Here is a 51,867-nt window from a genome sequence, read left to right on the forward strand (position 1 = left end):
GGTTGGAAGAGACCTTAAAGATTATCTAGTTCCAACCCCCTGCCATGGGCAGGGACACCTCCCTCTAGACCAGGCTGCTCAAAGCCCCATCCAGCCTGGCCTTGAACACTTCCAGGAATGGGGCAGTCACAGCTTCCCTGGGCAACCTGTTCCAGTGCCTCACCACCCACACAGTAAGGAATTTCTTCCTAATATCTAATCTAAATCTTCCCTCTTTCAGTTCGAAACCATTCCCCCTCATCCTATTGCTCCACTCCCTGATAAAGAGTCCCTCCCCATCCTTCTTGTAGGCCCCCTTTAGGTACTGGAAGGGGCTATAAAGTCTCCCTGGAGCCTTCTCTTCTCCAGGCTGAACAACCCCAACTCTCTCAGCCTGTCCTCATAGCAGAGGTGCTTCTGATCATCTTTGTGGCCCTTGCAAGAACAAATATATTCACATGATTAAGGGAGCCACAAGAAGCCACCTAATTTGGGTAGTAGAAACTTGAACCCAGGAACTAGTCTGCTGTGACTCTGAGCATCAGGTACCAGATCTTGCTTTAGTGAAGCTACACATAGCGAGGCACACAGCTCTCTCAACAGCAGCCAGAATCACATCAGTACAACATGGTATCTCCCGAGTGCAGTGCAGATTATGACTAATTTATGTTGCTGGTTTTGGCCCTAGCCAGACAGCTTAATATGGTTCAAATTCATTACTGAAGACCAGAGCAGAGAGCTGTGTGCATGGAGTAATATGCACAATCACTGCGATGGGCAGCTTAAAAGTTGTGCTCCTAAATGTAGGGCTCCTGACCCTTTATGACCTAGTTGGCTCCGTTGCATTAAAGCTACTGTGTAAATGTGAATACTTCAGGCTTTCAGTTTCTGCTTTGTATTGAATACCTTATACTTGGAGAATGGCAGCAGAAAACCATATTCCAATTTTGGGAAGCGGTGCCCTGTGTCAGATCAGTATGTTCTGTGCCACTTCTCCTGTATCTTCCTGATTGCTTGGCATCTTCTGTCCTCACTTTTGACCCATAATAAGTGCAGCAACCAAAAAAGCTTGATTAGTGGAGGGTGAAGGATGTCCAGAGGGATATACTGACTTCAGGAAAACCCAAATTTAGGAGAAACTAGAAATGGACTTTTAGACCCTTCCTTAGCATGGAGCTGGCCGTAACCACCAGGATTATTTGAGAGCGGTCCAGTTGTATTGCTGGAGTGAATGGCAGGGGGATTAGAGGGAAGAGCTGGGCAGATCTGGGGCTGTGAGAGGAGATAATCTCTGTGAGCTGCCCCTTGGAGGGACAAAACCCCATGACTAATCCCCATCTGTATGATCCGATGGAGTACCTGTGCAGCTGGGGTCATCCTGTGTACTACTCACCTCAGTAACAGGGTACAACAGCCTTCTAGGCAGAAGGCTCAGCAGGTGTTAGCACACAGGAGAAGTGTGTTAGATGCGTGTAAGTGAGAAGGGATTGTAAATATAGACAATTCAGGGACTTTTTTTTTTTTTTCCTGGAAATGGGTGAGTGGTTCAAGGAAAGGTAAAGGCAGTTATGGTTATGTACAGATTAAAGACAAAGTGTATGCATACCTCAGCAGGGATGATGAAGCATCATTTGAAAGGGGCAGGATTAAGGACAGGCAGCTCCTCAGTTTTAGAAAACAGGACTGGAAAATTCTGGAATAGCACATGGCTAACCCTCTGGAAATCACTTCCTTTTCACACTCAGTTTCTTTAATGTTTTTACTTTTTAGGAATATTGAGATATAATTCCCTTTGCCATTTTATCTGACATCCCATAGTGTCCGGTCCCAGTTGCCCAGGGCACAGAGCTCCCTGGAGCCTGTGAGAGAGGGGGAGAAGGAGATGGGCTCAGCCCCCCTTTCACCCCTGCTTCCCTGTACCCACCAGTGCCACAGGGGCCATGGGACATTAGAATAGAAGCTGGAGGCCACTCATTTCAAGTGTGCTAATAGTGACTTCATCCGCTGCTTGCATAGTCCTGAGATAGATGTTTATTTGTGATCAAAACACTAAACAGTCATCATGAGTGACTGGCTGCGCTGAGCGCAGTCCAGAGAAGCTCAGACATCCCTAAACCCCAAATCCTCTTCCTCTTATCTCCTCCTCTTTGCCCAGAGGTCATCATCTCACGCTGTTTCTTTTCTGCTGGAAAACAAAGGTGGACCACAGCTGTTAAGTCCTCCCTGTCTCTGCTGACCATATGTGGCAGAGTGCTGCTGGGGTTCAAAGGCCTCGCAAGGTGCTCCTTGGCCAGAAATCTCTTGATGACACTGCCTTGCTCGACATGTGCCCATCCCAACAGACAAACTCATCACACCCCGCCTTAGTCCCCCCCCCCCCCCCCCCCCGTGAAGGGCAAGGTGCACCGTGCAGTGGCCGTGGCAGTTGTCTCCTTCGAGGCTCAGGGACACACGGAGGCACTGGGATGGGAGGGGGGTTAGGAGCAGAGGCACCGGGATCCGGCTCCGGGGAGCCGAGCTGTCCGGGCGCTTTGAAAAGCCGCTCGGGCGGCAGTAGGGGATCTCTAGGCCCCCCCCCCCCCAAAAAAAAAAAACCAAACAAACAAACAACCCACAAAAAACAAACAACAAACAAAAAAAAGTAAAATTAACTATAAAGAAACACGCCCGGGGGCTGCCCGCCTCTCTGAACAACACTGAAGAAGGGGAGAGGGAGGGTAAAACACGCCGGGACCCCCCCGCCCACCTGCGGGGGGTGCGGAGGGGCGGTGAGCGGCCGCCCCGCCCCGTCGCTTTCTGTCCCCTCTCCCGCGCCGTACGGCCGGGCGCGCGCCGGCTCCATCCGCTGGCAACTTTGTGGCGCGGGCGGCGGTGCCGCCGCGGCTCTGCCCTCAGCTGAGGCGGCAGCGGGGGGCGACGGTTGACCCCCCGCCCGGGCCCACCCCGCCATGGCCGGCATCGGCATCGACCATTCCAAGCTGCCCGGAGTCAAAGAAGGTAGCCGTCACCCCCACGGGGAGGGCGGCGTGGGGCGGGGGGGCGCGAAGCCCGGCCCCGGGCGTGGAGAGCTGGACGGGACGGGGCGATTCGGGGTTGTGGTGGTGGTGGTGGTGGGAATTGGGGGAAGGAAGGGGAGAAACTCTTCTTTTAAACGAAAAATTGCAGCGCCGGGATGTGCCGGAGCCCTCCCCGCTTCCCCCTGCGTTGTCCCCGGCTGTGCGGGTTGGAAGGAGGGCAGGGGAGGGGAGGACAGGCCGAAGAGGGAGCAGCAGCCTTAGCTTGGCCGCCAGCCGCGGCCGCCCCTCCGAGCTCGGCCGAGGGCTCGGCTCCTCGGAGGCGGGGGGCGGCGGGGAAGCGCCGGTTTTCCCCGGGAGAAGGCGAGGAGAGGCGCTGGGGGAGGGGGACAGCCCTTTGTCTGCGCCGGGGCCGCTCCTGGCGCTTCTGCTCGGCTCCCCCCCACCCGCCCCTACTCCTCTCCCGGCTGGGGGGGCCGGGGAGGGCTCCCACGGCAGATGAGCCCTGCTGTGAAATAGCCCGGGGAGCCTTCGGGCTACTGACACGGAGGTGCGGCTCGGCTGGGTTCAGAGGCTCCGCTCGGGGCACTGGGACAATGGGAGCGGAACTGTGAATATCCACAAATGTGGTGATTTGAGGGGACTGGCCCGGTTAAAAAATACTTCAGCCTACGGGTTGTTTGTTTGTTTGTTTGGGTTTTTTTTGTGTGAGGGCTTTGCCCTGCGCTGAGCTTTGGAGCACCAAGCAGCCTTCTCCGCTCTGCAGAATCCTTGGGCACCCCAAGAACTCAGGGGAAGGGTGCCCTGCTCGCTTTCTGCAAAATCTCTGTGCGCCCCAAAAGTGCAGGGGAAACGTCCCTGCTCACTTTCTGGGTGTCCAACTGCAGCAGCTGCCGCTGGCCACGGGTTTAGCCTGTGCTCAGTACACGGAGTCACCTTCAGTTGGGCCAGGTTGGCCTCGGCTTCCCTCCTAGCAGAGAGGATCTGCTTAACGTCTGTGCCTTTAAGCTTAATTAAAGGTGCCCTAGAGCTGCTTTGAGCTTGAAAAGCTTTGTACGAGGTAGAGTCTCTTCTTTCTGACACTGATATACATCTGTAGAAGCTCTGTCAAAATCAAATTGTTTCAGATTTATGCCGTAGTAATGAGAATACTGCATGCCTGTCTAAATGCAACCAAAATTCCTGAAACTTGTTTTCCTTGCTACTGGCCATTTATTTTTCTTTTTTTAAATTTCAATTCTTGCAAAACAGCAAGCGTGAATTTGATGATTCAGCTAGGCAAGAGTAGAAGAGTCCACACAGGGAGCTGGAGGTTCCTTTGAACGTCTTGTCATCCTTTTGTGTTTCACTTCTTACTGCTACTGGAAGAAAAGTAATACCCGTGGGCTGAAGTTTTAGGGGTTAATGTTGGTCCCATTAAGTCATTAGCAAAATTGTTATTGGTCATTTTAGTGTGGCCAAGATCTCATCCTTAGAGTCTGTCCAGACATGGTTACTTAAGAAAATTAATCCAATTAACCTTTCCAGTGGGTTGATTAAAGTGAATTAAATCCCTGTGTAGATGCTCTTACTCAGAATTTAAGTAGCCTTGATTTGATTTAGTTTGATTTGTTTTTGAAGTGAACTAACTGGACTAAGGTCACTTACATCGTGAATGAAAGTATGTTTATGGGGTTCTAATGAAGCTCAACCAGTCCTTGGTAAATTTGCACCTACAGTTACTGTGGATTAAGTTTCAAGAGTGTCCTGGTACGATGCTCTGTTGTTACCTGATAGCGATTGGATTAAAGCAACGTCCCAGGGCAGCTCCAACGTGCAAAGTACGTGAGGCCTGAGCCATGTTCTGCAAAGCCTCTGGCATGTTTCACGCTTTTAGTTTAGTGACATCATTTGTTTTTATTGTGCTAAGTGTTGAAACTGAGCTATGCTTTGGATTAGATCTTTTCATGCTTGGCGTTAATGCCAACCAAGGAAAGAAATGCGTTGCCTTCCATACCTAGGGAAATATTTATTGTTCTGATACAGAAATCACTGTTGATCCTTCTGGAAAAACAATCCCTTTCTTCATTTCGGGGTAAAGGTCAGTTTAGTCATTCATTAACAATGAAAAACATTGTTTTGGTTTGGCTACTTTGTTCTTTACCAGCTGTCCACTGGGAGAAGAGGTGCTGAGTCCAGGTTCTCCCTTGCAGTGTCATCCTCCTCTTCTGGTGGGGTCTCGGAAACTCTTCTACAAGCGAGGTCACTTCTGTGCAATGGTGGCAGAAAAAAAATCTGGTAACTGTAGCTTGGTGCTGCAGGAAGTCTTGCTTCTTGTGTTTACTTTCTTTTTTTATCTTTAAAAACATTTATATTAGCTGGAGGCCTGATACAGGTGGCATTTTGCTGGTGAAAACTGCTTCAGCTGGTACAGTTTATTTTGTAGGCAGGGGTTTACTGGTGTAAAATACACCCTCAAAACACTCTCTTTCTAGTATAAACTAGACCTTGGTGCTGCAGCCTGGTGTTACAGAGCCATTTTTCCATGGGCAGTAAAGTGGATGTTCTGACCACTGTGGTCAGTAAAGCTCTTGTAAGTTATTTACTGAAGGTTTTGGTGTTAGTTGCAATCTCTGGGCTGAGTTTCTCTCCCTGTGTTTCTATTCTCCTCTCAAGTGTCTGTGACATTTTCTCTTTTCACAAAGCAGCTTTTGCTGTGTGCTCTTTTGACCTGCCCCAGGGGATTGCTCGGCTCTGTGTGTGTAGATCTCTCTTACTTGAGGTCTCATTTGTGAGCCTTTTGGGAACAAAAGCATCCTGGAAATATTATTTTAATTATTACTTAAAAGCAAATAAAAGGGCTCTGCTTGATTTCTAACCATTTGTTTCTCATCTCTTGTGATCTGATGCTTTTTTTTTTTTTATCAGCTAAAATTGGGAAGGGCTACACCCTCTCCCTGGCTGCCAGTTTTAAATGAGCTCTTCGGTGCAGCTCCCCCTGCCATGTCCAAGCTCTGGGTATTGCCTCTTGGACCTGGGAGCATCCCTGCCTGGGAGCTGCACGGGGCACGTTCCTGGGGAGGTATTTTAGAGCTGCGCAGACCTTGCCCCTCTCTGGAGGACGTACTTGTGGTCCCTCTGCTGTTGCTGCCTTTGCCAAAGGGGTGAGGTCTGTGGCAATGGCTTTGTGAAGGGGATGCCTCTCTTCTAAGACTGAGGCTCAGTCCCTCATCCAGTGTAGACCCTGAGAGCCGTCAGTTGTTAGTGGTGGCAGGTAGAACCCAGGTATGGGCTTCCTCACCAGGGAATCCTGATCTTTGTGTCTGTTTGAATCCTCTGTGAGGAGAAAAAAGGGAGGTGTTGGGAGGAAGAGGGACCCTGTGCTCTGCTGCAGCAGTGTACTGCTCTTTGGAACTGTGGAAAATTGCAGTGGCTTAAGTGTTTTTGTTTAATCTTATTTTTAGTAGTACTATAAAGATGCATAAGGGCAGTATGTCTGTGCCAATCATTGGAGCCAACCCTGCCACGCTGCTGTCTCTTGAGCTCTAGTCTTGACAAAGGCTGATTGTGCCACTTGTACTTGGAGAGGCACAGCAACAATGCTCGCACTATGGTTTCCACTCTTCATTAAGCATCTGATTTGACTTTCTGAAGCTCCTGATCTGTACATTCAAATGCTGCTAGTTGTAGTCTGCTGCCAGAGAGGCTACTTTCCCAATTGTGGCAGTAAAAGATAACCTCTGACTGTGGCCTTGGGGAAACAGGAAGGGCTTGAATCTTCATTTTCTGTCTTGGCAAGGCGTTCTCTGGGGCAGGCAGCCTGGCTGACTCTCTTTTGCCATAAATTGAATAAAAGTTTGCTGTAAGCACCGGTCTTCCTCCCAACCACAGCACCTTCCCTCTGACCTCTGCAGCTTAATGTGACCTTTGCTGAGACTCCTGCAATAAAAACCTCCTGGCTGCTGACTCCCCAGGGGACAGGGGAAGGGGGTCAGCTCTGAGCTGCAGTGTCTCAGGGTCTCCTAGAACAGACTGATTGATGTTACCTGCTTATTTCAGGGCTTTTGGTGCCTGTGTGTGCTCAGCAACACGATGGTGGAGGAGAGGAACTTGCTGTCTGTCAAAGGTGGAAGGGGGTTCAGAAAGTGTTGATGGCTGGCATGATGTCTGTTGAGGAGGTTTGCTTTGGAATTTTTCAGGGACTGGTGTTGAGGGATGAGATGTCAGCTGTACTCATGTGAAGGAAGGGTTGGCCTTTAACTGGATTAATATAATCAGGGCAACAATGTTGAGAGCAGCTGGGGGTCAGCCAGGTCACTGTGAAGCCACCTGCACCATGCCCTTTGGCTCCAACTGAGATTTTTTCCTTGCAGCGTGATGTGCATTGTCACGGTTTTCTGCTTTGTGACTTCCTCGGAGAAGGGCTCTGAAAAATTCAGGCAAGCTGGATGGCTTGGGGGCAGTGAGGAGCTGGAGGGTGGTGGGACATAGATGCAGGCTTTTCTTTCTAGGTCACTGGTTCATGTCCAGCTCTTCTGAGTAATAGGAGGTCTGTTTTTCCAGCATGCATGAATTCAGTAGCTGAGGCTGTCGTACTCATTTCACTTCTGGTTAAAGCTGGGTGAAAGTTTTATTATGCATTCAGTTGTTCCGGGTCTGCAGTGCTTGGCAGAGGAGATGGGCAGGATTAGCATATTTCATGCTCTTGGCTCCAAAACGCAACTGAGCAAGCAGGTCTGCCTCCTCCCAACCCTTAAATCCTTAGCACTGTCCTCTGCGAGCTGCCGTGGAGGTTGTACTGAGGCAAAAAGATTTCTCAAAAAGCAGTCTTTGGCAGAGAGGAGCTTCCAGACTCATGTTGATGCCTTCTACAGAGATGTTTCCTTAGTTACTGACAAATTTTTGGGCTGGGATAAGAGGGGGGACAGTCTGTTTTGCCTTGATTCCGGGGGGGTGGGGGTGGGGGGGGAGTTGGTGGCTTCCTCCGTTTGTCATACTAGGACTCTGGCTGGCTATCACCCATTGCTCCTCTCCAAGTAATGATCCCAGCCAAAGGCTGTGTTGCAGACAGCATTGTGTTTGCTGTGACCATGGGCCCCTGTTTACTCTTCAATTTCCTGTGGCCATGAGCACTGTCAGAGGGTGTGTGTGTGCCAGGCAGGAGTTGGAGATGGCTGCTGCAAGGAGCAGGAGAGGCCAGTTGTGCTCTCTCTGGGCACAGGAAAAACCCCACTTGGAGAAGCAATGGGACATCCCTGGGGGCTGTGTGAAGCTTCTCTGTTTTGCTGGAAAAAGCTTTCTTTTTCTTGCTCAGAGACATCCAGTTCACATGAGTGTGGTGATTTATAGATGAAGTGACATGTTCCCTCCCTGCTTCCTTGTCCACTTCCCAGAGTGTCCCCAGCTGGCTGGCTTCCCCCTCACTTGCTGCTGCTCCTCTGCATAGTGCTGGTTTGAAGGCTGAAGGACTGAGGAAGGGGGCCGATCTGTGGGTAAAACTGCCTTAAAACTCGAGAAGCTTAGGTCCAGTTTCTAGTGTGGCACTCACTGCTGGTTTGTCTTGTTTGTCTTTCTCCAAAAAGATGATAAAGATATTTGCCACTTTGCTGCTGGTGGCTTGCACTGCAGGAAGCAAAGGGTGTTTGCTGAGCATTTCCACTGGGAAAGCAGGGCTGCCATCTCCCCAGAGGCTGCTGTGTGTTGGGAATACTCCATGTTCACCTTACAGTGCTGGCTTCTCCATAGGACACAGGATGGGACCTTGTGGAAGTCCATTGACACTTCATTTGTATTTCCTTTTTAAAAATAGAAATTAGAGCTTTCCCACTGTGTTCTTTCTCAGTACCTGAAGATACCACACAGCTCGTTGAATGAGTGCTATATGGCCTTGGCACTGTATGGCAGCTGGGAGAGACTTTATCAGGACTGGAAAGAGAGGTCCCACACAGATCCATAATCAAGGACAACTGAAATGACACATGAAGGAAACCATGATTAAACTAGGCTTTCATCTGCTCTGTTTCTTCATGTACCCTTACGGTATGATTCTGGCTCTGATAAATGATTGAGAAGTTGAAAAAGGAGAGTGCACCATCACACTATATGTATAACAGTTGCAAGGCAGGGCTGTCCTGAACTTTGCACTGAACAGAGGAGACCAGTTATGCCTGGGTGCTCATAAAATCTACGCTGTAACCCTGGGTGCCTTGTAAATTAGGCTTGCCAGGAGTGTTACTTTCCCTGGGAAGAAAGGTGTGGATGAAAGCCTGCTCAGAAGCTCGGCACAGCCTTTCTGCCCCTGCCCAAGGATTTTGTGTCAGGCTCCGGAAGCTCAACTGATGATTATTTTAATTGCACGCCAGCCCACGGTGCTACCGCTATGATGCTCGGTCAGCCAAATAAAAATAGTGAGATCTTTTTGACTGGGGCTGGTAGCGGCTTGGTCCGTGCGCTCTTCACAGCTCTGCCTGTGGTGAGTGCTGTTCAGGACAGAAAGTTGAAGTGGGTTTGCAGTTGAGTCACTCTTCTTCACTTCTCTTTTCAAAGGAGGTGTAAAAAGCTGCGTGCAGTAAAACTTTGAGTTCCTGTGTGCATGTGGGTATGATTTGCTCTCTTCCCAGCCCTGCTGAACCAGGACTGTGTGGCTGGAGGAATTGGCTTTAGAGGAAATGCTATGTGGGCTCAATACGTGGTGTTCATTAAGTGATGACAAAGGGGAAGAGGACATAAATGAGCAAATATTTGAAGGCACTGAGAGACAGGCATACCTTAAGGACACCGACAGGGCTGACCAAGAAGTAATGGGACAAAAGGGGGGAAGGAAGTTTATGAAAACAGGAATATTTCCTGGCAGTGAGAGGTGTATTTTTTCTTTCTGCAGAAACCTCTCCAAATGATACAGTGCATATAGTTTTGTCCCTTTACAACCAGACAGACCAAAAGACTGGAGCATGCCCTGGCAGGGGATGTTCCTCACAGAGGAACTGTCACCACTGACCGGGCAGGTGGGCTGGGAAGGCGTTGGCCTGGCTCAGGGCAGCCTTCCCTGGTGTGGATGGAAAACTTCTGCCCTGTCCACTCATCAGAACAGCTCTGCACTGCAAAAGCATCTGAGCTTATTGTATATGTCTGTTATGGATATGGCAAACCTTACTTGTGAGGAGAAATTTTTTTTTTTCCTCCCTCTATTCTGAAGTTAGTTTTATTATTGGGTTGCTGGCTGGTGGGACAGGGAGGATTTATGTCTTAAATTCACCAACACCTCCTGGCTCGTTTGGTAGTACAGCTGGGGTGAGGCGATGGAGGGCAGCAGGGAAGGGCCTGGGAATTCTCCAAGCTGCCAGGGTGTTGGCTGTTTTGGTGGCACGCAGAGAGCACTGCTGTTCACAGGGCTGTGCTCTCCTGCAGGCGCGTCAGTCGGCGCCAGGTTTCTAAAGGAAGTTGGTGTTGGGAAGAGGCTGGGCTCTCCTGAGCTTGTTTGCAGTGCTGGAGAGACTGGTTCCTTGGCTAGGGCTGCATAGCCCTGCCTGCGTTCCTCACATCCCTGATGCTACAAGGCGGAAAAGGCAGGTTTGCCTCCAGCTCCGATTGCCGTGCTTAGTTACGTGGTACTCCAGGCTGTTGGCATTGCCCAGAGCATGAGCATCACCGAACAGGTGAACTTGTTAGGTCCTGATTTCTGTTGTCTCTTCTTTTACTTTGTTTAAAGCTATAAGTATACAATAACACCTAAGGGTGATTTAGCCCCCAAAGCAAAAATTTTACTTCTGACTGACTTGCAGCTCATTTTGTGCTTTCAGTGAGGAGGCATTTAAAAGGCTGCCAGCCTGCTTCTTCCTCGTGCTTGCCAACGCATGTGAGCTGTGGGCACAGCTGCCACAAAGCGGTTTGCTCCAGGTTGATGCTGGGAGTTCTGCCTCCCTGCCCGTCTGGTCCCAGAGACCATAGACTTATTCGTACTCTCTTATGCCACTGTTTTAAATCTGTAGTTGTTCTAAGGGCAGTATGCCAACACAAGGCTGTGACAGGAAGGGCGACGTGTATAGCTGTAAGTCTACTGACTGGTGACTGTTATTAGATGGATGTGAAGGTTTGACTGATCTGGGGCCAGCTTTGGTACTTTGTGTTCTCCAGAGCTGCCTAATAAACCTGGAGAACTTAAATGTGGGAAGCAAGGAGGGGAGAGGAGAGAGTACCCCCAAGGAGCTGGCGGAGCAAAGAAAAGGGGATTTGAAACAAAGCAGAGCATCCTTGGTTGGTTTGGTAGAGGAAGGTTTTTCTCACGGAGCAGATTTACAGTGCTGGCAGCAGCTGAACGGGTGGCAGACAGGAGTCCTCGCAGCCTAGCAGCCGCCTTTCTAGGAAAAAGGAAGCTGATAGGAATCTGTGCAAGAATCAGAGCTGACTGCAGGATCAGTTCAGACACCTACAGCTTTGAACGCAGCAGCTGGCCAGGTTTCCAGCAAGCCTGGGAGGCTGCCCTGAGGCCCACCCTGCTGGAGCTTTGCTTCTCGTGGTGTCTGATCTGGATGAATAGAACCTGGCTTGTTCTCCTGTGCACTGATGCTGTGGTCCCTCCTCCCAGCCGCAGCTCTGGTTTAGCTACAAGCCCCAGAGCAGTTTCAGGCTTGGCTCTAGTTACCTGAAGGGTGAGAAGAAAGTGGCATCTCTGAGGAAGTCTTTCTGCTACTTGTTCTCTCCAGAGATCCTTTTTCCTCCATATGACTGTGGGTCCTTGTGGTGTAAAACCACACTGTGGGGTTTTGAGAGGAACTAGAACCTTTTTTTGGCACTTGGCACCTTCTGCGTAGGCGTCCTCAGTCAGCCTTGCGTAAACGGTCACCAAACAGTCACTGCATGAACTTGCACCAGAGAGGCACTGAGAGCTCCCTTTCTGAATCCTGTCTCGCTTGTATTTTGCTACATTATCTTTTAGGATTAAGCTGGAGGAGAAGCCTGGGAAAGCTGACACTTTGAATTATCTCCGCTCCCGGCTGCCTGCCTGCCTGCCTCTCTGGAGCTGCTGTGTGAGCTTATTCACCACAGCCTGAAACTGAGGGCATAGAAATGCTAGTGAAGCATCTGAGATTCAGGATGCCATGGCTCCTGAAAGGCACCCTGAACCACAAAGTGGACCTGCCAACTCTCCGCTGAGAAACTACTGAACTGAGCAAGGGATTTAGGCTTGCATTTAGCAGAGAACAGAAGTTTTGCCTATCTGGGAAATGCAGCGTGTCCGTCCAAGAGTTTTGTATAGTATAAAATTGCCTAAAATGCTGAAATAAAAGCTGAAATAAACAGATCAAAGCAAAAGATGGTGATCGCTGTTTAGATGGGTGTGGGGGAAGGGAGCATATATAGTGCAAATCTCTTGAGATGCAAACTCCATGCCTGAGCGGTTTTCTGAGTGGGTGTCTGTTTTGAGTTGTGCATGAAGGGAGACTGTTTTTCTTTTCCCCCTCCCTTACACTAGTTTAAATGAGTGGTGTGGGGCATAAAACTAAAACTGCCATGACATCCTGTCTGCAAAAGAAACAAAAAAAAGAAACCCTCCAGAAAAGGGCAGTGTCATATGATCCATGGGGCACTCCTGAAGGCATGTTTTGCAACTACAGTAGTGCTTGTGGGGAACCTCTGTGTGAGCCAGGGATTTTGGCCTCTCCTGGTAAAGGTGACTCCTGTCCCACTCTCCACTGACCTGTGTGGTGGTTTGCCCTTGGGCAAAGTGAGGGTAAAACACAGCTGTTGGAGGCGGTGTTGTTTGTTTTGCTGTGATCCATGATTTGGAGGCAGTGGTGAAAGTTGACTGCCAGTAAGACTTCTCCCTGTCTTTATTGTTGGTTGTTCATTTTGCACATGTGGTGTTAGCTGAGTCAACTGAAGCTGGAGAGGATGACTACAGGAGCAACTTTTGTTCTCATTGATGATTAGGATTAACTTCCTTCATGCACAGACCCAGTTATGTCTCAAATATTGTGAGTGAAGTGTGTGTTTGGCTGCCTGGGATCTACTACTTGGCTGTGGTGTCAAACTAGCCAAACCATCCCTGACTAATATATCTACCTTGAGGTTTTTATACCTGTCCACCTGGATGTTACTGATGGGTCTACAGTGTGATGGCTGAGCGCACTGGTGACCTTTTGGGTCTGGGCAATCTTGTATGGGCTGATGGACACTGTGGCACACAAGAAAAAGCTACGGAGTCTGAGCCTGGCAGGTAATGGCTTACATATTGTGGCTTATGTATTTGCTTTCTGCTTTAGAGTGGCAAAATACTGTATGCATTCAGCCCCTCAATGCACAGAATTTCTGGAATAGGAGGCAGCAGCTGTAGCAGCAATGTTGGCTATAGGACTGAGGGGTTTTGGAAAGTTCTTGTCACTCAGATTACTTCATGTCTGGGGACCCAGCTGGACCTGGCTGAAAAGGCTGAATTTTCAAAGCATGGCTGCCAGTACTCCTTAAGGTTCAATGCCATTTTCAGGTGTGTCTGTATGTCCAACCTTGAAGTGCTTCAATTCAAAATTTTCTTGTGGAAGTCAAAGACGTGGTTTTTAACTCTTGACCTGTGGGTTGTGTTTTAAGCTTGGGGGATAAGTACAGTTGCTCTTATTTAGAAAGATTGCAGATGAAGTGATGTAGGGTGCAAATTATCCAATGATGGAAAAGATGGCAGCCTTCTGTAATAAAGGCAGAATGAGAAATTTTATCAAATTTTGTGGCTGGGGCATGCTCTAGGATTACCTTTTAACTCCCTTGTGGTGCTATTTTTTTGTGATCCTGGGTACCTCCAGCTTCCTGTTTATACTGTGCAAGAACATCACCTTCTGCTTTGGAGTGTTCAGCAGATGCTCTCTCAGTTTGAGGACTGCTCTGCAGTACAGTTTGCAGGCATGCTTACAGAAGTGAGAACCCTAAACTAGTAGCCTCAGAGAAGGCATTTCGTGAATGCTGCTGATCTCTGTTTCAAGGAAGGTTAAAAAATAGACTCGTGTTCTGAGGATTTGGTTCCAAAATATATAGTCTTCCTTTTTAAAGCATTGTTGGGCAGGTGAGAGCTTGTTGTTGTTGAACAGTGCAAACAGAGCACAAACCTCTCATGGCCTTGACCTCAAAGCATTAGCTTAGAGCAGAGAGGATAACCTCCTTCCCAGTCCCAAGCTCTTCTTAGCTTCCAGTCCAAGACTGCCAATAAAAATACCCACAAAACACCATGGTTCTTTGGCAATACTTTTTTATTTTGCATGTTTATGCTTTTAAGAATTAGGCTGAGACCCCTCAGTTTGGTTCCCCATGGGGCTGATCAGTCTCCTTGTGCTGCCTCGTAACTGCCAGCTACATGAGATGCTCCGGTGCAGTGGCTGAGAAGCAGGAATTGTTCCCTTCCCCAGGCTGCCCAGCCCTGCCCTCTGCCTGGGAGACAGAGTTTTCTAATGTCCTTGGCACTCATGGTGCCTGGTGAACAAAGCCCTAGGAATGCTGTCTGTGTAACTGCAGCTTCAGCAGTTGAGGTGTGTCCTGGCCAGCCTTCTTGGGTGCCCATGTGTGGTAGCAGGAGATCAGGAATCTCCTGGTGCAATGGGAGAGGCAGGACAGAAATGAGAGGTGCCGAGGTCAGGCCACATATCTCGCAGAGCAGCTTTGGGGGTGAGAAGGAAATGTCCCAGTTGCACATTTCCTCTGGAAATTGCCCTCTGGGTAGTCTCTCACCTCCAGCTGGGTGGATGCTTGGTCATGTTGGCTTTGTCTCAAGGAAACAACCTGCAGATTTTGGAGGGTTTACCTGGCTTGGAGTGGCCCGGCCGGTCCCTGCTGCTAAGAGTCTCTATGAGGTCCTGGCTTGTTTTTTTAATCTGTAGGGATCCTTATAACTCACCATCTTCCTGAGACTGCTGGCTTGTAACAGGCTGCACTTGCTGCTTGCCACTTAATTTGTCAGCTCTGTAAGCCTTAAAAAGTGATTTTTAGCTGATGAAACTGTTTTTTCCTGTGTCCCTTCTGTCTTTCCTCTCCCTCCTGTCCTTCAGTTCAGGATTCAAAAACTGCAGATGCTCTAAACTAAGCATGAGTCACACCTTCTAGTTTATTTTGTGAATTATCCAGCACATGATGCTGATGGGAAAATGTTGGGAGTGGAGGGGGTGGGGAGAAAGACATAGTTTTTAAGACTCAAAAGGAAATGCTTGGAGCACGCATGTGTGGTCCCTGGGTCATTGAACTGGCTGATATCCCAGAGCATGTCATATGGGCCACGTGAACCAAGGGCTCCCTTGGGCCCTTCAGCGGATGTCAAAACATGGTCTAAGACTTCAGGCAGAAGTGTGGGGTGTGTTTTGCTGTAAGCCTTGCTTGAGAAGCCAGTGGGGTTTGGCCTCTTGTAGAGCCAGTGCACATTCACGCTGCTTGTTCCCTGGATGTTAACTATCTCTTTGTCACACACCGAAGTATCGCCAGAAACATCTAAGGCTGCCTTTGCTCCTCTGTTGTGGTTACCTCCCTCTCTTTGAAGCAGTTTGGTGTTAGAAATGCTGAGCTATGAAGCTGAGGTAATGCTGGAGAAAGCTAGTGAGGCAGATGTCAGAATATAAAAAGAAAAAGGTTATTTCATGAAATTTTACCAAGTTGTTGTACCTAGAGACGTTCTTATCTTGGCCATAAAGGCAGGGTTTGTGACCATGCTTCCAAGAGCCTCAGGTGCCGTGATGCTTAGAAAGGCATATTTTTGGGGTGAGCTTCTACCAGTAGAGACCTGTGCTTGGAACTTGCAGAGAGGCTCTTCAGGATCCCTCAACCAAGCGAGCTCCCTTTTTCATGCTGCTGCACGGATTTTGCAGCCCATCAGTGCTGCAAGGGATGATGCTTCCAGTGATACTTCTGCCCTTGTCCTCCTCTGCTGGCATCTCTGCTGGCTGTGGTTAGTGGCTGGGATTCCTGGGCTGGCATATTTTTCTTTCACAGCTGTGCCAGAAGTGCATATTCCAGGCCCACTCCCTGCTGTGCCAAGGTGGATTGGCTTAATCAGACTATGGTAAATCTGTTGTTAATGTTTCACACTTCACTGGATTTGCCAATTGTAGCTGCTGTGATTGCACCCCTGCTGCTTGTTTGACTGTCTGATGGCTAGCAGCCAGGTCCAGGAGATGGGAAGTCAAGTTAATTCATAGCAGTGAATGTAACATTAATCTAACGTTTCATTTTTTGGATATACTAGTAGGAAATAAGGAAATATATTTCTTTCTCCCTTAAATAGGAAGCCTCTTGGCGAGGAGGAATTGTGAGTCTGTGCGTTGTCATTGAGGCCATCCTATTTCTCAGCACAAACCCAGTGCACATAATACCTAGTAATGAGTGTGCTGGTGCCACGCTGAGACTGGGCAGGGCGTGAGGACTAGCATCAGTGAATCATCATTTCAGACCATGCCTGGCTGGTCCACATCTCCAGTTATTTCTTAGTTGCCTCATTCTTGAATGCGTGTCTTCAAGGATGGAGGGTTGGTTTCCTTGGCCTCACTTGCAGCTGCGGTCATGCTTGACTTGGTGCCATGGGCAGTGGGTCTAGTCTTGAGGGAGTGCTCCGCACTTGCCGTCGTACCCAGACTTGCTAGGGAATTGCAGGTGTCCCCATCTCTTGCCACCTGGCTGGTTGACAGCGCTTTGTTGTTTTTGTAATGTGGTGTTCTCTTCCTTTGCATGTTGTTCTCAGGCTGATGGGACTTGGGAATAATGTGCTCTGATGAGTTGGAGGCGGTCAGCCCAGCCAAGTTTCTGACAGAGACGAAAGGTCTTGTGCCGTCTGCCCTGCCAGCAGCTTCAGCAAGCACAAAGCGAAGGCTGTGTGCTTGAGCCGGCCGTTTGCGGGTTTGTAAGAGCAGCTTAATGGGAGTGTATATGCAGCCAAGTGGCTGCTTCAGCAGTGCATGGATGAATCCGAATGTGTGAGCAAACCCAAGGTTTGCTGGTGCCCCACCAGCCTGCCCCATACTGTCTCCTCTGTGAGACACAGGCACCATGGAGCCCAGAGCTTCCAGCATATCGTTAATAACCATCCAGCTTCCCTCTCTCTGTACTGAATCTTGATGTGATAATCATCACTGTTTTAAAACCTAGCCCCTGTATGCGCATCTGCAGTTCGGTGGCTTGTCACAGAGTGTTGTCCCCACTTGCTTTGTCCCTGTGCACAGAGCTGGGCACAGCCTCAGGTCTGGTACTGCATGGGCGTGTTAGGGGTGGCCCTGGATCTGAGCTAGGCTGCTTCGGGTCATGAGCCTGTTGTGGTACCCTGGGCTGTGTGTGCTTCCTGGCCCAGGCACTGAGCTCCAAGTGGCACAGACCTGTCCTGCAGTGCCAGACCAACCCAGACAGGAGCCTTGGTCCCTGCTTTATGTCTCTGTCATCCAGCATCTTTCAGCTGTGGCCCATACAAAGTGAGTACCAGAGGAGTTTGCTTTGTTTTCCTTATTTTTCTTGTTTGTTTAGTGATCTATGGACTACTTCAAACAGATCTCTGGAGAAGCAGCTAGAAGAAGCAGGCCCATCTATACAACACAACAGTATATGCACATGGCCCTTTTATTTTGAGTCCATGCTTTCTTTAGAAAGTTTCTAGTGGCCTATCAATCCAAAAGGGTTAAAACAATCATTGCTCTATTGTAGGAAGGAAGCTTACCAGAGGAGATGAGACTTTTTTTGGATTGGTGCAAGACTGTTAAGGGAAGAGCAGCAGTGTTCTATTCTACCACGGCCTTCCCGCTTTCTCACCTGTACACGAGGCGTGTTTCTGTAAACGTGTTTTTTCCCAAACAAACAGAGAAGCGTGTCTGGGTGTGGGTACAATGGAGTGAAAAAAACTCAAAGTCCTCCTCTGCACGTGTGCCTCCGGGGAGGAAGGAGCAAAGGTCTGCCAGCACCATCAGCACCATGACTGATAAGGCAGAGCTCTTGAATTCCACAGGGATCAGAGCAGTGTATGAGCCTGTTCAGAAATGAGTTGGGAAAGGCTGGGATGCAGTTTCATAAGCATTTCTTACAGTAGCAACCTCTATGCAAAAAAATACACAGCTCTGAATTGTTCATCCTTGCTCCTATGCTGCCTACCTTGTGTTGCTAGTACAGCTGTTCAGGCAGCTGTGCAGTGGACTTGCTCAGAGACCTATTGTGTTTGAAAATAACACTTCCCTTCCCTTCCCTTCTTTTTTTTTTTTTTTTTTTTAAACTGTCAGGAGCAACTCCTGCTTCTTGAATATGTGGTGGTAAAAACACAGCCCTAGACTTGGGTAAGCTGGTTGTGGCTCTGTATCAAGATGTCTTTGCTTAGCTCTGAACTTGATAGTAGGGGTCAAACCTTTGACTTGGAGGTGCTCTTCCAGCAGGCCAGATGATGTTTGTTGTAAGCATGCTGCAAAGCTGAATAGTATTAAAGTCCACAGAAATAAAGTCTCTTTGGGCAAGATCCCCATGTCCCATCCCATAAAAACACGTGTTCGTGACCACCAGGCACCCTGAGTATGTCACCTGGGAGTAGCAGTGCTGCCTGCTGCTCAGCTGTGGTTTTCCCAGTTCTGTGGCTGAAGGCAGCATTTCTTTATTTATACACAAATACCCATTGGAAGTGTTTCAGTGTTACTTAGTGTTTTGTATTCTCCTTCCTTTTTTAAAAGAAGTTGCAATAAAAAGAAAAAAAGCCATGAAAAAACTTTAATTGCACCGTCCAGAATTGTACATGCTTAAAGTGAGTCACTATGGGATCGTATAACCATAATCTTTGTCCTCATCTCCACCCTGCTGCATGTCACTCTCCTTCCCTGAAGCGCTGCTCTAGCTTCTAGGAGCTTTTGTCATCTGTAAAACACTCTACAATGCAGAAAGAGTCAACCAAAAATTCTACTGAATACCACAAATGCTTTATCCTTTATCTGACCTCTTAGTACTACAACTAGAAACTCTTCTAGATATTTTGTGAAGATACCTCAGTGCAGATCTTTACGCTTCTCTGTCGGAGCATGTGTGTCAATGTGAGAAGGGGGAGGGCTTGTGTGACTGTGGCTTGGGAAGACGCGGCTGCCTTCTCCTTTCCTTGTAGTATTTTCCATCCTTTGCGGTGGTGGAAATGCTTTATTTTCTCTGATTCTGAAACTTTCATAAATTCCCCTTGTAGTTTTGGTACGTTCTGGGGGATTTGGAGTTATTTTCACTTTCTCTTCTAGGCTGTTGCTGTGCTCTGCTAAAGGTTTCTCCTGTGGAGTGCAGCAGCAGTGGCTTGTACCTCCCTCTGCAGCTTCTGAAGCACCTTGTAGTTCTGTGCTTTGTGTCGTACATTTCAAAGGGGAGAGATTCCCCTCTTGGGTCCTGTTAAGCTGCTTAGCTTGTCACATTCAGGAAAAACAAGTGACAGACCTCCCTAGTCTTAATTTTGCAGTGCCCCTGTCTTAAACTCCTCTTCAAGCAGATGGGAACCCTGTGTATGGCAGGTGTACGGATCGGGGCCCTGTAGCCTGTACGGCAGTTTGGGGGCACAGGTCAGTTTGTCCTTGGTTCACGGGGAAGCTGATGTGTATCTACCACCAAAAGACTGAACCTGATGGTGCCTGTGGGTCCCTGTCCCAATATGTGTGTGACTTTTGTGTTTTGATGCCTCGCTGCCTATCATAACAAGTTAAAAATAAACCTTGGTGTTATTCTACAGTGTGGGTAGAGCATTCCTTTGAAAGTTCAAGTGCGAAAGTGATAGGCATTGGCAAAAATCTGCCACTTTCAGACTGGTGCCAGAGGGAGCTCATCCCCTTCTCATTTAGCTTGTCTCCAGGTTTTTTTCAGTGTCTTTTTAGGAAGCTGTGCTTATCCCTGCTGGTAATGCTGTGGCTGATCCTGTGTCTGAGTTCTAGGTACATAGCCAGCATCTGCACTTGAAAAAATCATTGGAGCTTACAGGAGACAACTGTAAAATGATCTCTGAGCCAGTAGAAATGCCTTGGAGCAAGAGCTGTGAAGCTCAGTCTGCTCAGCTCTGTGGAGGTCACAGTGTGTATGTCTTTGTGCGGAGAAAATACTACTCGGAGTCTTTAACTTCCCAAAGAGAGTCATAGTAAGCACGAATGCTTGACCTTGGTTTTTGTTTAACACACACAGCGTGGGCATTGGTATGAATCTGGGTGAAACACAGTTTTGTATGGGAGGTCTGATCCAGTGATGGTGTGGGCAGCTCTGTTCTTAAACTAAAGAAGTGGAGGTGGAGGGGAGAGTGGAGAAGGTGTGTTATGCAAACAGGGACAAAGAAGTGAGTCCGTGTAGAAATAGCCACAGGTGCAAAAGGAGGAGAAAACCACAAGGCCACACCTTGGCTGATAGAAAGCAAATGTGTCAGAATTCTCTGTGTATTTATGCTCCCACAACCCCCATATCTCTTTTTTGGTCCTAATGCTAACTCTCTTGGCTCTGTTTCCCTGTCCAGTGTGTCGAGACTTTGCTGTTCTGGAAGATCATACCTTGGCCCATAACTTGCAGGAGCAAGAGAGTAAGTAGCAATGATCTTTGGAACAACCTGAAGCAATTTTGTCCCAACAGATATCTGGTTCTGGTTTTGCTGAGAAAAACTCTCCCTACTTTTATTTAATTTTTATTCTTTTTATGGAATATGGGTTATTATTACTGTCGTCACAGCCCGCTAACACTGCTCTGCATTCTGCCCCACCTCACCTTGTGCCCTAGAGATAGATGCATTTCATGTTTCAATTTTGTGCCTCTTTTAGAGTTGTTTATGCTATTTATGATAAAACTGCATGTGGGAGTGCACTTGAGGTTTTGTTGCTGTGCAAGGTTTTTAGAAATGACTAGCAATTTTGGAAGCTTCCAGTTTTATAGGCTGACCTGAGGTGCAACCAGAATTCTTTTACTTATTTCAAAATTGCTAGTGCCTGCCTTTTGAAAGGAGGTTTCTTTTTAAGACATTTTGAGGTAGGGCAGCTGTACGCTACAAGGGTTTGAAAAGGAGAAAAAAAGTACAGCTAGGAACTTCAAAATGACTGTTGGGTTTTTTTTTGGTTTTAATTTTTTTTTTTACATGCTTATCTGCTACTTGGGGTATGTTTGCATTGCAGTTTCAGGTGTGGTGGCGCCTCTAATCTGCTTTGCTGGGTGCCAAGACCATTGGTATCTACCAGTACTAGGTGCTAATACTCTGCCAAACGTGCAGCTCGTGCTGAAGTTGTGCCCTTGCTGCTGGAACCTGAGACCATTGAATTAAAGCTGGCTCTCAGCTGCAGCTCATGTAGCCATCTTTTCTTGCAGACAGCATCCATGTATGGTAAAGGACTCACTGTAGTATTCAGTTGCTAAATATAAAGGTAGTGAGATTCTGGAACCAATTATGTTGAGAGCGAGAGAAGTTTCCTCTTCTGGAGGTTCTTGAGAACAGATTAGGGAAGTGTCCATCAGAAGTGGTTTAGGTTCAGCTCATCCTCACTGGTCTCTGTTGGTCCCTTCCAGCCCTTTATTAATCTAGGGTAATTTCCTGTGGCCAAACAATGAAATTCAAAGCCTAAAAAGCATTCCCTATAAATCTGGATGCGATTAAGATATGCAGATCTTGTTTCGGTAACAGATGTACATATACAGCCCCCTCAGTGTTGAAACGAGGCAATCTCAAGCTGCTAGCGGAATTCAGTTCAGGACTTCCCCACCTTTAGAGATAATACATGATTTTTTTCCCTGCCAAGAGCTGTCTTCCTTTCTGGCACGGAATGTCCCTCGCACTTGGTTTGTCTTGTTTACACCGTGAAGTTCTGCAGGCTGACTTGAGGTTCTTGTCTCTGTTTATTTCCAGTTGAGCATCACTTGGCAACAAATGTTCAGCGTAATCGTCTGGTGCAACATGACTTGCGAGTGGCCAAGCAACTGCAAGAAGAGGAAGATCTGAAAGCACAGGCTCAAATCCAGAAACACCGAAAAGACTTGTGAGTTTGGGATGGAGCTGTTGAAATGCTAGTCCCATTTGGTCAGAGCACTGAAATCGGCTGCTTTGGTTTGAGTTGACTGACAGTACGTGGGGTTCCGGTTGATCAGCCTTTTGCTGTTGTTTCCTTTTACCTTTGGCTATCTGTTGCAATAGAAGTATTGATACTAGGCTCTGGCATGGAGCAATGAGAACAGGGTGTGAGTAGGTGGTCCTGGGGCCCATCCTGGCTTAGATTTTGTTGCCTGACCATGGGAAGGAGCCTTCCTGTTCTGCTGCCCGTCGGCAAAGTGAGGTAACTTGGCTACTTGCATTAACCTTGTTCCTGGCTAAAATCTGAAAAAGAAGAAATCACACCAACGAAATACACAGTGTTATAGTGAATTCTCTTGTGGCAATTGCAGATACCGGCGTGTTTACATTGTGCCTGATGAGTGCTTTTAAGGAGCTGGGTGCGATGCTTTTTCGTGTCCTGCTGCACCAAACAGCTGAAAGCCCTTGCTTTTGCGTTTGCAGATACTCCAGTGTGAAGTGACCTGGGAAGAGGAGCTGCTGCCCCAGGGTCACTTGGTGGAGATGGGTGTTGGAGGACAGGTCTTCTCTTGCAGTCAGTTCTGCAGCAGCTGTGGGAGGATGTTTAATGACTGATCCAGTTTGGTCTGCAGGTTTGCTTAGGCCCCACACACTAGATCTAACCCCATGGCCTGTGATTTGGCTTTCTGTGTGCCATGGCTCTTAGGCTGTGGAGCTGGTGTAGAAATGAAACATGGCAGGGCAGGGCACACCAAACCGGCCTTTCCAATCTAGAGTTGACACTGGTGCTTCCTCCCCTGAAACGCACACACTTAGTCCCTTGCAATGTATGAGATGTAACAAAAGGGTTGTGTGAGAGGGCTCAGTCGGATCCCAATGATGAGAGACAGGAGCTTGCTTTCGAATGGGGCTCCCTACAAGCGCAGGGTCTGTAGGGCAGAGTGCATCTCCCAGCGTCTACGCTGCCTCCCAGCTTGCCTCTTGCTCCGTGATGCCACCCACCAGGTACAGTTGGTGGTGGATCACAGACCTTGGGTGGCTCATCCAGCAGAGACAGCGATGGAGTAGAAGAGCTCTGTGTTGCAGATGTGAGTTATAGGACTGGCTTCAAAGGAGATGCTCATAAAAGATTAGAAGCTGGAGTGTGACAAATCATCTGCTGTTTTCGATGTTCCCAGCATACTCAGGCGGCACTGGGTAGATACATGTGTATCTCTCAAGTCTGTGCTTTCTTTCAATAGTTTTGTCTTCATTACCAATTAGAGATGTAAGTATGTAAATGACAACATAAAAATTAATTTTGTATGGCAGAGATTGTTACTTGCTGGGAACTGCAAACAACTTCCTTGTTGTAGGACTGTGTAAAATGGGATTTACAAACTTTGTGAGCCAAGTTGCAGGCAGAACTGCTGATGCAAAATGTTGTGTCAGCAGCAGTTCTGCTCCTGAAAGCTTGAGCTCTTCTGCAAGAATAGTAAAAAAAAAAAAAAAAAAAGTTGGAGGCATCCTTTTGTAATTTGATCTTTTTCTTCCTTAATTTCTTGTACGTTCCCATTGTCTCTTCCTTGTGCAAGATCAGCGTGTTCTGGCAACAAAATTATCCTCCCTGTTACTGCTTTCTGTATGGTTTAGGACATTTTGACACCGCAAGGTGACGGGAGGATTAAAGGGGCAGAACTGAGTGCTCTTTAGAAACAGGGAACGTAAAAAAGCTCTTCAAATTTATGCAATTTCCTCTGTCTTTCGAATCCTAGATTCTCTCAGGCTTTCTGATGATAAATGAGAGAATAGAAGTAACTTCTCTTCTTAAGAATTCGGGGAAGCATCAAACCTTATTTTCTTGCTTCTTTAAAAGCATCTCTCACATCTAGCTGAGCAGCTTGCACACTGCTAAGCATAGTAGCAAGGTTGCTAAAATAACTGTTGGAAATACTGTGAAAATATGCTCTTTCCTCATTTTGCTCCCAGTGCTGTGGTGGTTCTTTTACACTAATGTGAGCAGTTCCTTTGAATGATTCCCTTAAACCCTTTTTTTTTTTTTATTTTTCCTCTCCTCATCTGGCAACAATTAGTTGCTACAGCCAGTGTGAATGGGAGCTTTCTGATCACACTGACTTTTTCCCCCCCACCCCCTCTTTTTCATAAACTGTTGTAGAGTTTCCCTGACACTCTTGACACTCCTGGCTGCCCAGGATTGAAGGATTCTTTGGCGTGATATTCGGGGATGATGAGATGCATGTTGCTCTGGCTGATTTCTGGGAACTGATGGGCGCTTGAACTTACATTAAAGAAAACGAAGGGCAAGAAGAGCCGTCAAATTTCTTTAACCTGTTTTCTTATGATCAGTCAAGCTGTAACACCAGCTTATGTTAAGTAACTAATAAAGTCTCAGCATTTAATTACCACTGAGCAATAAAACAGAACATCTAATTCTCTGTTGCTGTTCAGTGGTTCTTAGAGATTGATACGGTGTATTCCAAGGTGTGTGTCATCAGGAACAAGAAAATGCTGCGTCTTTTGCATTACTTCTACTGTTCTTTGCTGTGAATGGGAAGCCAATGACCTTGTTGCCTTGGCTCAGAAACAGCTAATCGTCTTTCAGTCTCCTGTTTGTCTGCGATAAGATGTATTTTAAGCATTTAGCAAGTCAGTTGGTGCTGGTGAACTTGGCACCTTAGCTCAGTTCACAAGTGCTGGGGGAACCGGAGACGTGCAATGCTTTGATATGTCTGACCTTTCTAACTTATTTTCTACCTGGACTCATGTCTTCTGAGACTGGGGTCATAAGGGATCCACTGTCTTAAGCCCACTGACAGCCTGCTCCCCAGGATTTGCACATTCAGCTGTTGTTTTGCTGGGGACTCTGGTTCCCTCCTGGTACCATGTTTGCCATGGTCCCATTTTATTTGCCAGGTTCAAGAACTAGATTTGCTGCTGTGTGAGTTCGTGTGTCTTTGAACAGATCTCTCCTTGGAGTCAAGTGAAATGCACACAGGAACACACAAAAAAATGCCAGGTTTTATTACCTGGATGAAAGAAACTGATGTCTGAAGATGTTTGACCTATTGATAACTCCCGCCCTACCAACACTGAAATACATGAGTGCCTGCCAGGGTGTCTCTAGATGTGGGTCAGTTTAGGGATACGCACAAGTGTTTGCAAGTATGGTGGTCTGGGAAAGGGAAGGAAATGTCATGTTGTGCCAATGACTTGGGGTTCATGTGTGTTTGGGGTGGGGGATATAAATAACATGCAATACCCAATTGCATGTCTGCTTCCAAGGAGCAGTTGACAGAAATAAAGAAGCTTATTTTCCCTCCTCCTGCATGTTCCTTTTCATTCCCTATAACAGATTAGTTGTTTCTTGGTGGCATTTGTCCTCTAAGTCCTCTTCTTGTTGCAGTGTCCTTCTTCCCCACCCTAAGCCACATATCCACTCTTTCCTCTTCTCTCATTCTTCTTCACTTCCTAAAAAAGCAGGCTGTGTGGTGCCACTGACTGCTCTGGCCATGCCACTGTTCTCTGTTTTGCTACCAAAAGTGCTTGTCTGCATTTACTGTTTTAATTTCCTCCACTCACAGCCTAGATCCTCTTCCAGTCCTTTGCCTCCAAGTTCGCTAGGTTATTTATGCCCTGATCCTTGCTCAAGCCTAGAACTAGTTGCTCCAGCCCACATATCACAACTTTGACACAGCTGAACCTGCTTCTCTTGAAATATTTGCTTGACTTCCGTAATAACGCTCTTGGTAGTCCTCCCATCACCTATCTGATCATTGCCAGCATATTCTTCAAAAGATTGGATTCTAATAAAGCAAGCTCTGCCTGTTGCTGTTCCCATTCTCATCTCCTTCTGTGCCTTGCCTTTCAGTAGGCTCAATTGCAAAGATAGCTCAGATGATTGATTTTTCTGACCTGTTCAGAGCTAATCTTTGGCTCAATTTCAACAGCACTCAAAGAGAGAGCTCTTAATCTTTTTTCACAAATCCCCCAGCCCTTTTCTGGGCTGCCCTAAGGAACCCCTGGCCATCGTTCCAGCCTGTTTGCTGGGCATCAGAGCACAACACTGAGTATGGCAGAATTCTTGCAGATGCTTTCAGTATGACGTCCCTGAAATACAGCCTTCCCTGTCTGTCTGCACAGACGAAACTCTCATTTCGTGTCTCAGTTACTCTGGTATCTCTCTGTCCCCAGTTAATGCAATCTTGTGTCATTACCGCATTCGCGTTGGCACTGTGATGATGGCTTCTCACCCCTTGTTTTGACGCATGTCGCTCTCTTGCATCTTGGCACTGATTCTGCTTTTTTTGTCTTGTCCCACCTCAGCAGCATTTCTCATTCATTGCTGAACTGCCACCTCCAGCCTCTGCTTGGCCTACTTACTGCATTTTGCTATCAGCATTTCTGCACTTTCTCCTTCTTGGCTTTCATGTGAAAATCACTTTTCAGAAATGCCTGCATTAACTGGACCCCTAAGCGCCTCCTTTGGCACCACATGTACAACAATTCCTCGGCAGAATTGGACTGTTTGCAGAGACTCCTATGTACTAAGTTGGCCTGTCCAATCTTGTGATACCTACCTCCTTTCTTAGCAAACTGCCTATGAATCTGTTTTCTCTTGCTTTATTCTCTGATTCTGAACGTTTGGGGACCTATTTTCTAAATTTGGCTAGCAGTAAGTACAGGAAGTCTTGGTCCCTGGTGAGGCTTCATAGGCTCTGCACTAATACTGAGTAATAATTCTTCTGTGTACATCAGATGGGTTCTTGAGTCCTTTTATCCCTTTCTGCAGGCTGACTGATGCCTGTGACTTTAGCTGCCTATAATCCTTGTCTCCTTGCCTTCTAGAGAACGACAGGACTGCGAGATCGCTCAGGAAATCCAAGTGAAGCTGGTATTTGAAGCAGAGCAGCGCCGCAGGCAAGAGGAGAAAGACGAGGTAACCTTTAAAGCTGCAGGGATGGCAGGGCTATTTGTAGCAGCCCTTTGAGTGCAGGAATTTCTCAGTCCTTAGCCACAGGAGTTGGCTTGCATGGTGTCAGTCCCCTCACAGGTCTCGGTATGCACAGAGATTTTGGGGAGTCCTGTTACAGGAATAAAACACAGTCGTAGTCCTCATGCTCAAGGGTCACAGGGGTTGTTGATGCCAGTAGCCTTGCTAATGAAGAGGGCAAGTAACAGATGAGTCTTGTTGAGGTGTTCATTGCCCTGGTGTAGGAAGTTGTAATTGTTTATGCACTTTCAGATCTGCTTGCTTTCTCAAATGCAAGATGACAAGTACTATGTTTGTGAGAAGCCTGGGTTGTGATTTCTTCATCTTTGGTGCAAAGACTTCAGCAGAACCCTCAGCACAGTCTTCAGTCTCTGGCTTCTCCATTATCTTCTTGCATCTTCACAGCCTGAATACTCTGATGCAGTTTCTTGCTTGCAGATTCCTTTTGTTATTGCAAAATATTGCTCCGCTGCTGTTTGCTGGCGAGTGGGCAGCGTGGTCTGTCCATGGCTTTCAAAGGATTTTGCTTGTTGATTACTTTATTGTGTCAGCCTGTCAGACTGGGCATTCAAGAAAGCCATAGAATGGAGCAATACTTGTATGAGCCTGGAATGTGGCCCCACTTTCAATTACAGATAGTTCCCTGAGAAGTATGAGTAGTCTAAAGATGCTCAAGAGGCACCCTGTGGCACTTTCTCTGTAAGAAGAGCTTAAACACAAGGCTGTGTTTCCTAGAAGATCCTCAAATAACAATCTGTCCTTACCTGACAGGTGCGTCGCTCTGGTTGTGCAAGACTTCATTTTCTTCTTATACCATTAAGTCCAAGCAAGTACTGAAAGGCTGCCCTGGCAGACAGGGAGGGGCTTACAAGAGAAGCTTGTGGTAATGGGGCTGGGAGGAGCACTAGTAAAGGATTTCTGCTATAAATGTGACCATCTTATTTTTGGGAAGGTGAAGGGGATGCAGTACAACTCATGCTGGCTGTGGGAATCGCACCTTTCCTTCCTGCTTTCTGTAGAGAGCTGCTGGGATGTCAGCAGTCTGACAACAGATCCCTGCAATCTGTCAAACCTGCCTGCTGACCATCTCGTGCTGTCGGGAGCAGTCTTCAAATGAATGTGGCTCAAAGCAAAGGGGAGAAGTCATAAATGCTCTTTCCCTTCCTGCTAGTATGTGAGAAATTCCCAACTGTGGCTGAAATGTAGCTGTGGACTGAGTTAGGCTGCAGCTAGTACCAGAGTGTGGCACTGCTGCCTCTCCTTGTAGTGGGTTTTCTGGAGTGCTTGAATTGATACTGCTTTCCTTCTAAGGTCCCTGCCAGCATTATTTCATTTGGGTGGGCTCCTGTGCTGATGCAGAGCCTGAGCGGCATGAGTGAGGCTGCACAGTGCCCCAGAGAGTTATCAGCTGGCAGTGACAAACATCAGAGCCCCTTCTGTAGCTCTCAGCACAGCACTTGCAGGTTGCTCTGTATTACGCCAGTTCTGGCCACAGGCCGGGCTAGTCATGTATTTGTCACACGTGAGGGTGTAGCAGCTGCCCAACGTACGCAATAGCTCCCTGGTATCAGTAGTGACTACCAGTGCTGTGCCACTGCTCTGCGTGAGGCAGATCCAGTCTGGTGCGCAGGGCACTTAAATGAAGTGCTAAGCCTGCCTACTTACAAGTCCAGTTTGGAAGAAATGGTTTGTGTGGATTTGCAAGTCCTGAGCTGTTTCAGTCCTGGAGATAATGTGCTTAAGCCCATATATTTATAGACTTACTGTACTTGCTAGAAGAGGTTAACCTTGTCAGGAGAAAGGAAGTGGGGATTTTTAGGGTGGTGTTTTGTTTTCTTTTTGGTAAAGATCCTGTGGTATCCCCAGGTCCTCCACAAAGCTGGTTACTGAGCAAATCCAATCTGAATCCTGAAATAATAGTTTGTACTTGAACACCTATCCAATGTCCTCCAGTGCTGGCTTTGCTCTGGAGCGTGTTGGCTCTTAGTTTGCATTTCAGTAATGCCTTTCCTGTCTGCAATGTACACTTTACATGCGTGGCTCTATAAAGGTCCTGAGGATTAGGGAGGCTTAAATATAGCATCCAAAGGGATAGCATACCCTGCTGGTATCTTCCAGCTTCTCTTCCTAGCTTCAGAATACCTCCGCTGACTTGCAAGTGTCTGGGCCTCAAATGAGCCCCAGGGAGCTGTTTGCTGTTGTTGGGCCTTGTTGATCCATTAGTCAATCTTGAAGGAAAACCAATTAGAAAAATGGAGTGCTATTGTCTTTGATGGCATATCTACCAAAACTGCGACAGAAGATAAACGGCTGCAGTCCCTGCAGCGCTCCTGCCTTGTGCCTGCTCCTCTCTTCCTAACGTCCCTTTCGATTTTCTTTTCCTTCAGCCTCTTGTCTGTCAAATTGATGCATTTCCCTGCCTGGCATCCTACAGTCCCTGTAAATTACCACTAGTTTGAAGCGAGTTCATAGTTGCTCTGTTGAACTCCTTGCAGTCCAAAGTGCCTTCAGCTGGAGACAGTCTTTGCCTCTGTTTTTTTTTCTTTCCCTAGTGGAGTTCAGGGGGCATTTCCAGCCCACTCGTGTGAGCAGGTGTACGCTTGTGTGACTTCCAAACCCTTGCTGAAAGTCTGAAGTTGCACACGCAGTCCCTTTCTGCTGTGCTGTGGCCATTAGGGCTTTACAGGCTTGTGTGCAGGTGAAATGGCAACCTGTGAGTCTGCCACGGGGTTGGAAGGTCAGCGGTGGCCCTTGTGTCAACCACTAAGTTGGAAGCCCCATCCAGCCCAGGGGTTGAATTTGAGAGTAACCCTGTCATTGTCATGTCTGACAAATTAAACTATCAGGATTTTTATAATTGAATAAAGAATTTGAATAAAAGAACCTGGAGATATTTTTTTGGGGGGAGAGGTAATGTCTATTTTCTTCCATCTCTGCAGGACATTGCCCGTCTCCTACAACAAAAAGAACTGCAGGAAGAAAAAAGGCGCAAGAAGCACTACACAGAATCCCAGGGACACACAGTCTATGAAGACAGCTATTACGCAGAAAATGGAGGTGCGTGTCTGATAGGTAAAGGATCCAAGATCATGGCATATAGGTGAACCTGATGATCTGGCAACTCCGTTCAGGAGATTTCCCTTATACTACAGTCCTGCATTCAGCACTGTAGCATTGCATCAGTTTCCAGCGTTAGGATCGGACTTTATTCTAGAATCAGGAAATATTTGCGGGGGAAAAAAAAAAGAAGAAAAAGAAAAAAGTGGAGTAGGCAATTCTATAATTTTTGACTAAAGATCTAGAAGATGGCCGAAAAGACAGGGATAGGGTCTGTGGTGTGGTATGTGCAAGCACAGCCATGCATGCATGTTTTGAAAGGGCTTGTGGAAAAGACCATAGCTGATGGTACTGATAAGCCACAGTTACTTCTGTGTGACACCAGGGGAGAGAAGTAGATGTAATTCCATGCTTGAATTTGAAAAGAAACAGTTACGTGTTCTTGTCTGCGATGCTATGCTGGCACAGCTACGAGCATAAAGGAATAAATGCTGGTTCATAGAACGGCCTTTCAAAAATAACTCCTTACAGGTATGTATCCAAGCATTAAAATTAGCACAGCCGCTCTGAATGACTTACTGAATAACAAGGTCATCTCCACAGAATGCTTCTGCTGTGATTATCATCTGGGACTGTACATTGTAGAAAAGATGTGACCCACAGCGCTGTGTTGCTTTCTTTTGGTTGGCTTCTGTGATTAAATACAGACCTTCTTTAAATTGGGAGGAGAGAATCAGGGTGTGTTTAATTATGGAGCAATCTGGGGATGGCTTTGGTGTGCATTGGTGGTGGTTCTTGTGTTCTTTCTTCAAAAAAAAATGTGGGAAAGAGACGGGCTGCTTTTAATTAACAGATTGTGAAGATGAAGATCAAACCTCTTATCTTTCATTGTAATATCAATGGCATTGGTGACTTTAAATGTCTTTATTTGAACTTACACAAAGAATTTTAGTTTCGATTGGGAAGTTCCAGGACAGCCAAGAAAACACAAAACACAAAGTGCAAAACAGTAACCAAGTGGAAACTTCATGACCACAAGTCTTGCTACATGTACAGACCTGGGAAAGACTTTGGTCTTGGAGTCTTATGGCCAACCCATACTTCAGTTTTTCAGAATTAAATGGGACAAGTCCCTGAAAAACTACAATATAGGGTAATAGTGTTGTCATGCAGAGATGGTAAGACAGGTGGATTTCTATAATAGAAATCAGCTGACAGAAGCCTGTGACTCTCTGAACTGAGACTGTGGTGTGGATTTGGAGAGCAGGATGTCTTGTGGATCTGACTTTTCTTTCTGCAAGAATCTGTAGTCTTGGAGGTGAGGTGGAAGGTGTTTTGCCTGACCATTCATAGTGCTGCTCTTCATCCTCATTCTTTAAAAACTAGAAAGAACTGGAGTGGATTATGATGCCTGGATCATCTAGTCCATTGATCTGGAATCTCTTAAATATTTGGGTGCCATTTGATTAGGCTTTAGCATCTTCAGTTTGCATCGTCCTCATTACTTGTGAACTTTAAGAGAAAAAGCCCTGCTTTGTTTGGGTTTTAGTCTGTCTTGAGACTGAATAAAAACTTATCCACATTCAGGAGGAGTGTGGTTAGGGCTATTGCTCCAGAGCAATCTGAGCTCTTAAAAAGTGGAAAAATAAACATGAAAAAACTTCCTTCCAGAAGTGTCTGTGCCATGAAAAACATTTCTGTATTCACTCAGTTACTTGCTGCTTGAGAGAGTAACTCCAGGACCTAAAGAGTGTTTACACAGCCCCTGCAGAAATTGCTGCAGGAATCGGTGCCTGCTGAGGAGTTAGTCGCCCTGAAATACTCCAAAACCAAATCTTCTGCTCGGGCTGTCTGGCATGACTGCATTACCTGCGCCAATCCTGTCCCAGCACAGCCACGCTTTACTCTTTCTTGATCTCATGCTTCCTTATCTCCTGCTCTCTGCTGCTGTATCTATTGAGCTTTCCTCGATAAGAAAATTGAACTAATTTTTAGACCCTTGTTATAGTTCAAAAATTGACTCTTGCTTTCGGGCTCTGGTCTCCGTTGTTCAGTAAGTCACATAGATTGTTTCACGGAACATTTGTTTTCTGTAAGTCATGTGAACGGTCTAAAACTGAATGGAAAAACCCACCAATTAACAAGAACTGCTGTGGTTGCTCTTACAGTTCTTGGATTTTTAAAAACGTACCTGTTCTGGATAAAAGTCACATAGATTTGTTTTCAAGGTAGATTTTTCTGTAGGCTGTGTTTTTGCTGCCTCTGAAAAAGTTTTTTCTGAATAGAATGACTTGCAGGGAACATTCAGTTTTGATGTGTTTTTCATCGTTTCCCCCCTGAAATCTAGATGATTGTAAGGAAGTCAGAGCTATTTATTAAAACAGAATGCAGTTTGTGTGCAGTGAAATCTATTTTAAATATTATTAGATACTGTAAAAGAACTCGGCAGTGGAGAAGGAAAGTCTTACACTGCTGGCTTTTTTTTTGGTATAGTTTTAGTTCAAATCAGCTTCTGCTTCAAGGAAATTTTTTTTTTTCTTCAGAAATATGCCTTCATTCTGAAAAGCTGTTGTAGAGATAACAGTTTACTCAGTGCAATGATTTTCCTTAGCAAATAGGTTGATTGGAAAATAAGTCTATCGGCAGATTGTAGGCAGACTGCTGCATCCTCATAGCTGTGTCAGGTTTATTGCTGAAATTAAAAGCAAAGAAAATTTCCACCTGCTTTCTGGAAAGCACGGAGGAAACAACTCGCCAAGCTGCCGAGTAAGCAGCTTTTACAGCTACATTGCTGAGGTCAGGAGCCTGGGCTTTGTGAAGTCTTCTCCTGCTCTTAAATTTCCTGTAGCCCTCTCTGCAGTCAGAGCCTAAACTTTTATTTAGGCAATGAATAAGTCTGGGCCCTGAAACTTCTGGATCTGCAAGAGAAACTTGACAGTCTGTGGTGGAAGATGTTTGGATGCTGCAGCCATCCATCATCTTGTTCTTGCCTTTTTTTTTAAAAAAAAAAAAAAAAATTAAATAATCCCATCCCACTTGACTCTCTCTTCTGCTTTATGCGGGTCTTTGCCCTCTATTAGGTAAGGCTGTTTTCTGATGAAAAACCTTGTGCCCAAAGCCAGGGCAAGGTACCGGTGCTCGTAAACCAGGATCCAACTTGATCCTCTGCTTGGCCCCTCGTGACCTTAGGCCTCCCACCCCCACCCCTTTGTGTCCCAGCCTCACCTGCATCATGTGCCCTCCTTTGCAACCCTTTCTCTGGTGCTTTCAGTATTCTGCAGCAGTGACACGTCACCGGGAGATGAGCTGCTCTGCTGGCTGTTTTTCAGCCCCAATGGCATCATTAAAAGCCCTCCATCTCCATAGTGACTTGTCCTTGTCTTAGGAGGTGCTCAGACACACTTTTTGGCTGGACCAGTGCTTTCTGCTCCCTGTTGCCTCCCATGCTGCGCTGCTGGTAGCCAGGCTGCCATTTCACTCTGTTCCCTGTTATTTTTCCTTCTGATCCTGCCACGCTTTGCCTGCATTTTCAACTTCTCCTTGCCTCAAGCTCCCTCATCTGCATGCCGTGAGTCTGACCTCACTGAACCACCATTAACCCCTGCACCACTAACCCGCTCCTCGTTTGTCCCCCTGTTGCTCAGAGCACCCCTGGGGTGACCCCAGACAGCAGGTTTCTGAGCCTCGCAGGGCACGCAGTGGTGAGAGGCGCATGCACCGGCGGAGAGAGCACCAAGAAGCGCCCTCACCTTTGTCCAACGGCACCTCCAAACACAGGCATTCCCCCTTGGAGCATCGTCGGAGGTCTCCTCAACCAAGTGAGGCTGGCAATGGCCATCAGCAGGAGTGGAAATCAGCCAGCCAAGGAAGGTCCAGGAGACCTCCAAGCCTTGACCTGGAAAGAGAGGCTGAGCGCGGTGCCCGTGACCACAGCAATAGCTGGGAGCCACGGGAGAGGAGAGCACCTGGCAGGGAGAAGGATTGGAGACCTCTCAGTCTTGACCTGGAGTCAGAGCGTGGACTCACAGACCAGCCACGGCACAGCAGAAAGCCAACAAGGCAAGACAGAGAAAGACACCTTCCTCTTCTTGATGTGGAACTGGAGGCTGAGCAGGAGACCTGGCATCAGGGTGGCAACCAGGTGGTGCGCCCTGAAAAACACAAATCTCATCATCGGGGCCACTCGTCACATGGGACAGTGCATGACGAGAAGCTCCATGATGCTGAATCTAGAGGTGATCATAAGAGGGGTGAGGAGAGAGACTGCAAAAGGGCAGGACACAGGAGATGTTCCTCCTCCCCACACGCTGTGACCCAGGGGAAGGTTGGAGACTGCCAGCGATACTCAGGTAACCAAGTGATGGGGAAGGCGTATGTACGTGTGGGGATGGACCTTTGTGTGCCCCATCCTGGTGTCTGAAATCTACCTTGTTTTCTTTGAAGATGCTTATCTCCAATATTCACCTGCAATGTGTACACGGTGAATCCTGGCCAAGTTTCTTCCTTATTTAGTGAGATTCTTCTTACCCATTAATGTTCTTGCTCTGTTTATTTTCTGACATGTTGCATGGCATCAGAGAGGATGAGTAAGAAGGTATTGTTGGAAATAGTGCTCTTCGTATCCTGTGTTTAAGAAATAAAACAAACACAAAAAACCCCCAATCAAACAAACAACAGCCAGCTGTAATTTTCATGATATATTTTGTGCTGTGGTCTCCTTGCACAGGAGAAAAAAAGGAAACCTAACAAAAAACCTAAATGTTAGGATTACATTTGTATTTTGTTGATTTGGGATGTAGGGCTGTAAGTGAGGACAGTTTGCTTAAGCATTAACAAGCCAGCAATTTCCATTTGCTTTTACTGAAAAGCCTGCTGGCAGCATAATCAATTCACTTTGGGTAAAATTCAGTAGTGTCACTAGGTGTCTGACGGGGCTCTGTTTGTAAGATGGGGTTCTTGTCAAATTCTGTACAAGTGGATTTTTCTAGGAAGTGGTTACCTGTGTGGTAAAGATCCAGATCCATCTTTCTGCTTTTAAAACCACGCTGGGGGTGGGGGTGACATATCTCTTAGTGAGGAGAAGGCTCCAGGAAGACCTTATAGCCCCTTCCAGTATTTAAAGGGGGCCTACAGGAAAGATGGGGAGGGACCCTTTATCAGGGAGTGTAGCAATAGGAGGAAGGGTAATGGTTTTAAACTGAAAGAAGGTAGATTTAGATTAGATACTAGGAAGAAATTCTTTACTGTGAGGGTGGTGAGACATTGTCACAGGTTGCCCAGGGAAGCTGTGGCTGCCCCATTCCTGGAAGTGTTCAAGGCCAGGCTGGATGGGGCTTTGAGCAGCCTGGTCTAGTGGGAGGTGTCCCGGCCCACGGCAGGGGGTTGGAACCAGATGATCTTTACGGTCCCTTCCAACCCAAACCATTCTGTGATTCTATGAAAGTAGGAGTTCAGAGACTTGGATCTATGTCTGTCACAGCATGGGAAACTCCTGCTTTAAGCCATCTAACTGGTTTTCACTTGGATAAGGTGGGGATGATAATGCGTGTCTGTCTCTGGAGATGTTGGGAGAGGTATTCTTTGCCTTCATGGTGCAAAGGTTTTATCTGGGGAAGTGGAAGGTGTTAATCAGATCTTTATATAATTGCTAGGTTGTGATTTGCCCTAATACAGTGTGGACCTGAGTGACTCCCATCCCATTGAATCAAAATAGCCAGAAGCTCACATCCTCTTCCTGTGGGCCGTGGTCATGGTGGACTTTGTGCTCCCCTGAGCGTGGGCAGAAGTGACGTGGAAGTAAAGTTTATTGTTGTCTTCTGAGCAAATGAAGCCTGGCACTGATCAGTATGTGAAGAAAGCTCAGCCTCGGGCTGGCCAGCAAACAATTCCTGGAAATTCACTTTTTTTCTTCATAGAGTCAATGGCGTACAGGAGCCTGTCGATCACACTGTTGTTCATTCCAGCATGATAAAACTGTGTTTGCCATGGCCTTAGAAGCACTCTGAATAATTTAACTCTGACCAAACTGGTGCTTTTTGCCAGCGTTTCTGTGCTGGCTGGAGACTGCAGCTCTTCACAGCCTGGATTGATCACACAGTGCAGGGAAAGGCCAGGACATACATTTAACCATAACATGCCAGAGCTGAAGTTTTCTCTTTTTATGCTAAGATAATTTGTAAGAGGGGTGTTAATTGCTTAAGATTGTTGATCAGTTGACTCAAAACAAAAAGCAAAAAAAACCCCACACCTCCTATAATACCTGAAGACAAGGTGGTTTCTTATTACACAGTTGTATTCTGTGTTGACACATGAGTTCTCTGGCCTGATGCAGTTTGAAGTCTTCAGGATGCTTGGTGCAGAGTGATGGGAGTTTTTCAATAAACGCACAGAAAGTTTTTTTTGAGGTTAGTTGGTTACTTCCTTTTTTTTTTTCCCCCTTTGATCTTACCTGATGGGAGGGAAACTGCTATCTGGCCCTGTAAGCTGTAACAGGTATTTATAATAAATGTGTAAATGGTGTAGCTGGAGGCATGAAAGTTTCGAGTGAAACTTATTTTCTCCACTTGGGGTGGAAGACAGACGGACATCTGGAATATTTGTATACTTCGTACATAAAGCAGAAAGCTCCTTTTGAAGTTTGAGGTGTCTGAACAATACAGTTCAGACTGCAGATGGAAGGAGAAGGCAGTATGTGAGTGTGTTGTATGTGAGTGAAGTCATGCATTTTATAACGGGGATACAGTGAGATTCCTTTGATGGCCTGGTGCAAATAGACTGTGGAGAGACTTTCAAAATGCAACATTTTAAATCACTTAGAGATGGTTTAATTTTAAAATGAACAAACAAATAAAACTAAACTCAAAACAAGAACTGAACCTTATATGAACTTCAGAAATGTTTACTTGGCTGTTTTCTCATTGTAAAATTCATGGTTCAGCCCTAGGAAGAAATTGTCTGAAACATCATGTAAGTCTGTCCCAGGCAACTTTTGCAGCCCGTGCTGCCCCAGCAGTGTGTTCACAGACTGCTGCGCTCCTAACAGACGTTGGACTGCTCTCTGCTGCCCAATTTTGCCAGTGTGTCTCTATCAATGCAGAGTGAAAAATTATGATTCTTTTGCTAGCACCACTGTGTCAGCAAAGACTACTTCAAGGGACATGGCCTCTTTGGCCATATAGTTGCATTTGTCATATAAGGCATGGTGTATCAGATATTTCTATAGGCATAGCAAAACAACCCTAAGGTGCGTGCTGCACCTTGGCTAAAGGTACTCTCAAACCAGCTGTGTGGCAGGTACGCTGTTATGGTCTGCTCACCTTGAGTGGGGCTTTTGCAGAGGAGATGGTGGGGATTTCCTTACCCAGAGCATTTGGACAATGGATGAGTTGATTGTTTTCTCTCAATTCCGTAGGCACTAAGTTGAGAGGGACGCAGCAAGCCATGTATGACACACCCCAGAGGGAACAGGAGTTGTCTGATGCAGAGATTGCTCGGAAGCTGCAGGAGGAAGAGCTCCTGGTAAGTGGAGAGGGTGCATTAGTCAACTCAAAGGTAGCTAGCAATGACAACTTCAATTAGCAAAGCTTCTATATGTGATAGTGACTGAGACCTAAGGTCTTGCTATTGCGCATTCTGATAGTTACCTTTGTCTCCCATATACACACGTATGGAGTGACAGCTGGCATCCAGCCAGCAGAGCCCTATTTCCTGAAATAAACACCCAAAAATTAAGTTTTCAAAGCAGAGTGATATTAAATAAACACTTCCAGGCAGGTAAAGATAGCCTGTAGTAAGTGTGGTCAGCTCAGAAGTGAGACAGGCCAGTGCCCATCTTTGAGAGAGAAGGCGGCATGATGGGCAATGCGTTGTGGTGTGGCCTGGCAGATAGGTGAGGGCAAAAATCAGCTGATAAGCTGAAATGACAGTTTGGTGCCGTGTTGTGAGTTGAAGTATTGAGCTAGCTAAGTGTATTTGGAGAGGATGGTAGCATATTGGTATGGGCACCTCCTGCCTTGCTCAGTAGGTTAACGGGTATGAATAATTCAAAAGTGTTACTCTTTTGTCTCTTTTGTTTCTGTTTTTTCTCCCCTCCTCCTCCCCCCTTTTTTTTTTTCCCAGGCTAATGAGGAAGATCAGAAGGCAGCTCAAGTAGCCCAAGATGAGGTGAGCAAGAACTCAAATGTTTGCAGCTACACCCCCTTGTCCCCTCTGACCGTCTGGGTGTTCATTTCCCTCCTTGGAGGGGAAGCTCAGGGCTCCAGTGGGGTTTGCTACTAGCTGATTTTCATGTATATGTTCAGGCTGGCCAAGCAGGGAGTTGCACTGCCTGTTGTAACCGTAGCAGAGGAAGGAAGTTCATGGCTATGTAAGCATATCCTGTAACTGAGCCCCAAGGGAGACTTATCAGAGATGCTGTGAGATGAACCCCCCCATTGAAAGAAAAGGGATAAAGGGCAGAAAGGCTCTGTCAGTTCTGGCATACCAGGCATACTGCATGTAGTCAGTCTTAATTCTGCTCTGTCACTTGATTTCTGATCACAGATGGGTGAAATCCTGGCTTTGCACCCTTCCCATTCAGCAGCTGTCCATAGGAAAGGGTTTAAATAACTCAAATCCACAAAAACAGTTAAAAACATCTGTATTTTCCCTTCTAGGAGATTGCCCGACTCTTGATGGCCGAGGAGAAAAAGGCTTTCAAGAAAGGGAAGGAGAGAGAAAAGCCTTCCTTTGAAAGGAGGAGGCATGATCAAGACTGGAAGGTATGTCGAGCTTCAGCAGATGCCACAAATGAAGTGCTATAATGTTATTCCCATTTCTAGGGGGAGGTTAGGGTGTGTGGTGAGAACAGAAGGAATGATGCAGACTCTTGCATCCAAAGGGTCTTGCTGCTTCCCAAGCCTTTTGGAGCCACCTCCTTGGTTAGATGCTCTTTGGCTTTGGCTCTGATCTTGGAGGTGGGCACTGGATGTCACAGCACCTTGTGGCCTCCCTCAACCACTGTGAGTCCTCCTGCTGCACGACCTTTCCTCTGCTGAAATTCTGACTGTAGTAATAAAAGCAGTAGTTGGTTCGGTTCTGTTTGTGCACCGCAGGTACAAGGACAACACAGCTGCTCCAGTTATCCCTCTGCTTCATAATAAAATTGACTCTATAATGAAAGTATTGAGTGTATCAAGCCTAGGTTTTTGTATGAGTAATACTATAGAGGCTTGGCTAGCCAATGTGCAATGGAAGGTGATAGGAAACAGATTTCATGGTCTGTGCTGGTAAGGTGCTAAAGGGGGTGTTGTGTTAATCTTAGGGCCAGTTGGAGGTAGCTCTGATGTTTTCAGCTTCCTTACTGTGTTTGAGTGGTTGCCGGAGCACAGCTGCATGCAGCTGGTCCCTCGTGCTCAGCCCAGCCGTGTGCACAGTCATTACACACTGACTGCGTTCGATCCCAGCTTCGGGACTGTCCCCCAGCGCTGTCTCATATTTAGAGCAAAAATTGAGTTTGGCTCAGCAAGGCTGAGTTTCATTTGCTGGAAAGTAGTTGTGATACTGCCGTTTGCATGTGTCTGGCTGTAGCTAGTTGTGTGTATAAACTGATGCACGAAAGGACTGCGTGGAGCTGGGGGAGCCTCCGCACACTGGCTGGTGTCTTGCAAGGCACGCAGATGAACTGCTTTCTCTTCTTCCCATCAGCATGATGCAAGCGAGTCCACGCGCTCAAGGTCAAGAGAAGGGCCTGATACTCAGCGACACAAAAGCGACAGGTCTTCAAGGTGAGCTTGAACCGGCTAGTAAAAAATGGGGAAATGCAGCTGAGGAGCTGCTCAGAAGCTGAGTCCTAAGGAGGAGTTGTGGGGCGACCAGCCTGACCAACCCACAAGGGGCTTGGTAAAGAGCAGAGGTTTTAGCACTGAAAGGAGATGGAGGGCACAGACCTCGTGAGGTGTTTGGTGAAATGCGTCACTTGCTGCACTCGTGGCATTTGTCCATATTGGTCTTCGTGCCTGGTGCTGGCAGAGATTGATGAGCTTGTGCAGTGACATTTGTTAAATGGCAGAGAAGCATTGAGAGGGTTAAAGAGCTTGTGGGGATGTGAAACCAAATGTCATCTCTGGGCAGGAAGGAGCAATTTTGATGCATTTGCGCAGCTGCTCCCTTGGGTTCCTGCTCCCCAGTTAAGCCCCGTACACTGCTCCCGCTGCTGTGTGTGGACATCCCTCTTCAACCACGTTGTGTTTTGGGGTACCTCATCCCAGAGCTGATGGGAACATGCTGTAGCCCAGTGCTGCTTCTAAAACACTCAGTACCCTTGCCTGATGCTCTTCATAAGGGACTGAGCCCTGGATATGACCGTCTTGGCTTTGATTTGCAGTCCAGATATGAGCCTAAAAATTCTTGTTGAATTTGCAAAAGAAAAAACAAGAGGTGTGCTGGTGGAGACTGAGGAAGATATTCGTAAAATATTCTGGGGTTAAAACTGGGCAAGCATTAAACACTTTAAAATGTTGCCCTTTTGAGTGAGGTTTGCATCAAGCTTCATAATGAAAATTCTGTGTTTCCTGACAGCTCGAAACCATTATTAAATTAAGCAGTCTATGAGAAGTAGTAAATGCTGTGCATTTCTTACCACAGTAACAGGCTGTGGTCAGAGGAGCTGGGCTGCAGGTAGAAAGTCTGGGCCAGACACAGTTTGCATCAAACTGACAGGGACAGACCAGGCAGCTGAGCTGTTGCTTTTGCTGCACTGTTATACCTTTGAGGTTTTTTCCTAACACTTTTTTTTTTTTTCCTCTGTGCTTGGCAGGTCACAGCCTCTCCTCGATGACTTTGAACACACTCGATATTACACAAGCCAGCCCAGCCCCTTGCGCCAGACCCCCAAACCTGAGCACTCTCCTAAAGGTAGGATCAAGTCCATGGCTGCCCCACATTTGGGTTATTTTGGGCTGTTTTCCTCAAATAGTCAGCCTACAGGACAGGATGTTTGAAAGAGGGGTTTTAATAGAGAGGAGGAATGGATATTATTGTCCTAGCAGGCAGGTGATGCTATTCAGTGTTCAAATTGTACTTGCTGAGCATGTTGCAGGCTGAGAGACTAAGAAGCTGAATGAGTTTGCCTTGAGTTTGTCAAACTGCTCTCTGCTGTCCTCTGTGATCTCTTAATGATGAATGACTGTAAATCCAGGCAGCAAATGAAGGAGAAAAAACACAAAGACAATGACATGATGGATTTTAGATGACTCACTAGTATCAAGCAATCCAAGACGAGACAAAACCTCACAGTATCACCTGTCTGGCAGGCGAATGGGATGATCAGATAGAAGCTTGTTCTGAGAACAGGCTTGTTTTGTTCCTGTAGCATCTTAACGCTGCTTTGTTGGCTTGTTTCCTGAAATCACTAGGCACAAGACCCTAACCACAAGAGTGTGGGTAGGGTTGCCTTCTCCATTTTTTTTAAATCCGAATGCCAATTGTCTGAGTGATCTGTAGAGTCCCTGGGGGAGGAAAGGGATGGCTGGAGTTTGACTCAGTTGCTCAGATTTCTTCCAGCTTTGCTGCTTGTGACTGAAATGTGGGCAGTTTACTTCCCAAAATTTAAAGTTTGGGAAGATTTTGCATTCTGTCTTCATCAAACAAGCTGGAAAGTTGATACAGTCTCTAAGCCCAACACTTGTTTTCTTCAGTGGGACTGTGAAATGTGGCTGCAGTGCTGTTCACAGCCTAGAAGAAATGCAGACGTCTGCCTGTCTTGTGGACCTGTCCTTCCTTTTGCTTGCATAAAGTAATGGGTGGTTCCCGTTTTGGCATTCCAGTATCCTGGAAGTCATGCAGGCATCTAAGAGGGCAGAACAAGTAAAAGATGATAGCAGGCAGTATTTTCTTCACCAGGATCTATCCTTACGGACTTTTTTCTTTCTGTTTTGTTTTCCAGGTTCCCGTAGGAAGCAGTAAGCTAGCCTTTGCTTTGGTACTGACTCTTCTGTAGCAAACATTACTGGAATTGCCAGGCAACTTTCTCGACTCCTTACCCAATGGGAGGTACACCCTCCACTCCCAGGATCTCCTCTTTAAGTGTCATCATATTAATAAGGAACACTTGTTCGTTTCAATTTCTTACTCATGTGATGAGTGCAGTATAATCTAGCCGCCACTGAGCTGTGTGAATCAACTGATTTACAGCTGATTTTAACAGCTCCCTCTTGTACTGTTTTCAGGCTTTCCTTTTATTTTTAAGCTTTGGCTGGAGCTTTGACAGCTAGAGGTGCACATACGACAGGGACGAAAATCCAAGAAATGGGTTGGGTTATTGCAATGCAGCAGAATGTCAGAAATACAAGTCCTTTCTGTATTAGGGTGACTTAACAAAGAGAGTTATAAGAGGAGACATGTTTCTTCCTGTGCTGGATAAGACAGCTGAGCCAACCTGACAGGGTCATGCTAGCTTGCAGAAAGGAGAGAGTGTCTTCATAATGTACACCAGCAAAAGTCAGAACTTGGGACTAGTCAGGAAGAAGTTGCCTATGTAACAAGGTTTCTTAACTGCTGTATTTCTTTCTAGGGTTTCCAGCAATTTGGGTAGAGTGTGTAACCAGGCATTTAGCTCCAGGATATTGTTAAGAGGAAATACAATTTCAACTGAAATTAGACCTTGTGTGCACAACTTTTAAGACATGCCAGGGAGTTGATGAAGCTGTGAGTTGTGGATTGGGAAGAATCACACAAACAGATTTAAATGCCTGAAGGGACCTCTGTGGTCACCTGCTTTGAGCTTCAGCGTGGTAGAAGCCAAGGAATTTTCACTGAAGCCAAGTAGGAACTACTGTAATTCCCAGCTCAGTTGCTTATGCACTTGAGTACAGTAACTTGTGTCTGAACCTGCATGTGTCTTGGAAACTTGGGACTGAAGGAGAGCCATATGGACACTGAGCATTGTGTCCAAAATCTATGGTTACAGGCAACTTTGAGCTAGACACAGAATGCTGAACAGTCCACGCAGTGTCTGTGCTGACTGCCTCCCCTCTACACTGCTCCTGTCCAGCACCCCAGGCAGACTCCACTCCGGACAAAACTCTGGGGTGTAGCAGGGTCTGCAAGAATAAGTTGTCTGTATAGATTTGCTCATGCAGTGATATTTTTTCTTTTTTTCTTTCAATGGCTTGTTTTCCCTCCACACTTTGAAAATCATTCTTCTCTTTTGCAAACAAGTAGCCTTTTCCCTTGGCCTCATCTCGTTTCAATTCTTTTGTCTTTTTAATCTTTTTTTTTGCTGGTTTTAAGTGCATTTTTAAACTGCCAAACTGAGCATCTGGACAGTGGCTTGGAGTCTTTTTCATCCAGTACAGGCTAGTTATTAATTCGGCAGTCTAGTTCATGGCAGCAAAGGCTGGCCGCGTTGCCCCTGCAGCCCAGCTTCCTTATTGCCCGACCCTGAGTCTGTCCTACCATGCTCTTCATCTTCTGATAGCAGCTGCAATTCTGCTGTTGGATTTGCGGAGAGAGGGGGTTAGAGCCATGACTATACTCACCCTCATCACCATCTGCTTGAGAAAGGAGCCAGACACCTCTGCAGAGCTTTGTGGAGAGCACGTGCTGGTGTGGAGCACTGATAAGAAATCGGAAGAGATCATGACTCTCTGCTCTTGCACTAATGCACAGTTCAAGCTCCAAGGCAGCTGTAAGGCTTTACCCTTGGCTGTTGTCCTTGGTCAGGATAGTTACTGAGGCAAATCACTAGGAAGACAAGGCAACTCCTTCACCTAAGCTGCAAGGGAATGTTTAATACCACAGCATGAGCCCTTGCCTTGCCTTGACCAACAACTCAAGAAACCCATCTCCTACCCCTACTGGTGTGTTGGCAGCAGTTGTGCTGTGAAGAACTAGTTAACCCCCAGTAGACCTCTGCTCCAGGCATACCAATAGCCAAAAATGTTGTAACATAGGACTTTGTGCATTGGCAGCATCCCATTAGCTGCATACCCTTGCTTCCAGACCATGAGCTTGGTCACCTGCATGAGCCCTTAAGAGACTCGCAAGCTATTGCTTGCTGCTGCTTCTCAGGAAATATCCCAGTCAGCGGCTAGATTATACTGTCCTTTCCTTGTTCCCTCTTCTAGTTCCATCTCTGTCCATTCAGAAGTGTTAATGTTATTTTAAACGATCCAGAAAAAGAACAACATAGACCGTGTTTTTTCCTTTTTCTATTTGGTAACTTGGGCCAATGTGGCCACCTCATCTGCAATGACTTTATTTTGTAAAAATTTATTTTTGTATTTCACGTAACAGTCAAAACTTCTACTGCTGAAAATGCCTTTTTTTTTTTTTCTGTGGATTTTTCCCCTCCATTGCCATGAGAGTATTTATTGTTGTGAAATGGATGCCTGGTGGGGTTTTATGGACTGATATTTTCTACAAATACCCCAGTCCAGGCCCTGCTGCTTGTATCATCTGGTGCACTTGTGAAAACTGGATGGGGAAAAATCCTGCCAAATCAGAAAGTGGTTGTGCTTTGTGTTTGCTGTGCATGGGGAAAAATGGTGAACCTTTGTACAAGGCAAGGGGAAATCACCAACTAGGAATTCAGCCCTCCCTGGGCCTCTGTACCTGGCTGTGATGGGCTTTCTTGCACTGCAGTTGACTGTTGTAACTTCTGTCTTCCCCTAATCAGAAAAAGTCATGAAGGCCCTGAGCCTGCTGACATTTGAAGAACCTATTAATTCAGGAGGGGTGCTTGGGAGCATCCAAGTTGTTGACTTTAGTGGGTGTGAGTGGAAATGATATGAGAGAAAACTCCAGGTGATTTTTATTTGGAAGCTGGGTATAGTCTGCAGAACACCTCACTGCCTACTCTGGGGAGCTGCAGGATCTCCTTAATGGCCTCCTTGGGCCAGCCAGCTCTCCAGCTGTGGCACCAAGAGATGAGAGTCCAAAGGAAAAATCCCAGGAGCATCTCCTGCTTCCTTGGATGCTTTCAGGGAGTGCTGAATGCTTTATGGGCTGCTTTGGTCTATATCCTCCCTTAGTTCTTACCTTTTTATTCATTTGCACTCCCTTGTAAGTGTTTCTCCTGGTTTATTTTTCCATAGCCCTTGTGAAAAGGGTGGGCCCTGAGGTTTTGTTAGAAGGGGCTGACATCTATCGAGAGAGAAATGCTAGGAATGGTAGCTGAGATAAGCGTCTAGTAAATGGGGTATAAAACAGAGCAATTATTCATCTAATATAGCTTGTGAGCCTCATGCAGGTTAGAGACTTCCTGAGGCAAAGGTTACAACTGGACTTGCATGTTTAGTAACCACTTTTGGAAGGAGATTCCACGGTCCCATTGAAGTCAACAAGAGTTGAGTTAAGATCATGGATGAACAAGGAGCTGAGTCATCTTGGGGCTCAGCAGCCATGGTTCTGCTGAGACTCAAGAAGATACAACTTGTAGGAGAGATGCAAAATCTGCACCTTGCATGTGTGTCCCTGGAAAAGAGGCACAATGAAGTTGATCTTTTTAAAAGAAACAATCAGAGCAATATTTCCTTTCTATGACAGAAAAACGTTTAAGCAACTCTATTTTTCCTTTGTCTTCCGTTGCCAAGTTCTAGTAGCTTTGCCTATGGTTTTGCTCTGGATGTAATAGCATGTCGGAGCCCTTGCTGGGACCCCAGCCCCGGTCATTCAGGTCTTGCATCCCTTTCTGACTTTGTGCATTAACAAGGCAACAGACACCATGTGGAAAATTCATCATCGTGAAATCCTGGCACTTCCTAATCTCCATAGTAGGCACGTCTCGCCAGCAAGAGCTCTCGCCGCCACCTCACCTCCGTCCAAAGCACAACGGTCTGCAGAAGAGAGGTCGGGCGAACCCGAGTGATCGTGCCTTACATGCAGGGATACTCGATGTCTTCAGCAATCTGATCTGAGTCACCTTGCTATGAAACACTGTCTTAACGTGGACTGTACAACTTCCAGCAGCGAGAAGCGGTTGTCGTCATGTGGATAGATCCAAGAGGTCAATCTCATCTTTTTTTAAAGAACTTCATGGTTTTGAACTTAGTGGGGCGGGAAAATATCAGTTGTTAGGGGACAGATGAAGTCTCATTGCTGAATTTCTCCTCTTGAGGAGGAAGGACAGAAGTTACAAATGCTGCAGTTTGCTTCACTCTGTAAAAGGGATCTTGTATGTACAGTATTTTTATATCTCTGCATTCCCACCTGTCAGGATTTGAATCAGGATTAATAACATTCTCTTACTTAAGGGGGGAAAAAAAAAGGATTTTTATTTTTACAGTGCTAGACCTTTGTGTGTTTTGGAGGTTTTTTTTGTGCCAAATTACAGCCACTGTTACATCTAGTGTTTTCATTCAGTTTATTGCTATTGATCAATGTGTATATTATATATTTTTATTATCAAGGTTTTTTATTTTAATTCATATTAACCTGTATGCAAACTAACTGTGGATTGCTAATTTATATATAAAGGGGAGCACTTGAAGAAAGTGTGAGGATTCCCCTCCTTAGGTTACACTCTTGTAGTCTAGTGCAGCCAGTCCATGGAACTCATCCATCGCTTCTTACACAGAATGGTCTCCTGGGTGTCTGTCACCCCGAGCAGGTTGCTCCTGCCATTCCTCTGGGCTCTGCAAGTCTGTGTGAGATGCAATAGGAAACGAAGCGCAGCTCTTAGCGTGCACAGACTGATGATGGGTGATTGAGTTCTCTGCTGTCCTGCTCCTGGCAATGGTGCCAGGGAGCATGCTGCAGCAGGAATTCCCACCTGGGGGTGACTTTGAGGGTTGCTCTGCCCTATATCCATGCCCAGCTGATGGATGGTTTTGGTTTTGCCCCACTCTCTCAAGATTTTCAGTGCTCAGTTTTGCAGTTGCTCTGGGAGGTGGGTGTGGGATATAGTGCTGAGGCACAGCAGTGCCCCTCACAGGAAGTATACCACAGGCAGCTTGTCTTTTTTTGTGTTATTGGTGTGAAGGACAGGGATAAACCTACTGAGGTCCATCCTGGCTTACTGTACTCTTTACAATAGGAGCCGTAGCAGACTTCTGGCTGTGCAGCACTGCCATGGGGGCTCTGGCTGTGGTGCACGCAAGAGCCGCTAGCACTGCTCCGCCCAGGACAAGCTGCGGGACGCAAGTTTTGTGTTGAGAAGCTGCACTGCCCTCAGCTTCGGGGCTGGAGATATCATCGGCCGCCTCCTCCCCATGGGTAGCACAGGGCAAGGCTCAGCTGTGCAGTTTGGGCTCTTCCAGGAGAGTCCCAGAGAGGACAGTGGCACACACAAATGAGCATTTTCTACTTCATGGTAAACAACTTCCACTGTATCAGTGTTCACTCTGTGTAGACTCCACGGTGTGTCTCCAGCTGCATCTGTGCACTGCAATATAGTTAATTGCCTCAGAGAAATAGCTGCAGTTGTCTCATTTAGCTCTTCTGGGTAAACTTGCAGCCTGTTGAATCTTAATATTAGCCACACAATGAGATGAATTAATCAGAAAGCTTAAATTCTTCAGAGCTGCAAGCGTACCCTGTGTTGCAACAGCTAATCCTTAAATATAAATTGCGCACTGACAATAATCCGTCTATGCAAGCCTAGGTTTTTTCTTATTTTTGACTGTTCACTCTCTAATTTTATCAGGTTTGGCATAGAACTTCTGAATGACATTTAACCAAAGTATCATGTCCGTGTGTGTAGCATGTTTTGCTTCATTCTCCTGAATTCTCATTGAATGTAAAGCGAACATTGCCTTGCCCCGTTTTGTTCAATAAACCGCTGTATTTTGTTATCTACCACATCCTTCTGTCCCTCTGTGTGCTTTCCTGGGAACACCGAAGGGGGTTACACGAGAGCAGGAGAAAACAGTGCTTCATTCCACCCTTGGCTGCTGGAGCTAAGCTGCTTCTACCAGTAATTATGTTCTTCCAATGTAATAGATGTAGCAAAACAACAAACTTGTATTTAATTTGATTATTTTGTGGCCAGAGAGATGGGGAAAAAAAAAAAACCAACTGTGTAGTATCTTGGAAAGGATCTGGACTGTTTCATTTCCTGAGACTGTGATACAGAAAAATAAAGCAGTGTAATGATTTCCAAGGGTAGGATACTTTTTTCTTTTTCGTTAACATGGCTTTTTGGTCTGCAAAAAGCTTGCTTGAAGCTTCCCAAGGACAACTTAGACCTGCAGTGATGGGAGGGAAGGCAAGAAGGAAACAGGACGAATGCCCTGTGACTGACTGATGTCTTCAAAGGCATCAGCTGAGGATGCAGCCTCGTGCAGCTCAAACGTGAGCAGACACAAAGCCTTTTCCGTGTCATGAATTCAGTTGGCGACTCAACATGTTAAATAAAGGGGAGGTTACTAAATATTGAACAGTGGATCCTGAGTCCAAACTGTAAACCATTCTTAAATGTTTATTTACTCATTTCCCTCTAAGTCCCAAGTATAAGGATTGCACAGGGGAGCAGGGAGCCCTTGCACACCCCCCCACAGGGTGCACCAGGCTGTCCCTGCATGGGCCGGGGGCTTTTCTTCCCCAGGGGATTGGGTCTGTGCGGGAGCGGGGGCTCTGACTCCGGCCAAGTTCGGTTTTGGGCTTGATTAGGGGCTGTGTCACAGCACTACCCCAGTGCTTTCAAATGTCTTTACGTCGTCCTTACCTCCTGCCACCTTCCATCTCAAAGTCCCTCAGGCATTAGCAGTGAGCAGAGGTAGGGACCAGCAAAATAGAAAAATAAATTTACTAGGACAGGGCTCTAGCAGTGGAAGAGCCTTGTAGAATCAGGGCACTCGGAAGTGCCAAGAGCTCTGCCAACTTACAATTTATTGCAGCCTCTTGTCTGAAGTGACTGGGTTGGTCTGTTTGCTTTGAAAGGCTTCATTCATGCCAGCCTTGGCGCTTGGTTAAGCATCAGGCTGTGCTGGGAGAGGGCGGCAGCTGGAGCCCTGAGCAGCATCTTCCACCTGCTGCAGGGATGCGCACCCAGGACTGTATGTGGGGACCACAAAAGGAACATTGAAGACCCCTTGGGGATTTTTTTTTAACCTCCTTTTTTTGCTGTATCAGCAGAATTGCTGGTCTCTGGCTTGCCAAGTCACATGCAGCTCTGAAACTGTATGGATGTGGGTGGTGATCCATTGTGCCTTTGGTGATGGATCCAGGTATCCTCCAACTGTGAGAGCAGGTAAGCTGTTAGAGACTGCTTGAAGTCAGCATTGCTCAGTACCCGGCAGCCTGACTGCACACGTGGCTGCTCCAGCCTGCACTGCAGGGTAGGAGTTGCAGGTGGCAGCTGCCATCTCCCACCTGTGCATGTGTCTGGATGCTCATCTTTCACCCGGGTCTGTGCTGTGTAACTGGGGGCTCTTGCCCAGAAAGACTTCGGTGGGTGTTGCTCCTGGCTTAGGAGGGCTGAGCCCTGCTTAGATGCTGCCTGTGGAAGGAACTGCAGGGCTGGGCGTGCTCACAGGCAGCAGGCAAATGGCTTTTCACGTCTGGATGGACGGCCAGGGCTAAACTGAGCTGTTGTGTGTTGGCTCACACTTTGAATTGGGAGCAGATGCTGGTGGAGCACCGTGATTCTCTTACCTGGAACTGATGCTCCTCTTGTTCATGATGCAAACTGTGGCTGCAGAGCGACCCAAAGCCTAAACAAGCTGGGGTAGCTGAGACACGAATGACTGAGTCTACTACACGTGGTACGTAAGTACCATTCTCAGTTCATTTCCTGGAGACCTGGCAGGTTACATTTTCCCTGGAGGCGGAGAGCGTCCTTCTGCCATGTGAGACCCTGCGTTTTGCCTGAGACTATTCCTTCTCAATCTCAATATTGAGCAAAACCAGGCCCTACATCCCAATCCTTTATGCCATCCTGCCAGCAAGCGTCAGCTCCTGGCACCAATCAGTGATCTCAGGTCAGAGGTGCTCGTGTCCATCACCATGGTTTGTTCTTTCAGAGACAGCGACCCTTGAACAGCGCCCTGAGTCCATCGGTTTAACCTGCCTCACCCTGGCCAGGCTTCCTGCCACAGTTAATGGCAAAACAGATTTAGCATCGACTGTAAACCAAGTGTAAAACAAGTACAGAACTTGAGTCTAGCAGCTGGGAATTTCTGGAATGTCAGTGCATCTCTGACCCCAGAGAGCCCAAAACAAGCACCCAAGCGGCTGTGCCAAAACCTGCTCCTGTTTCATACTGGTGGTGGTGTGCAGCAGCTCTGAGCATTGGCACCTTGGTTTTTGCAAAGTCTCTTTTCCCCTGGTGCTGCTTTTGCCTTAGTAATAGTTCCCCTGTCCTGCCCTTCCCCCCAAAACACACATCCTAACTCCACCTCCGTGACTCACTTTGTGGCCTTTTGAGGCCAGGCTTCAAACACTGACCCAACTAGCCCCTAGCTGGTGCTGGGGGCTCCAGGACCACCATGTGATTTCTATTTATGTATAAACAGCGTAATGCCACATCACAGGACAATTTTTTCCTGGCTATTTTACATTTGGATGCTGTTCCATTTTTATTAAAACACGGTTGACATATGCAGCACCTAATTCTGAGCCAGAGGAACACATGCTTGTCTTGCTAATAGGGTTTATGCCCAGATGAGGGGTGCAGAAGAACACCAGCGTCCCCTTCCCTGGGCTAAGCATGGAGCTGGGACGGGCACTTACCCAAAGGCTGCTCCATGCCGTGGCCCTCCTTCCACCTTCATCCTCCTCAGGTACAGGCAGTGCCCAGAGGGTGATGACACAGCCACACACGCGCGTGTCACCAGAGGGTACTTGGGGAACACGAGCTTTGTCCCAGCAAGGCTGGAAAAGAGCTGATTTGTAGTTTTAACAGTTACTGATACAACAGTTGGAGGTTTTCCAGGGGAGGGTGGTGGTTGGGGAGTGGATGAGATGTCTGCCTACACAAGGTTTATTCCCACCGCTGGCTGCCAGCTGCCACTCTGCACGCTGTCCCAAGAAGTTGCTCTCAGCCTGTCAAGGGACACACAAACCTCACTTGAGCACTTCACTTACGTATTTTTATTTACCCGTCAATTACTCACAACTGCTGAGCTACTGAAGGCCAGCCTGAGGGTGCGTGCTAACGTCCAGGAACATCCCTACCATAAAGTGTGCAGGCAGGTCCGGAGGAAGAGATTGCTTGCAGTCTCCTCTCCAAAGGCAAAGGGAGGCATCAAGAACAAGGGTTTCTCTGTGAATTTTCTAGTCTGCCAGCAAACCCAGGCAGCTTCTCCTACTGGAAAAGTCCTCAGCTGTAGGAAATGAGTCCTGCGCACAGACAGGACTGCTCTCGTTGCCACAAGGAGCCTGGGAGGGTCGGTGCAGAGCATCCCACAGGAGAAGGGGATGCATCATTGCAGCCCCTGAGGCAGAGAGGACCCACAGCTGCCCTAAGTATGGCCATGATTGCAGATCTGACAGCAGCTGTGTCCTGTTGACACCCCACCACACACACACCAGGGCATAAGAGGGACCCAAAGCAGCAGTACAGGCAACTGGGATGGACAGGTCTCTGTTTGACAGGGAGAGCTGTAATAGCCCAACAGCAGCAGAAGACGACCAGGTCCTCCTGGTGTTTGCCCCTCTGTGAACCAAAGCCATCTCTCCTGATGCCAGGAGTTAATTCAGCTGTGCAAAGGTGCAAGTTAATGCCAGCTTGCCCCATCCCTAAGGATGCTGAAACAGCTGGCCAAAGCTGATCCCTCCTAGCCCTGGTGTTCTTGGTCTTCTGCACTTCAAGCTGGGAAGGGACCAGTGCCCTTGTGGATTCTGGGTGACAGCAACAGCTCCTGACAAAAGCAGGTAGGCCAAGAAGGGATGGCTTTTCTTCTCCGTGGGACAGGCTGATCTCAGGAAGATGTCTGCTTGAAATCAGGGTG

The 51,867-nt window shown here is 47.0% G+C and overlaps 1 protein-coding gene across 3 annotated transcripts; it reads left to right on the plus strand.

Moving 5' to 3' along the window:
- The first annotated feature begins 2,783 nt into the window (after positions 1-2,783).
- Positions 2,784-47,778, plus strand: CCDC50 (coiled-coil domain containing 50). 3 transcript variants are annotated; one of them, XM_063337675.1, is made up of 12 exons: positions 2,784-2,976; positions 20,419-20,481; positions 21,790-21,919; positions 26,797-26,887; positions 29,881-30,013; positions 33,643-34,347; positions 37,410-37,516; positions 38,117-38,161; positions 38,653-38,757; positions 39,683-39,762; positions 40,794-40,891; positions 41,922-47,778. In XM_063337675.1, exons 1-12 carry the CDS (start codon positions 2,928-2,930, stop codon positions 41,939-41,941), a joined length of 1,626 nt encoding a protein of 541 aa, XP_063193745.1. In that variant the 5' UTR covers positions 2,784-2,927; the 3' UTR covers positions 41,942-47,778. The 3 variants fall into 3 exon arrangements, with proteins under 3 accessions (XP_063193745.1, XP_063193746.1, XP_063193747.1); XM_063337676.1 differs by having other exon boundaries at positions 29,881-29,998; XM_063337677.1 differs by lacking the exon at positions 33,643-34,347 and having other exon boundaries at positions 29,881-29,998.
- The last annotated feature ends 4,089 nt before the right edge of the window (positions 47,779-51,867 follow it).

Source organism: Chroicocephalus ridibundus, chromosome 6, assembly GCF_963924245.1.
Source record: "Chroicocephalus ridibundus chromosome 6, bChrRid1.1, whole genome shotgun sequence".
In the NCBI taxonomy this organism is placed as follows: domain Eukaryota; kingdom Metazoa; phylum Chordata; class Aves; order Charadriiformes; family Laridae; genus Chroicocephalus; species Chroicocephalus ridibundus.

Coding starts and splice junctions, on each gene's coding strand:
- CCDC50 (XM_063337675.1), top strand. CDS start 2,928: ATGGCCGGCATCGGCATCGACCATTCCAAGCTGCCCGGAGTCAAAGAA. Junction 20,482..21,789: donor TAACTTGCAGGAGCAAGAGA/GTAAGTAGCAAT, acceptor GTTTATTTCCAG/TTGAGCATCACTTGGCAACA. Junction 39,763..40,793: donor AAAAGCGACAGGTCTTCAAG/GTGAGCTTGAAC, acceptor TGTGCTTGGCAG/GTCACAGCCTCTCCTCGATG.